Source organism: Dasypus novemcinctus, chromosome 8, assembly GCF_030445035.2.
Source record: "Dasypus novemcinctus isolate mDasNov1 chromosome 8, mDasNov1.1.hap2, whole genome shotgun sequence".
NCBI classification, from domain to species: Eukaryota; Metazoa; Chordata; class Mammalia; order Cingulata; family Dasypodidae; genus Dasypus; species Dasypus novemcinctus.
Window position 1 is genome coordinate 12,689,258 of NC_080680.1, and position 72,089 is coordinate 12,761,346.

General features: G+C 43.2%; 1 protein-coding gene and 2 pseudogenes across 1 annotated transcript; 2 read left to right on the plus strand and 1 right to left on the minus strand.

Moving 5' to 3' along the window:
* Nucleotides 1–9,829: 9,829 nt before the first annotated feature.
* LOC131279567 (gamma-adducin pseudogene) lies at nt 9,830–14,406 on the plus strand (annotated as a pseudogene).
* Nucleotides 14,407–32,763: 18,357 nt separating this feature from the next.
* On the minus strand, nt 32,764–38,772 carry LOC101440221 (NUT family member 2G-like). The gene is made up of 4 exons (XM_058302846.1): nt 38,651–38,772; nt 37,871–38,163; nt 37,415–37,531; nt 32,764–32,886 (listed from the first exon to the last, which is right to left on the minus strand). Exons 1-4 carry the CDS (start codon nt 38,748–38,750, stop codon nt 32,764–32,766), a joined length of 633 nt encoding a protein of 210 aa, XP_058158829.1. The 5' UTR covers nt 38,751–38,772.
* A 30,674-nt stretch (nt 38,773–69,446) lies between these two features.
* Nucleotides 69,447–72,036, plus strand: LOC131279568 (gamma-adducin pseudogene; annotated as a pseudogene).
* Nucleotides 72,037–72,089: the final 53 nt, after the last annotated feature.

The following is a 72,089-nucleotide window of genomic DNA, read 5'->3' on the forward strand; positions in this document are numbered from 1 at the left end:
GCACACACGTGTGTATGTGTGAGCTTTCAGAGTCTGATGGTGTCACTTACAGGTGTGGCTCCAAGGAGTGCATATTTGGGGAGGTCCAGCTTGTAGCTGCGTGGATTTCAGCCCATGGCAGTCACAGTTGCGTATCTGGGGTGTGGTGATTACATATTCGTGGAAGGTTAGAAGTTATATGTGCATTCGGGAAGCAAGGAGATCAGAGGTGGTCTGAGTGTCCGCGTTTTAGGGAGTTGTGGGTCCCGTGTCCATGTTCACATGGCTTCGTGGGCAGCTGTGCAGGGTGTGTGTGTGCCCAGGACAGGGAGCAAGTAGGTCAACAAGGCAGGTGGATGTGTGTGGGGTCCAGAAGGGGGACAGGGACCTGAAGGGGATTGTGCAGCTGTCGTATGTGACCCGAGCCTTGTGGCTCTCATCATATATGTTGCACCTCCAGTGTAAGGATGGCACTGGCTAGTACCCCTTCCTCATCAGCAGTCACTGTGCTGAAGCATGCTGGGGACTCCTAATTCCCCATCTGACACTGGAGATGGAGATCTCCCGGCCAGCTGGCTGAATCACCCCTAGAACTCTGCTTCCTAGGGCTACCTCCAGTACCAACTGCCGTAGGTGAGGTTCATCAGAAGCAAAGCTTAGATGGGGATACCTGTAGATGTGATTTATTGAGAGAATGGTCTGGAAGGTGGGAAGCAGGAGAGGTCAGGGGAAGAGACAAAGCAAGGGTGGGTTTCAACAGACAGCAGCTTCAGCCAGGTTCTGGCATGACCTCTAGAACATGAATCTTAGAGAGACACCTAGAAGCAAGAGAGGGGCCTTTGGCACTTCCCATTGGTCACTGACTGCCAGCTGCTCCCAGGACCATGTGACTTCCAGGAAGGGGTCACCTGTGAGGACCAGCCGTGCTGACGATCACAAAGGTACACAGGGGAAGGCATCCAGGTGGATCCCTAAGGGCCTCCACTACAGAGGTTTACAGGGAAGGACAAAGAACTTTAGGGGCAGACAAAGGGCAGAACTAGAAGGGGCAAGCACTGTCTTGACTTTGGCTGGAGCTCCCTCCCCAGTTCTCAGTGCCCCAGGGTGGGTCCAGGTCTCTGAAGAGGATCATCTGGACTCTGCAGGAGGTTGAGATCATGACCTAACATCATGAGTAGCCAGTTCTTTCCCCCAAAGACTCACATTCCTCACTGTGGGGAGAAACCAATGGTCCTCCGAAATCCTGGAGACACTTGTCCCCAGGTCCCACCCTTTCCTTCCTGGACAGATTGTTCTGAAAGTCTTTGGGACACTTGGGTCTTACTTCTTCTGGGATGGAGCTGGGGGTGGGAGTGTCAGGGGCCTCCAACCCCCTCCTTCCCAGGACACACAAGAGGGAGTCAACAAGAGGTTTGGTGAGGAAACCCAGAATCTTCCTCTACCGGCCTGAACACTGTCTGCCCTTCATCCTGTGCTTGGCCGGGCCCAAACCATAGGTCAGGCCTGGGTAAGGCCTCTAGGAGACTGTGTGCATTTTCATAGAACACAATTGCTTTCCTTTCTTTCCATAATTTTTATGAAGAAGTTGCTTTTTAAAATTTTGTTTCCATATGGGAGGAAGGGAAGTGGCATCACCTTTCTTGAAATGAGACCCCATTTTCTCTGTCCCTAAGAACATGCATAGCCAGTGACTCCCTTCTGTTCCCTCTTCTTTCATCCATTGCCCGAGATTTTCTGATTCCCCAAAACAAAATCTCTTTTTCATGGAAAATCTCCCATGTACCAGTAAAACCCCTGGGGCCAGGGGCAACTGACCACCAGTACAGACTCGGTGGCCAAGGGCCAGGGGCCAGTCCTGGGCTGAGGAGGGGCAGGGGCATTTAGTTAGCAGTCAGAGGCACATGGGTCCTGGGGGTTAGACATGTCGTGAGGGGACATGGGCTGACGGGGCAAGTCCCTGGACGGGATCTAAAGGTGGAGGAGCTCCAGAGCCTGTGGTGGAGGATGACTAGGGAGGCTGTGTCTCAAGAGCCGTAGCCCTGGTACCTTCACTGACATGTGGACATAGCTAATGAGCCTGGGCCTTAGGACAGAGAGCTGAAGGTGTGGTCACATGCACTTAAATCTGGTGCTGGAGGACCCTGTGAGAGCGTGGTGGCGGGGCCTCATCACTGCTACCGGGAACTTAGGAAGGGACAAGGTCAAAGGCCATGATATGACCACTGGAGAGCTGATGTTCAGGCTGAGCTGCTGGGACGTAGCCCTTTTGGTGGCACTCTGGTTGCAGGTGTGCCTAAGAGGCTGAGGCTCGAGAGAGCGGAGGGCGCCTGCTGAAGGGCCCAGGCAAGGGAGGGAGAGCTGGGGAGAGGCAACGGAAACAAGATCCCCCAGACCAAGAGCTGAGAAACAGCAAGACTTGGAGGTGGGGCGAGAACAGGAGGATTCAGCAAAGGGGACTAAGGAGCTGAGAGAGAGAGGAAGAAAAGACCAAAGCTCTCAGGGCAAGGCTATCGTGGAAGGAAGCTGTCATTTAGTAGAAGAGGTTACATTTCCTCAGAAAATCCAGGGATTTGGCCTCCTCTTGGATCTTCTGTTCCCAGATCTCAGACCAATTGCGTTCCCACACACAGATCCAGGGGTCAGGAAAAATACAGAGCGACTCCCTCACAGCTTTGGAGGTTGGCTGTCTTTGGGAAGTCTGGCCGAGAGCTTGCGTTCTCTTGAACCCTCTTGTGCTTGTTTCCACTGACAGATGAGCAACTGAGGTGCAGAGCCTGCTTTGTAAAGAAGCAGCTTATTAAACAAGAGTTCATAAAATATCAGGAGACAAGGTATATATTAAGTATCCTTGGTCACTAAAGACAGCAAGATTCCCTCCCCCCCACCCCCATTCTAGAGCTGGAAGGTAAACAACACTTCAGCAGGGATGTGTGCCATCTTTTCCCTCAGGAGAAAACCCCTGGTGGCAGTGGCTCCCAACAGTGGACTCTGTCCTCCAGTGCCTGTTGAGGTGTGGAATATACAAATTGTCCTAACAAGGTATATTCAAATTCTATTGCCAAAGTATAATTTGAAGAAAATTTCTGGTTCTAACCTACCTGGCAGAGTCCTACAATGATTCCCATATGCATCCCGGCTCCCATTCCTTTCTATTAGTTTCCCCACATTAGACGATCTTGAATCCTACATTCTACTTCTGTTACTATTCAAGGTTTTCCCTCTTTTACTTGGATTCCTGAATATTTCCTGGAAACAGGTCTCTTTCTGGTTCCTGAACTTGACTTCTCATCCTGGAAACTGCAGAGAGCTGTAGTCAGTGCCAAGCTGTGGGATGAATTCAGTAGACAGTAAATCTGTAGGGTAGGGAGTGTTATCAGAGTCCCTGGAAACCCTCAAAACCTTGGCAATTCAATTTTGGCTTTTCCCCATGGGACAGGGTTTGGGCTGAACTAGAGGAAAGACTGTGCACTGCACTTCACCAAGGATATCACACCTGTGGGGGTGGACAGGTACCCAGTGCTAGGCTGACCTGTGGGATGAGAGGAAGTGACACAGGTCCTAGGGCTGAGGATGCACCTCTGAAGTCAATGCCTCCTGTATGGAGTAGGATGACCTCAGGCCTCATTTCCCTGCTCAGAGCCTGGCACAGTGCCCTTGCTTCACTCCCCACCTGATAGGAGAAGCAGCCCTGTGATCAAGGGCAGCAGCTCAGGATGAGTTGCTTGTGCCCATGGCTACTCCTGCCCAAGGCCACAGACCAGCCCACCCTTTCTGAGATTCAGGTTCATCTTCTCTCCAGTTGGAGCACACACACCATGGGGGTGAAGAGGGAGGGCTAAGTAGACATCTCTGAGCATGAGCTCCATTTTGACGTTTCTAAGCCAGTCCCTTAGCATGGGACCCTCAGCCCTGAGCCTCAGGTTATAGCTCTGTACATGAGTACAATACCTTACCAGATCCCAGGAAAGTCATGTCAGGTATAGAATGGGCCTCGTGCAGTTCCTAGCACAGAGTGGGAACTTAGTGGAGGCTGACAGTGGTGTCATCATCGTCACTGTAATGCCCTGAGGTGGTCCTAACCTCTCCTCCTCCACGAGGCATAACTGCCTCTGCTCCTCATGCTGGAACCTGGGAGCCTAAGGTCCAGTCCCCTGGCCCCACAAATTGACATTAGCTTCATTGGGGACCCTGCATCCGAGGAGACTTCACACCACCCAAGGACCTCCAGGACCCAGGCCTGGGAGGTGCTTGTATGCTGTGACCCTGCCCCCACCTCCTTGACTGGGATGCCACCATGACAAGAGCCTGCAGGTGAAACTAGTCCAAAAGTTGTATGCTGAAAACCACAGTACAGTTTTGAAAGACATCAAGGAACATGTGAACAAATATTTTGGACTAGTTTCATCACAGACTTACATCTAAAAATTATTTTCTTTTTCATGAGGGATTACAGGTGGCATTGCATTTTAATTTGTTTTCATGTGTTTGTTGCAATTGTAGAGAAAACTATTTTTCTCCTTTTTTTCTGATCTCTTGCAACCTGTTCAAATTACTTAACTACTTGAGGATGTTTTGTGTAGATTTCCTGGAATTTTCTACATAGACCATGTTATCTGCAAATACGGACTGTTGTATCTCTTACTTACTTTAGAGACATCTAGTGGTCATGGATTGGAAGAGTAACATAGAAAAGATGTGATATTCTTCCAAACTGATATATACGGGTTTCACACAATTTCTTTGAAATTCCCAGCATGAGCCTCTGTAAATACAGACTGTTTTCTAAAGCTCATATCAAAGTTAAAAGAACTGCAAGAATTAAAATAAATCTGAAAAAGAAGGAAAAACTGGGAGGAAGTACACTACCTCAAGGCATACTAAATAACTGCTTACACCAAGACTGTGTGTTTTTGCAAAAGAGACACATAAATCAAAGAAACAGAATAGAAAGAAGAGGAAACCCAGAAATAAACATGCATGAGTAGAGACAACTAGTTTTTGAGAAAGATATACACAATGGAAGAAAGATATTTTTTCAATAGAAGGTGCTACAGCAGTTTGATAACCAGAGCACAAAAGGGAAAGAACGAAGGACTAAGAACATCAACCTGAGAATCATCATAGTATAATAGGTAACCAGTACAGATCATAGCTTTTATTACAATATACAAAATATAAATAGTTCAGAAGATATTTTAGAAGAAAATTTTGGGACATAGGATCCAGTGAAATGTTCTTAGATATGACATTAACAGCACGATTCATTAATACAAATTACATAACTGGACTTCTCCAGAATCAAAAAGTGTTGCTTTGTGGAAGATCTTCTTAAGAAGATGAAATGACAAGGTCCAGACTGGCAGAAATGTTTGCCAAACACATATCTGCTGAATGAATGATAGACTGTATAAAGAACTCTCAAAGCTCAGCTGTAAATACTCAAACATTCCATTAACAACAAGGGCATAAGACATGAGGAGACATTACACTGAAGAGGAAGTAAAGATGCTCTATAAACATGAGAAAATATATCAACAATGCAAGTCACCACACCATAACAATACAGAGGTAAATACCTATTAGAAAGGCTACAATAAAATACAGCGATTATTCCCAATGTTGTCACGGATGGAAAACAACTGGATTTATCATGGATGGCAGTCAGGACTGTCAAATGGTATGGATGATCTGTAAAATAGTGTGACATTCCTTAAAACACTAAAAATGCACTAACCAAAAACCAAGCAATTGCAGTCCTGGGCTTTTTCCTCAGAGACAAGAATACTTCCTTGCATGCAAATATATGTGTTATATGATTACTTAGGAAAACTTAAGCTATAATAGCCCAGATTTAAAACTCCTAAAGTCCTTGATATTCTTCAACTGATAAATACTAAACAAACTATGGTACATCCATAGCATGGAATGATACTCAATATTCCATAAGAATATAAATGTAAAAATCCTAAGCAAAATACTAGTAAACCAAATCCAAAAGCACATTAAAAGATTATACACTACAACCAAGTGGGATTTATCCCAGTAATTCAAAGGCGTTTCTACATAGGAATATTAATTAATGTAACTACCACATGAATAGAATGGAAGATCACCTGAAATGACACAAAAAAGGCACTTGACAAACTCCAGCAACCGTTCTGGAATGAAACACACAGAAAACTAGAAATAGAAGGAAACATCCTCAGAATCATAAAGGGCAGATATGAAACCTCTGGAATAAGACATACTCAATAGTAAAGACTGAGCGCACATTGACAGGGAACATGGCGAATGGGATAGGCGATAAGGCTCAGCTCACTAAAACAGTGGAGAAAGAGCCAGGGCTGCCTTGAAGCCTGCTTTGGGGAACAGCAAAGCAGGACACTGCTTTAAACTCGCAGGAGAGTGAGGGCCAGAGAGATGGACAAGCCAAAACAAGTAATCGTGAGTTATTGGGCCTCCCGGCTGCCTGGATATTAAGCAAGAGCAAAACTCCTGGCGGATTATATCAACCTTAGGGCAGAGCAGTCCTCTTCCCCCTGCCAGCGCCTTTGGATATATACAGAAGGGGAAGGTGCTCTGAGCCCTCTGGAGGGCGCTGCACAGGTAAGGAAGGCAGGGGAAATCGGGGGTCGCTTGCCTCGGTGGCTGGGAGCGGCCCACGTACCCTGCCCTCAGGACCAAGTGCCTAGTGGAGCCGCGGGCTCCTAGCTCCAAAGAGGAGTGTGAGGGCAGCTCACCCATGAGGAAGAGGGTCTGGAAGCGAGGAGAGCGATTTCTTTCCCGAGAATTTAGTCAGCTGGGCCCCGCTTGAATCTTGGAAGGGACCCTGACTCAACTGGGAGAGGGGAGGGGGATCTCCTCAGAGAAGCTGCCACATCCTGTCAAATGTGTAGAGAGGAATTGCATCAGAGAAGAGGCAGAGACAGGCGGCTGATCAGAGGGCTCCAGCGACCTGCAGGGAATCTGCAGGGAATCTGCAGGGAATCTAACCTGCCTGAGGGAAAGGGGTGGATGCCTTCCCACAAGCTAATCAACCTAGGGAGGCAGAAGAGCTCAGTGCAAGAATTCTGCCTAGCGCGTGTGAGGTCCCTGGTGCAATTCCTGCCTCTTCTTTGAGAATTCAGGCATCTGGCTGAAACTTGATGACAGGAAAAAATACAGACATTCTCTTTGTATTAGCTTTTCTCGGATCTCTTACATATAAAAAAAAAAGTTCCTTTTTAAAAATTTCCCTAATTTTATTGACTAAAACTGGTTCAAAACTTGCCTAGGGCAGGCTACAGGGAAGTGATTGATGAACATCAGCAGCCTCAAAAGATACTTAAGGGTCTGAGAGAAAGATGTTTTTCCATGTTTATTTTTGTTTGTTCGTTTTTATTTGTTCCTTCTGTCTCCTTTTTAAAAATGATTCACTGCTGTCCTGTTTCTTGTTTGTTGTGTTTCCCCTTTCTTTTTTCCTCTGCTTGTTTTTCTTTTTTTTATTCTTTTTTAATTTTGTTTACTGATTTACTCTACCTGTACCATTTTTTCTCTCCTTCATCTTTATATTTTCTGTTTTCTATTGTTGTTCTTTCATTCCACCTTTTATTTGGTCTACAATTTTTGTTGTTTCTTTTTCTCTTTCATTTTTTCTCTATTTACTATCTTTTTTACTTTTTTCTTTCTCTATTTTCTCTTCCCTTGTCCTCTCTTCTCACCCTTCAGCCTTTTACTTCATTCTGTATATTTTACTCTATTTTGTTTCTTCTTTAATTGTTTCTAATCTTATTTGTCTGTGCTTCTTATTTGTGTTAATTTATCAATTTCCTACATCTTGTACTGTTCCTCTCCTGCCTTCTTCTATTATTATTGCAATTATTCTTTTTCATTCCCTTTCTCTGGTCCTAATTGCTTTTCTTGCAAGGAAACATAGACAACAACAAGAAAAGAGAATAAGAGCAATGAAGGGTCAAAGTGAAACCTTACCACACACACAAAAACAAAAGCAAAATAAAATCATAGAATAGAGAGAGATGCCAATCAAATGAATAAATCCATCAAGATAAACAGATGTGTAGATTCCAAAAAAAAATTTCCAACCCATACTAAAAAACAGGAAGACATGGCACAGTCCAACAAACAAACTAAAAACCAGGGAGATGCAGAACATGGAACAACTAATCAGAGATGTCCACAAAAATATCATGAATCAACTTAATGAAGTGAAGGAAGTGATTAAGAATATTGAAAAGATACTGGAAGAGCATACTGAAAAAAATTGTAAACATACATAAAAAGATAATGGATATGATGGCGATGAATGGCACAATCCAAGAAATAAAAAATATACTGGAAGCACATAATAAAAGATTTGAACGGGCAGAGGAAAGAATCAGTGATGTGGAAGACAGTACATCTGAAATCAAACAGATAATAGAACAGATAGATAAAAAGATAGAAAAAATTCAGCAGGGACTTAAGAATTTGAATGACAACATGATACACACAAATATACACATTATAGGCATCCCAGAGGGAGAAGACAAGGGAAATGGGAAAGAAGGAGTGTTGGAGGAAATAATGGCTGAAAACTTCCCAACCCTACTGGGGGAGATGGGCATGCATGTCCAAGAAGCACAGTGCACCTCAAACAGTATCAGTTCTAACAGGTCTACTCCAACACGTATACTTGTCAAATTGTCGAATGCTCAAGACAAAGAGAGAATACTCAAAGCAGCAAGAGAAAAGAGAACCATCATGAAAAAGAGAAGCTCAATAAGATTAAGTGCTGATTTTTCACCTGAAACCATGGAGGCAAGAAGGCAACAGTATGACATAGTCAAGGTGCTAAAAGAAAAACATTTCAGGCAAGAATTCCCTATCCAGCAAAGCTGGCATTCAGAAATGATGGAGAGTTCAAAATATTAGCAAAGACTGAATGCTTTCTCCCTAATTTAAAACCAAGTCAAAGATGCCCACTTTCACCAGTGCTATTCAATATTTTACTGGAAGTTTTAGCCAAAGCAATCTTGAAAAAAAAAAAAAAAGGAAATAAAAGATATGCTAATTAAAAAGGAAGAAATAAAGTTGACCCTATTCACAGGTGGCATAATTTTGTTTATAGAAAAATCCCAAAGAATCCACTAGAAAGTTCTGACAACTTGTAAACAAGTTCAGCAATAAAAGATAAGCATTTAGACATCATTGGGTTTCTATATACCAGCAATGAACAACATAAGTTGGAAATCAAGAAATCAGTTCATTTACAATAGCAAATAAAACCCTAAAATACATATGATAAATTTAACTGAATTGAATGACATGAACCCTGAAAACTATAAAACATTGCTGGAAGATATTAAAGAAGAACTACATAATTGGAAAAACTTCCCATGTTCATTGATTGGAAGACTTAATATTGTTAAGTTGTTGACACCACCTAAAACAACGTATGAATCCAGTGCAATCTCTATCAAAATTCTAGAAGCCTTTTTTGCACAAATGGAATAGGTGACCTGAAATGGATAATGAAGCAAATGGATTGTAGGCCAATCTCTCCCAAACACACTTAAGAAGAAATTCCAACTACAATTTTATTAGGAAATAGAATTCATTAATCTAAAAATATTACTATAGACCAAGACCAAGTTAGGTGTATGCCAGGAATCTAAGATTAAACTAACATTAGAAAATTTAGTTTCCGCCTCCTTCCAGCAGGAACAGGAAGCACCTTGGCTAGGGTTGGCTGTGGTACCTTAACAAGGGAATGTGCAGTAGTGGGGAGGACAGCAGCATGTGGGGATGAGGGGGCTTCCAATTGGCTGTTCCCATGGACTTAGATAACCAGGAGAAATGACAGGATTAAAGTATGAGTTCAGATGGCAGTCAAGGTGTGATCACTCCTCCTCCTCCTCCCAGGGTGACTCACAATGAGAAGTGTTGGACCACATTAATGAAAATGACTGAGAATATATCAGGGAGAGGAATATGTGTTCTGATCTACGATGGGATTTCAATATGATGGAGCAGAGGAAAGGAGTTACTCAGATACTGCAGAGTTCTACCTTTGGGGAAGACCTGAATTGTCATATTTTCTTAGTACTTACAGTTACAAATGACAACTGAAGGAGTGCTGAGTTCCTAGCCAGGGGAACCCTGTCACATTCCTAATGGAACAGCAACAATCTCCCAAATGCAACAACAAAGAATATGAAGAAGGGTGGTCCAATGAGGAGCACATGATACTGATGACTATGCTTATGAGCCTGTGTGCCTGAAATTTCAACTAGGCCTAGAGCTGCAGGGTACCTAAGAGTTACCTCCTGAGAGCCTCCGTTTACTCAAATGTGGCCACTATCTAAGCCAAACTCCGTATGTAAATGCATTACCTTCCCCTCAGCAAGGGACATGACTCCTGGGGATGAGCCTCCCTGGCACTGAGGGATTACTACCAATCACTAGTTGGTGATGCAACTAGAAAGGGACCTTGAATAAAAGGGGGAAATGGTAAAGATAAATGAGCTTATATGGTTAAGAGTCTTCAAAAAAGAGTCAGGAGGTCATCACAGGGGTTGTGCTTATGCATGCTCCAGCAGGATCGCAACACCCCAGCAGGATCCCAACTCCAGATACTGGTGCTCCTGAGGGCTATGGGGACACACAGGTTCTATGATCATGGTGGCTGGCTCTAAAGTTCATTGCCTTGTTAGTGGGCCCTACCTGGTAGTTTGTGTTCCTGAGTGTGATGGTGTTGGACTCAGATGTGAGCTTTCTACACATGCCTCTTCTATCACTTTTACTGAACCTGTGGTTGGTTCTGGGTTTGGTGTATACCCAAGAGAGTTCAATCTCTAAACTGGCCAAGTGCCAGTTGGGCCCTGAGCCTCAGCAGAGTTGCAGCACCTACTCTCCAGTTTGTTGGACATGCACAGGTCAGCTAACAGGAGGTGAAGATGGTCAACCACCACACGAGGGAACCGAGTGTGCCTACCACTCCAAGCAGGAGAATCACATCCAACAACCATGTGGGATCTAAGCCCCCTCTTGATATAGAGGTGGAGAGGACATCACCAACCAAGAGTCCACAGGATGGAGGAATAAAATATGGATTAGTGTGAACTTACTGGTATGCTACTACAGAACTATTGTGACTAGTAAGGGAAGAAACTGTAGCAATTATCTGGAGAAAGTGGCCAAGGTAGTTGCTGAGGGTATGGAGAGGGAAGTAGAGGTGATATATGGTGGCATTTTATTGCAGGGACAGATGCTTGATATTATATATCCTGCCATAACCCATTGAACGTACAGGGGGAGAATGTAACCTACAATGTAAACTATAATCCATGCAGTGCAGCAATGATCCAAAATGAATTCACCAAATGTAATGAATGGGCCACAGTGATGAAAGAGGTTTTTGATGTGGTAGGAGTGGGGTAGTGGGAAGTGGGGTATGTGGGAAACTCTTATATTTTTTAATGTAACTTTTTTTTGTGGTTTCTGTACCTCTTAAAAAAAACACAATTTATTATTCAAAAAATAAAATTAAAAATTAAATAAAAAATTAAAAAGAAACAGTCTCCCAGGTACAGTGGCGGGGACCGGGAGGGAGTGAGGGTTCAACAGTGAGCCCCTGATGCTAATGACTATGCTTGTGAGCTGATAAACCTAAAATAAGAACAAGGCCTAGAGCAACATTGTGCCTGGGAATTTCCTCCTGTCAGCCTTCATGTTACTCAAATGCGGCCACTCTCGAAGCCAAACTCAGCATGTAAATGCAATGCCTTCCCCCCAGCGTGGGACATGACACCCGGGGATGAGCCTCCCTGGCAACGAGGGACCACTATCAATTACCAGCTGATGATGCAACTGGAAAATGACCTTATACGGAAGGTTCAATGTGGATCAGCAGAATAGCCACGTCTACATAAAATACCATGACTTTAAAATGCTGTTTGACCTAAAGTAAGGGGGAAATGGAAAGGAGAAATGAGTTTATATGGCTACAAGTTTCTAAAAAAGAGTCTGGAGGCTGGCAGAAGGATTGCCCTCATGCACAACTGAGCAGAGTCAGAGAGACAGATAAAGCAGATACAACCCCCAGATATTGGTTCCTTTGAGGGCTAAAGAGACCCATGGGAGTTATGGTCATGGCCGTTGGGGTTAACTACGAGGGCAGATGGCCCCTCTTTGGAAATGGTGTTTATGTGTGATGAATCTGGACTCAGATGGGATCTCCCTTCATAAGACTTTCATGCTAATGTGCTGGAGGTGCAGTTAATGTTGGGGTTTAAGATATATTTAGGGGATTTGAATCTCTGGACTGACAATGTGATAGCCAGGTCCTGAGCCTCAACAGACTCCAGCACCTACAATCTGATCTATTGGACTTACCACACTCAGCTAAGATGGAGTTGAAGAAGGACAACCACCACACCATGGAGCCTAGAGTGATTACAACTGAAAATGGGAGGATTGCATCCAGCATCCATGTGGAATCTGAGCCTCCTCTTGACATAGAGGTGCAATGGACACAACCAATCCAATGTCCACATAGAAGAGGTGGCATTGGATTGGGAAAAGTGGACATGGTGGACGATGGGTATGGGGAAAGGCAGGAAGAGATGAGAGGTGGAGGCATCTTTGGGACATGGAGCTGCCCTGGATGGTGCTTCAGAGGTAATCACCGGACATTGTAAATCCTCACAGGGCCCACTGGATGGAATGGAGGAGAGTATGGGCCATGATGTGAACCATTGTCTATGAGGTGCAGAGGTGCCCAAAGATGTACTTACCAAATCCAATGGATGTGTCATGATGATGGGAACGAGTGTTGTTGGGGGGGGGGAGGGGGGGGGTGGGGGGGTGGGGTTGAATGGGACCTCACATATATATTTTTAATGTAATATTATTACAAAGTCAATAAAAAAATCTAAAAAAAAAAGAGAGAAGTGACATTTCATATTCTTAATTATTTTAACTTATTTGTTCTCTTATGAGGTTAAAATCATTATCTATGATTGTCTATTTCTCCCTTTACTTAAGTCAATTTTTGTATTTTTCAGAATGTTATTATATTTACATTAAGGATTTTTGTGTCTTTTATTGAATTGTGTCTTTTATCATATCTAAATGATACTTTTTTATCTCTGAAATACACTTTTTGTTTTAAAATCTACTTTTAAAAATATTATTAATATAGCCACAACTCCTTAATTATATATAGGGTTTATATGATGTGTATTTTTCCATTCTTTTGGCTTGATCCTGTCTGTGACCTTCTATTTAAAGTGATTGCCTTACAAAAAGCTTTATTCCAATCTGGCAATCTCTGTTTTTAATTATTTGAGAAAGAAACGCCTTTAATGACTGTTGTTTTTTTGTTTGTTTGTTTTAACACATCAGCACTTTAAAATTATCATTCCATTGTCTCCTTTTTTCCATTTTGTTTGATGAGAATTCAGCATCATTCATATTTATGTTTTACTCAATAAAGTATATCATTTTTGCTTCAAAAAAAAAAAATTAAACAGAAATAGAACAGATGGAGAAAGGCCACAGCCCAACTGGATTATGAGCATTACAACAGATTGCAGACGGCATCACAGCCAGCCCTTTCTAGGCTTTACTTCATCTCCCCTCTGTCCTGTCATGGCCAAACCTATTCACTACCTTCCTGGTGAAGACAAATCCTAATATGTGAAGGGAGAAAAACTTATGCATTGTAAACCTGCCTGCCTATAAGGATTTGTTCACCTTTTTGGATGGGCACACCTGGAAAAACATATCTCAGAAAGAATGAGGAGCAGGACTTCATTGTAATAATTCCTAAATGCTTATCTTTTTCTGAAGCCACAGCCTCTAACTTGGGAAAGTAATATAATAAGAGATATAGGTTGACCAGCAAAGTAGTCATTTGAAAGCTGACCATAAATACAGAATTGAGTCCGTGTGCTGCAAACTATTCAACTAGTCCTGATGTTAAATGTGTGACATACATCCATACCCCTGCAACAGGAGCTGTGTTCTCCATGACATGTGTCTTCAATCCATTTCTCAAAGTCCTTGATCCTGGAAGAAGTCACCTACTACAAATTTCAAGGGTTACTTGATGAACCAGAGGAGAGAACTCAACTGCAGGAAGTTCTGGAGCCAAGTTGCAAAGTGCTGGTTCTCAAGAATTATGGTGTGGTAGCTCTTAGAGAAACAGTTGAGGAGGTTTTTCACTATATACTTAATGCACAGATGCCTATGAAATGCAGGTGTGGGCATTAGCAGAGGAAGGTGGAGTAGACAATCTACTTTTACTGGATCTTCAGAAGCATAAAGCATTCAGTTACACAGTTACAGGTTTTAGAGGAGGAGGTGTAAATAAAAGTGTCCATAAAAAAATGGAATTTTGGCAAAATTAAGTTTGAAGATGGCCTCAGAGTAAGTCAGGCAGGGTGATGCTCTCTTACAAAACAGAGAGGGGTAATAATTGTCCAATGGAGCTGCTTTGGGGATCTGCACACCAGGAGAGTGACATATGTAACGTTTAGGAGAGAATCGAGACAGTGAGGTGAAGAGGCCAAATGAAAACTAAAAGTTACTGGCCCGACAACTGGGAATGCCACCGTGTACTTCATTCTCAAGGGAAAAGGCCTTGGCAAAACATGCGACTGAGAGCCACCAGAGGAGGGCAAAGTCATATTCATCCTTGAGAAGTGGGAGGGTGTGGTGGAGGGCTGAGGATATTTGTCTTCATGAGATTAAATAGAAGAGCCCAGTTTAGAATCACTGACTCAGAAAATCCAGTGTGGTGGAGACTGAAGGATTCTTCTCTGTGAAATGGTTTCCCAAATAGTGTCATCTGCTGGCAAAGGGGCGTGAAGTCAAGGGTTGTCTAGTTCCTTCCCAGACCCCATAGGTCTCATCAGTGCCCTATTGCTGGGTCCCTGGATCTCTTTTGATAACTTCAACAGGACAATCTTAAAGTTTGAGGAACAATTGAACCAAAAATCAAAGAGTGTAAAACAAAACCACCAAGCAACTGAGAGAACTATATTGTAAAATCACCAGCATAATGAGGTGCCTATATATGAGCAAAAATTTACAAGGCATACTAAGAAACAGGAAGATATGGCATAGCCAAAGGTACAATCCAAGAATCATGAGACACAGGATTTAAGACAATTAAGCGAGAAGCGGACTTGGTTCGATGGATAGGGCATCCATCCACATGGGAGGTCCACGGTTCAAGCCCCGTGCTTCCTTGCCCTGTGTGGAGTGGGCCCATGCACAATGCTGATGAGTGCAAGGAGTGCCCTGCCATGCAGGGGTATCCCCCGCGTAGGGGAGCCCCACGCGCAAGGAATGCGCCCCGTAAGGCAAGCTGCCCAATGTGAAAGAAAGCGCAGCCTGCCCAAGAATGGCACTGCACACACGGAGAGCTGACACAACAAGATGAAAGACCAAAAAGAAACACAGATTCCTGGTGCTGCTGATAAGGATAGAGTGGTCACAGAAGAACACGCACCGAATGGACACAGAGCGGACAACTGGGGGTGGGGGGAGAGGAAAGAGAAATAAATTTAAAAAATAAATCTTAAAAAAAAAAAGATAACTAAGCAATGATGTTCACACAAAGCTCCTAAATCAATTCCAAGAAGAAACATAATAGATAAAGAGATAATGGATATTGAGAAGACAGTGTTAGCCCTCAAAGCCAGGCCTTTGGAGATAACAAGAGATGTAGAGGAAATAAGAACTTTAACCCAAGAGTTGGGTAGAACTTATATTTATTATGTCTGCAGACAGGAGCCAAGGTCTAAAGCAACACAGACCTAACTCCCATGCTACAGGTTCATTCTTGCTTAAATACCTAAGTTCCTACTTAGCATTTGTTTCACTTATGCATATGGATGAACTTTTATGCATATGGATGAACATACACAGCTAGTTATATAGTTGTATGATTACTATGTTTAGGAAATCTCGTTTGCATATATATTTAATGTACAAAAAGGGGTGGATAACTCCACCCCTGAATGGAAATTTCACTATGTTAATCAGGCAAGTTGAAGTGAGGACAGAAAGGGGCTTCTTCTGCACCAGTTGAAGCTGATTTTCATACTTCATTGCTTCAATAGGATCTTCTTCACCTCAAGAGAAGATTTTGGCATCAAGAGCGGGTTGCCTCTCATTACCTTCCTTTTTTTTTAAAAGATTTATTTATTTATTTATTTCTCTCCCCTTCCCCCCCACCCCAGTTGTCTTCTCTGTGTCTATTTGCCACATCTTCTTCTTTGTCCGCTTCTGTTGTTGTCAGCAGCATGGGAATCTGTGTCTCTTTTGTTGCATCATCTCATTGTGTCAGTTCTGCATGTGTGCAGAACCATTCCTGGGCATGCTACATTTTCTTTTGCGCTGGGCAGCTCTCCTTATGGGGCGCACTCCTTGTGCATGGGGCTCCCCTATGTGGGGACTCTACTGCATGGCACCGCACTCCTTGCGTGCATCACCACTGTGCATGGGCCAGCTGCACACGGGTCAAGGAGGCCCTGGGTTTGAACCATGAACCTCCCATATGGTAGACGGATGCCCTAACCACTGGGCCAAGTCTGCTTCCCCCATGTTTTTTAATGTACTGTTTTTTGTGGTCTATTAGCTTTAATTTTAAAAAGTTTTTTTTTTAAATGAAGCCAAGGATATCATCAAGTACAATTAACAGGAAAATGAAATAATAATGATAGGTTTAAACATAAGAAATAAAATAAATAATAATTTAGAAAAACTGAAGTTAAAACTCAAAAATTCAGATATTAAAAAATACTGGAAAATGTTGTTGTTTTTTAAGTTTTGGACTTTTTGCCTTCTATCACTGTAATATCTATTGTCCTGTATGTACAGTGACATTATTTTATTCCATTTATTCCCCCAGTGTCTTACTTTTTTTTCATTTTGTCTTCAAAGAAGTTTTAGGTCACAGTAAAGTCACATACAGAATACAGGATATTCCCATATAACCAACAGCCTCCCCCTTTTCCCCTTCCCATATTAATAACCTTTCTATATGTGGATGATATGTTTTTTACTCTGATGTACAAATACTGAAATATAGCTACTAGAGTGGTCAATGGTTTACATTATGGCTTACATTTTGGACCATACATTTTATAAACTTTTGATGAAATTACGCATGGCCTGTATCCATCACTGCAAGATCATGTAGAACACTTCCGTTGCCCCCAAAATGCCCCTGTTCTATTCTAGTCCTCCCTGCCCCTCCCCTTCGTGTCCATGGTGACCACCAGGCTTCACTCCTTGAAGGACAAGATTCATAATTACTTGCAAAAACACTGGTCTGTCCTCCCCTGTAAGGCTCTGCCCGTGCTCTCAAGAGACTCCCACCCATCTGTTTGGGAACATAGCAGGCCTCGCCAGGATGGGAATCCAACACCATCTTGTTCATTATGAGGATCTTTACCCATTGATACAACACACTATGACAAAAAGATCTCTTGAGCACTCCCTGAAAGCCTGTCCCAATTATGCCTTTGCCCAAATGCCCCTCCATCCAACACACTAAATCAGTAAACCTTCCTTGTCATATTATAAAAGAGTATTCCCAACATTGTACTTTTTTTAAATTAAAATGTCTTTTTTTAAGGTACATAGATCACAGAAAATGTTACATTAAAAAATGTAAGAGGGAAGCGGACATGGCCCAATGGATAGGGCATCTGCCTACCACATGGGAGGATGGTGGTTCAAACCCCGGGCCTCCTTGACCCATGTGGAGCTGGCCCATGCACAGTGCTGCTGTGCACAAAGAGTGCCCTGCCACGCAGGGGTGACCCCGTGTAGGGGAGCCCCACACGCAGGTAGTAGGCTCCATAAGGAGAGCCGCCCAGTGCAAAAGAAAGTGCAGCCTGCCCAATAAAGGAGTCACACACATGGAGAGCTGTCACAACAAGATGACACAACAAAAAGAAACACAGATTCCCAGTGCCACTGATAAGGATAGAAGCAGTCACAGAAGAAGACACAGCAAATGGACACAGAGAGCAGACAACTGGGGTGGGGGAAGGGGAGAGAAAGAAATAAAAAATCTTAAAAATATATATATGTATATAAGAGGTTCCCACATACCCCACACCCCACACCCCGACACATCATTGTGGCACATTCATTGCACTTAGTGAATACATTTTGGAGCCTTGCTGCACCGCATGGATTATACTTTACATTATAGTTTACACTCTCCCCCAATACAGTAGGTATTGGGTTATGGCATGATAGATAATGTCCAGCATCTGTCCCTGCAATATCATTTTGGACAATTCCAGGTCCCAAAAATGCCCCTGTACCTCATCTCTTCTTCCCTCTCCCTGCCCTCAGCCACTACCATGGCCACTTTCTCCAACATTGTCTTTTAATCATGTACCCACCAGTCCCCAGTGTTCACCTGCTACCTTCCCCAACCATCCCCCCCCCCAGTTCCAAGGACCATCTAACCCTCCCTCCCCACCCTTCCCCATCAGGTCTACACCACCCTACCCATAGTATCACTACACCTCTGCCATTTCCCTTCACTGTACAACTACACATTTCCACCTTATCATAGATTTCACCCACATGGGCATTGGCTTACACCCTTCTTCTCCCTTTCTGTTTCCTGTAAACCTATCTTCCAGGCTCTTGCTCTTTGAGTCTGCTCAATTTGCTTAATTTATATCAGTGAGATCATGTAATATTTGTCCTTCAAAGCCTGACTTGCTTCACTCAACATAAGGTCCTCAGGATTTATCCATGTTATCCCATGTGTTTGTGCTGTATTCTTTCTTACAGGTGAGTAATAATCCAATCTATGTATGTGCCACATTGCTTTTATCCATTTATCTGTCGATGGGCATTTGGGTTGATTTCAACTTTTGGCAATAGTGAATAATGCCACTATGAACATCAGTGTGTACGTGTCTGATGTGTCCTTGCTTTCACTTCTTCTGGGTATATATCCAGCAGTGGAATTGCTGTGTCATACAGCAGATCGATAGTTAAGTTTTTTGAGGAACTGTCAAACTGTCCTCCAAATGGCTGCACCATTCTACATTCCCACCAGTAATGGATGAGGGTTCCTGTTCCTCCACATCCACTCCGAGGGTTCCTGTTCCTCCACATCCACTCCAATACTTGTAGTCTTCTGTTTTTCTGATGGTTCCTAGTCTAATGGGTGTAAGATGATATCTCATTGTAGTTTTGATATTCATTTCCCTAATAGCTAGTGATTCTGAGCATCTTTTCATGGGCTTTTTAGTCATTTGTATTTCTTCTTTGGAGAAGTATCTATTCAATCACTTGCCCATTTGTGAAATGTTTTTGTTTTATTTTGTTTTGTTTTTTTGTCTTTTCATTTCAAGGTGTAGGATTTCTTTATATATGCTGGATATTAGGCTCCTATCAGATATATGGTTACTGAATTTTTTCTCCCATTGGGTAGGTTGCCTTTTCACTTTCCTGACAAACTCCTTGGAGGTGCAAACATTTTTAATTTTTTTCTATTTTTTCTTTCCTTGCTTGTGCTTTGGGTGTGAAGTTGATAAAACCATTTCCTAATACGAGGTCCTTTAAATGCTTCCCTACATTATCTTCCAAGGTCTTTATGGTCATGGCTCTTATATTTAGAACTTTGATCGATCTAGACTTGATTTTTTTCTATAAGATGTGAGATGGTGTTCCACTCTCATTCTTTTGAATATGGAAACCCAGTTCTCCAAGTACCATTTGTAGAAGAGGCCATTCTCTCCCAGTTGAGTGGTCTTGGTGGCCTTGTTGAATATCAGATGACTGTATATGTGAGGATCTATATTAGAACTCTCAATTCAGCTACAGTGGTCAGTGTGTCTTTGTGCCAATACCATGCAGTTTTGACCATTGTAGCTTTGTAATATGTTTTAAAGCCAGGTAGTGTGATTCCTCAGATTTCATTTTTCTTCTTCAATATGCAATTGGTTATTCAGGGCCTCTTGCACTTCAAAATAAATTTTGTAGTTTTTCCAATTCAGCAAAAAATGCTGTGCTTATTTTTATTGGGATTGCTGTAAATCTGTAGATTGGTTTGGGTAGGATAGACATCTTAATGATGTTTAGTCTTCCTATGCATGAACAGGGAATATTTTTCCATTTATTTAATACTTCTTGATTTCCTTAACGGTGTTGTGTCATTTCCTGCATAAAAGTCATTTACATCTTTAGTTAAATTTATTCCTAGGTGTTTGATTCTTTTAGTTGCTATTGTAAATGGTATTTGTTTCTTGATTTCCTCCTCAGATTGCTCATTATTGGTGTACAGAAATGCTACTGATTTTTGCACATTGATCTTATAACCTGCAACTTTACTGAACTTAGTTATAAGCTCTAGAAGCTTCGTTGTAGATTTCTCAGGGTATTCTATGTTTAGGATCATGTCATCTGCAAATAGTGAAATTTTTACTTCTTTCTTTCCAATTTGTATGCCTTTTATAGCTTTTTCTTGCCTAAGTCCTTGAGCAAGTACTTCAAACACAATGTTAAATAGGAGCAGTGATAGTGGGCATCCTTGTCTTGTTCCTGATCTTAGAGGGAATGCTTTTAGAATTTCACCATTGTATATGATGTTAGTTAGTGGGTTTTTCATAGATACCCTTTATCATGTTGTGGTAGTTCCTTTCTATTTGTATCTATTGTAGTGTTTTTATCAGGAAAGAGTGTTGTATCTTGTTGAATGCTTTTTCTGCATCTATAGAGATGATCATGTGATTTTTTCCTTTCGATCTGTTTATAAGGTGTAAAACATAGATTGATTTCCTTATGTTGAACCATCCTTGCATACCAGGGATGGAGCTCACCTGGTCATGGTGTATGATTCATTTGATATGTTGTTGAATATGATAAGTGTGTATTTCACGAAGGATTTTGCCATCTAGTTTCATTAGAGAGATTGGTCTGTAGTTTTCCTTTCTTGTGACATCTTTGTTTGGCTTTGGTATTAGGGTGATCTTGGCATCACAGAATAAGTTAGGCAATGTTCCTTTCACTTCTATTTTTTTTTGGAAGTTTAAGCAGGATTGGTGTTAGTTCTTTCCAGAATGTTTGGTAGAATTCACCAATGCAGCCTTCTAGTCCTGGTCTCTTCTTAGTGGGAGGTTTTTGATAACTGATGCTATCTCATTGCTTGTGATTGGTCTACTGAGTTCATCGATTTTTTCTTTCATCAATGTAGGCTGCTTGTATGTTTCTAGGAAATTGTCCATTTCCTCTAAATTCTCCATATCATTGGCATATAATTTTTCAAAGTATCCTCTTATGATACTCTTTATTTCTGTGGGGCCAATAGTGATATCTCCTTCCTCATTTCCTAGTTTGTGTATTTGCATCTTCTCTTTTATTTCTGCTAGTCTATTTAAGGGCTTGAGCCTCTTGAAGAACCAGCTTTTGGTTGTTTTTTCAGTGTTTGTTTCTATTATTTTTAAAATTTTGATTTTATTTAAAGCTGTTCTAATCTTTGTTATTTCCTTCTTTATACTTCTTTTGGGATTAGTTTGTTGTTCTTTTCCTAATTCCTTCTGGTGTGCAGTTAGGTTTTTAATTTTCACTCTATCTTCTTTTTTGAAATATGCGTTTATAGCTATGAATTTCCCTCTCAGCACAGTTTTACTGCACCCCATAGGTTTTGATATGTCATGCCATTTTCATTCACTCCAAGGTAGTTACTGATTTCTTTTTATATTCACTCCTTGACCCACTGTTTGTCTAAGAGTGTATTGTTTAACTTCCCTATCTTTGTGCCTAATCTGGTTCTCTGGTCCTTACTGATTTCCAGCTTCATTTCATTGTGGTCAGAGAGATTACTTTGGGAAGCACTGTCCTGGTCTACTGTACCCCAAAGTAGGTCAGCAAGGCAGCTCTTGACTCCCTCTCAGTTGTTCTAGTAAGAGCTAAGTTTTATCTGCCTACCTCATCAGCCATGTTCACACAATCCTCTCATTCTTCTATTTAAATAATTTTTTGTCTATTCATGGCCACTTACCCTTCCAAATAAAATTGTTAATTGGCTTTTCCATTTATGCAAAAAAGGAAAAAAAAGACTGTTGGCATTTTTATTGGGATTGTCTTAAATCTATAAATCAGTTTGGGTAAAACTGGCATCTTAACAATATTTAGTCTTCCAGTCCATGAATACACAATGTCTTTCCATTTATTTAAGTCTTCTTCAGTTTCTTTTAGCAATGTTTTTTAGTTGTCTGAATTCAGGTTCTTTATGTCCTTGGTAAATTTATTCCTAAACATTAGATCCTTTTAGGCACGTTTGTACATGGAATTTTTTCTCATTTCCTCCTCAGATTGCTCATCAGTAGTGTATAGAAACGCTATGAATTTTTGCAAATTGATCTTGTATTCCACCACTTTGCTGACCTCTTATATAGTTTTAGGATATTTGTTGTGGATTTTTCTGAATTTTCTAGCTGTAGGATTACATAATCAGGGAAAGTTTTCCTTCTTTTGTTCCTATTTGGATGCCTTTTATTTATTTAACTAGCCTAATTAATTAGCTAGATCTTCTAGCAAAATATCAAATAACAGTGGTGACACAGGGGATGCTTGTTTTGCTCTTGATCTCAGCAGGAAAGATTTCCATTTTCCACTGTTCACTACAATGCTAGCTGTGAGTTTCTCATGTATGAACTTCACCATGTTGAGAACACTTCCTTCTATTCCTATTTTTGGAGATTTTTTTTTTAACCAAGAAAGGGTGCTATATTATGTCAAATGCTTTTTCTACATCAATCAAGAGGATCATGTGATTTTTCGTGGTAATACCATTAATTGATTTTCTTGTGTTGAAACACCCTTGTATACCTGGGATAAAACCCACTCAATTGTGGTGTATAAATTCTTTTTTTTTCCTTGTTGTATTGAAGTTCATCATTCGTACATGAACATCCATAAACAATACGTGTATAAGTTGTGAACTACAAAAAAACATGCATATCATCATACAGGGCTCCCATACATTACCAACAATCTGCATTGTAAAACAATTATTACAAACTATGAAAGAGCATCATCGAAACATTACTACAGCAAATATCTTATATTTGGTGTATTTTCCTCCAATGTATCTGGTAAATAACAGCCTGTATTAGTATTATATACTTGTCGTAGATCATGACAGAAGTTCTCATATGTGTTTTGTTAATCATGGTCCACCTTCTACCATAGGATTCATTGTGTTTTATAGTCTCATGCTTTGTACAATCTATTCAAAGTGCACACTTAGCAGCCCTCATTTTCATCACAGAGCTGTACTCTCAACACCTCAGTAAATTTTAGAACAATACTTGAAAATGAAATGAGAGTTACCCCTTAATGACATTTTTTTCATTCCTTTCTTTTTAGGAGGAACTGGGGATCAAGCCCAGGGCCTCATACATGGGAAGTAGGTGCTCAACCACCTGAGCTACATCCACTCCCTCAGTGTAGTTTTTTTGTTGCTGTTGTTTTATATTATCTCTTTTTTAAAGAAAAATAGATCACACAAAATGTTACATTACTAAATATAAGAAGTTCACATATACCCCCACTCCTCCCACATCAACAACCTCTTTCGTCAGTGTGATACATTCATTGCATTTGATGAATACATTTTGGAGCACTGTTACACAGCATGGATTATAGTTTACATTGTAGTTTACACACTCTCCCAGTCCATTCAGTGGGTTATGGCAGGATATAAAATTTCCTGCATCTGCCCTTGCAGTAGTATTCAGGACAACTTCCTGTTCCAAAAATGCCCCCATATCACACCTCTTCTTCCCTCTCGCTACCCTCAGCAACTCCCATAGCCACTGTCTCCAAATCAGTGATAGTTTGTTCCATTGCTACGGTTACAACAATTCTATAGTAATACCAGTAAGTCCTCTGTAATCCATAATTTATTCCTCCAACCTGAAGACCCTGGGATGGCAATGCACACTCCATCTCTAAATCAAGAAGGTTTAGATCCCATATGGCTGGTAGATGAGATTCTCCCGCTTGCAGTTGTAGACTCTCTCATTTCCATGGTGTGGTGGTTGACCATCCTCACCTCCCTGTCAGCTGACCTGGGTAAGTCCAATGAACCAGAGAGTAGTTGTTGAAACTCTTCTGAAGCTCAGGTCCCAGCTGGCACATGGACAGTCCAGAGATTCAAGTCTCCTGAGCACACACCAACCCCAGCGCCAACCACAGGTTCAGTAAAAGTGACATAAGAGGCATGTGTAGAGAAGTCACATTTAAGTCCAACTCCATCACACTCGGGAACACAAGTTCCAAAGTAGGGCCCACTGGCAAGGCCTGAACTCCAGAGCCATCTATCATGACCATAGGACCTGGGTGTCTTCATTGCTGGCCCATTTTTAAATTGGGTTGCTTGTCTTTACATCTTTGAGTTGTGTGATCTCTTTCTATGACATGGATAGCAAACCCTTGTTGGATATGGGATTGTCAATATTTTTCAAGAGTTTATCCCATTGAGTTACATATATATTCATTATAAGTATTGGTCTATAATTTTGTTTTTTGTAGTATCTTTATCTGGTTCTGGTATTAGGGTGATGTTGGCTTCATAGAATGTGTTTAGTAGCATTCTCTCCAGTTTGATTTTTTGGAAGAGCTTGAGGATGATTAGTATTGGATCATCTTTGAATGATTGGTTTTCTTTCACAATGGCTCTTTGAGTTTTGGTTCAACTCACTCTGTATCTTTCAAACTGCCCACATTATGTTACCAAAACCAGGCCAGGGATTCAATAATGGGGTACAGATATTTTTCCCCAGAGTTTGGGGAAAAAGTGACCTAAAAGCAGTTTTTCTCATTGCTGTTTCCCAACTGGCCAGCAGATGGCACTCGTTGGTGAGCGCTTCCAAGGAAGTGCCTCAATCCCCTGCTTACCCTTGTTTCTGGTCTGGTGAGAATGAGGTTCAGAGCTGGCTGTGTGGTCAAACTCACTAAAGTGAAACCACGCTGCCCTCTGCCACACCCTCCCTCTTCCCAGGGAGGAAGATGGTTGTTCCCTTCTCAGTCAGCTGCAGTTAGCCATGGGTTTTATTGTTGGGGTCCAGAAGTGGGAAGAGTCTTGGCCAGCAAGACTCAGATGCATGCAGAAAGCACATGCATACACACAGTTGTGTGCTTAAAGAAGAAGCTCCCTTTATTGGTTTTTACCCAGTATATATATATGTATATCTTAGTTTCAGCTATGATGTAGAATTAACAAGTGATCATGACTTAGGAATTTGTTTCCCTGGTTAATCATAAGCATTTCTAACTTAGTACAGCTTGTGAATAATGTCTCATTGTGTGTTTACAGCAGGCTGTGTTCTGAACATTACAGTTACTTTCATCCCCTTGTGTACTGAACAAATTTTCCTGGGTACTACATGACTTACAAGGCTCCTCAGACAGACATGATGGTGACTGCGACGGCTTGCTCGGTCGGTAGAGGTGGGGTCTGGCTGCGGATGAGGGGTCGGTCCCACTTGGGATGAGGGGTCGGTCCCGCTTGGGACGAGGGGTCGGTCCCACTTGGGACGAGGGGTCGGTCCAGCAGCAGACAAAGGATCGGTCTCACAGGGGTTGCGCGGTTCGGTTGACGGGGTCGCCCGGCGAAGCTGGCGACAAGGGGGTCACCCAGAGAAGCAGGCGACGAACTGGGGACAAGGGAGGCCAGGCCCTTGTCGGGGGCTCTCAGGACTGGAGGGCGCACGGCAGAAGAACTACCGCGGAGACAAGGTAAACACGCAAGTCCACTTTATTGAGGGAGAGGCAACAGTTTTATAGGGGCTGGGGAAGGCTGATTGGTCGAAGCCATGCCCTGTTCTGATTGGTTGCCGGAGAAAGGTCAGTGGGCGGTACTGGATGGGGGAGGGGTGGTGGTTAGGGATTGGCTGTCACTGTTGCTGGGGGAAGGGGCAGGGTTTAGGGATTGGTGGCTTCTGTTGCTGGGGTAGAGGGCAGACTGGAGTTTCCCGCCCACGCCTGGCTGTTGCTGCTGTCGGAGGGAGGGAAAAGGCAGACTGGAATTTTCCACCCTGCGCCTGCGCAGGGAGAAAGAAGAAGAAGGGTGTTGCCTCATAAGGCATCGTGTGGCGCTATCCGGGAGGAGGGGCGGCCGCGGAAGCATGGCTGCCGAGAAGGGGAGACCCGAGGGCACTCTGCGCCCATGCCGAGCTCCCTTCAGGGGTGGCGGTGAGTCCGACCAGCCACCCTATTATGGGGGCAGCGGCTTGGAATTAGGCCTATGGCGGCTGCTCCCCCGCCAGGCCAGCAAACCACACTTCAGCCCGAGGGGTGACCGCAGGTGACAGTCATTTTCAACCATCTCCGTTCAAAGTTTTCCTTGAACTTCCATCAGGGTCTCACAGAGGCAGCCTGGTTTGCCACATTTCCCCCTTTTTTGTTTGTTAGATCACTTAGAAACAAAGAATATATCATCTTTTGATCTTTTCTATACAAATTTGTAGCATAGATAAAGAATGGCTGCAATCACTAATATAATGAAAGCAAAATTTATCCAATTGTGTATATTAAGATGTGCAAGCCAGTTGGAAGGAGAGAGATGTTGTGACACAGATGAAATTACATTAATATATCTTTTATTATATTTATGGCAATTATGAAACAAATAGGTTTGTAATAAGGCAAGCTCTTGTGAAGTATTCTGAGGAAAAGCTGCGTTAAGATTATGCTGGACAGTGTGCCAGGTTTCACTCAATAAATCTTGTGAAAGGGGGGTTACACAAATATGAGAAAAGTTACAATCACATGACAACTTAGTTCGCACAAAGCTTCTTGTTGTCCTATCCACATAACAGAAGCTTCTGAAGCATCTAATCTAAACATAATTTCACTATCTATGTTCATTTGAATCAACAGTTCATTGGTTACATTGTCCATAAATGAATCTAATTCTTCAGCAGTTTGAAGTAGTAGCGCCTAATGTGGCAATAGTTACAGTGGAGATTATGGCTGCTATCAGTGTGCCAAGGAAGCACTTTACTTGCAACTTGTCAAAAGCTTCAACCAGTAGGAAAAGTCCTGTCAGAGGTTGCCATTCACATGTGAGGTTAAGGGGTACCCACTGTTGTGCCTGTCATTGAAAAATAAACAAAGAAGTAATATTTGAAGTAGTAACATTGTGATGAGTCAAGCAACTTAAATAGTATATAGGAGGTTTAAATGTAACATTATAAACAGCTCCTTTAAAGGTTAGGGAGTGATCAGTAGCTGCAAGGAGCACAAAAAGATGGGTTGTACAAACAGTAACAGAACCTATAGGACCTTTAGCCACAATAGTGGCATTGCACTGAGCATTGTCAGGACAGGCCACAGCATCCTTCGGATATTGTACAATCCAGTGTTCTCTAGGAAAAATGGCAATCCCAGTCTCCAAAGTTTCAGATGCCATGGAGACTTTAAAAGGTTAAGTAACTGAACTGACGGACTGCCACTACCAGTGCCACTCCATCCAGTTGTCTTATTGACAGGAAAATTACAGTTAGTAACATTTTTTACATAAACTTCCAGCCCAGGTCGTCCGGGGTTATAGTTATTTCCAGTTTGCAAGTGGGAGGTCGGAGACCCTTCTTGGAGAGGTCCATGATATGGCTTTATGTTCTGGGCTGGCAACCAGCAGATCCCTGTAGAAGTAGAAACACAAGCATACCCCATCCCCATGTAATGAGGGAGGCAGGTCCCTGCCCTTCAGGCCCAAGTTAGGATCCTTATACCAAACCAGAGGCTGTGAATGAGGATGTGAGGAGCTAGAAATGCCTTTCTACTGTAGAACAGGAATGAGCATCGTGATTTAGAAAACTTAATGTATATAAGACTTTTTGTAACTGGTTCCATGGTCGGGGGGGGAATCCATATTCTCCCTTTTATGTTTTTTAAGATAAGTTTTCAGGAGATGGTGGGAACACTCTACAATAGCTTGTCCTTTTGGATTATGAGGAATGCCAGTAATATGTTGAATATTCCAATATTGTAAGAAAACATTGAAGAGCCTATGAAGTATAAGCGGGACCATTATCAGTTTTTAAAAAGAGCAGGGATGACCTGTGATGGAGAAAGCTTGAAGATGTGAACACACATGAGAGGAGCGTTCTCCAGTGTGTAAAGAAGCAAATAAATAATGTGAGAATAGAATCGTAACATGAATATACTTCAATCACCAAATGAGGGTAGTGAGTCACATCCATCTGCCATAATTCATTCATTAGGTTGTAAGCCACGTGGGTTAACAGCCAGTGCAGGTTGCGGTGAAGTCACAGCTCGGCAATCAGTACAGCTGTGGACTGTTTGTTTAGCTCAAGCAAGGGACAACTTAAACTGTTTTATGAGAGCTCTGGCATTTTGGTGAAAGAAATCATGAGATACATGAGATTGTTGAAAAGCAAGTGTAGAAGTCATGACTAAGTGGTCAGCTTAGGCATTTCCCCCTGATAATGGTCCTGGTAAAGAAGTGTGGAAACAGAGGTGAGTAATATAAACAGGGTTAATTCGAGCATCTGAAAGAGATCGGAGGGTAAGAAAAAGTACGTGTAAAACTTTGTCATCCAAAGGCTTAATAAGTGCAGTTTGAAAAGTGTGAACCACATAGACAGTATAAGCAGAGTCGCTAACAATGTTAGAGGCTGCGAAGAAAGATACTGTAAGGATGCGATGACCGCAGCAAGTTCAGCCTTTTGTGTGGGTGAGTAGCCCTGCAAAGTAAATGATTGCCAGCCTTCTGGCATTTTCCAGGTAATAGCAGCTTTAGCGGTTTTTCCAGATCCGTGGACAAAAACAGTGAGAAATTAGATGAGAAATAACAATAGGGAGAGTAAAAGATAAGTATGCAAGTGTTGGAGGAATTTATCAGCAGGAAGGGAAAAGTTAACATTCCCCTAGCACTCTATTAAAGCAACTTGAAAGTCATGAGAATGCTGTAGCAAAGCGTCCAACTGTGAGGTGGTAAAGGGAATGAATACTGATGAAGGCTCCTTTCCACTTACCTGCAAGCAGTGATTCTGTCCCTTTATGATTTAAAAGGTAACAAGTTGGGAAGCGGACTTGGCCTAGTGGTTAGGGTGTCTGCCTGCCACACGGGAGGTCCAAGGTTCAAACCCCGGGCCTCCTTGTCCCATGTGCAGCTGGCCCATGAGCAGCGCTGATGCGTGCAAGGTGGAGCTGGCCCATGAGCAGCGCTGATGCGTGCAAGGAGTCCCCGCATAGGGGAGCCCCATGCACGAGGAATGCGCCCCGTGAGGAGAGCCGCCCAGCATGAAATAAGTGCAGCCTGCCCAAGAATGGCGCCGCACATATGGACAGCTGACACAGCAAGATCACACAATGAAAAGAAATGCAGTTTCCCGGTGCCACTGATAAGGATAGAAGCAGTCACAGAAGAACACACAGCGAATAGTCACAGAGAGCAGACAACTGGGGGGGCGGGGAAGGAGAGAGAAATAAAAATCTTTAAAAAGGCAACAAGTTGAACATATGGAGTAAGTGATTTCTTTGGGATATGGGATAAATAAACCCACTCGAGAATGTGAAGTGCTGGAGTCAATCGGTCTATCAATCCTGTTGGAGAATGTGGTGTAAAAAGACAGAAAAAATGTATTGGGAAGTGACCCTATTGGAGAATGTGGTCTAAAAAGACAGAAAAAAAGTATTGGGAAGTGAGGGTTAAGATGATGTAAATACCTTCCTGAGATGGCTTGTGACACCAAGTTGAGTTCAGCTTTGGCTTCATTCGTTAACACCCTTAAGGGCGTTAGACAGACGTAGCTGCTATGTAGGAATACCTAATGTGGGTCTTATCCAATTTATGACTCCCAAAATATGCTGCACATAATTTAAAGTAAGTTCAGAAGGAATGGTCAACTTAAAGGCTGACAGCTGCACATTTCTGTTGGCTAAAATATAACCTAAATACTGCGTACGCTCAACTCTCTAAATTTTTTCTTGAGCGACAAGTAACCCATTAATTTGGATGATGTGAAGGACTTCAAGTAAAAGAACCTGTAAGCTTTCTTCTGTAATGGCTGCAAGTAAAATAACATCCATATAATGATAGAGAATAACTCTTGGATATTTTTCACAAATAGGCTGTAAAATTTGATGAAGTAGATATTGACAAATGGTAGGTCTATTAACCATACCTTGAGGAAGCAGAGTCCATTGATATCTCTGCATGGGAGAAGCATTGTTAATAGCTGGCAAGGAAAAAGCAAACCCAGGGTGGTCTTGCACAGCTAAGGGAGTAGGAAAGAAACAATATTTCAAGTCAATAATAATTAGATGTCAATTTGGGGGGAGCAAAGCGGGGTTAGGGAGACCTGATTGTAGGCCTCCCATGGGTTGAGTCATTTTGTTAATTTGTCTAAGATCATGAGTAAGTCTCCATTTTCTGGATTTTTTTGGAATAATAAAGATAGTGTTCCAGGGACTGTGGGACACTTCTATATAAGCAAGGGCTAATTGTTCTTTCACCAGTTGATGAGCATGAAAAAGGTTCTCCTCTAATAAAGGCCACTGATCAACCCATACAGGCTTGTAGAGATCCTTGTAAGGGACAGAGGAGTTAATCAATCAGTGACCATCATCAAAAATGTGGAATGGTGATTTGGGCATTCCATTGGGATAGTCAGTCTCTTCCCCACAAATTAATAGGGATGGGGAAAACATAAGGTTGAAATGTCCTTGTGTCCCTCTGGCCCAGTTACTTGTAACAAAATGGAACTGCCCTGTGTAGTTGTTGAGCCTCCTATTCCTTGCAAAGGAAAGGAGCAAGATTCTTTAGGCCAGGCCGATGGCCAAAACGACTCTGAAATAAGCGGTACATCAGCTCCCATGTCATCTAGCTTAGGAAACTCTATTCCATTTATGGATGTTGTTAGCATAGGTTTATTCTGCTGTGGGGCTGGACTATAGAATTGTTGAACAGTGGTAACTGCCAAAGCCCCCAGCTCGAGCTTTAGATTCTGATTCGATAGGAGGCATAGGAAGCAGCAAAAGTTATGCGATACACTGCCCCATTGGAACAATTTGAAACACATTGGAACTAAGCATAATTTTTATTTCTCCTGTATAATCATTCTCAGTAGCACCAGGGTTAACACTGAGCCCATTAATACAAGTACTGGATCATCCTACAAGAAGACAAAGGTGTTTTTGGGTAGAGGGCCCCAAACATCAGTTGGAACCAATTCAATCTCATTCGGTTTTTTTTTTTCAATTATTTCTTGGGTGGAGCAAATGACAAGTCCAGCACTTCCTCGGGTGCTTGCTTTAAGGTCAGAGGTTGAGGACTGGGTGTTTTCCAAAACGCCTGAGGTTTTTGCTCTGGTATGTTTTGGGAGCACCGGGAGCCACGCTCCTCTGGGCATTTCATCATAGGGGTCGCCCTTGACTGTCACACCAGGATTTGCATTGATTAGCCCAATGTTTTCCTTTTTTACATTTAGGACAGACTTGAGTGGGCAAGCGTTCAGAAGGAGAAGAATTTTTAACAGTACAATTCCTCCAAACATGTCCTCTTTTCCCACATTTAAAACAAGTGACATTGATATTAATAAGAGCAGCAAGAACTTTTGCTTTATGGATCTCAGTACCTACATTTTGAAAAGCATTTAGATAATCGCCTATGGCAAGTGCGGTGGGTTTGATAGGTAACAGAACCTGCTGACAATCAGCGTTAGCATATTCATAAGCCAATTGCATAAGCAGTGTATCAGCAGCCTGAATATTGTCTATTTGCCTATCATTAGCCTCTTTATGCCAATCTATGAAATCCATATAAGGTTCATGGGCACCCTGTCTAATGGAGGCAAAAGATTTCTGAGGATATTTACCTTCTGGTAGAGCCTTCCATGCCTTTTGAGCAATTTCAAAACATTGAGTAAACAACCTCTGATCTGCTTGCGCCTGAGCCAGAGGATTGGCAAATTGGCCTTTACCAAGAAGAGTTTCAAGAGTAACAGGAATCTGGTGATTAAGATTTGGAATATGTTGCTGTTCGCTCCTTCATGATAATCAGTTAGCCAAATGCTGTTTTGAGCCAGCACAGAGTGCAGACTAACCTTTTCCAGTCTACTGGTATCATAGCATGAGCATTTGCCAAGGCTCTGAGGACTCCCTCCGTATCAGGGGAGTGTGTTCCATTGTCTTTTAGACTCCTTTTTAATTCTTTAAAAACATTACTATAAGGAAGGGGCTCATAAACAGGCTGTTGTGGAGGATTTACCACCACCGGATACAAACTGGCCTATCTATCCCCCTCCTTTAAGACTTCTTTTAAACATTTTTGCATTTGGGGAACAAAATTACGAACACCTTCAGAGATATCTCTCTCAAGTACAGAGGCTTTGGGAAGTACTTCTTTGGAAGCCTCAGGGACTGAAAGCTCCAGGAAAGGTTCACATGGTTCAGGATCTGAATCCAATTGTACTGGCTCAAGGGCAGATTTAATGAAACCACAGAGGGCTAAGTGCTCACCAGTAACCTGTCCTCCTGCTTCATGATGATAATTCAATTTCTCACCCACCTTATTCCAGTCTCACAATTCTAGGCTCTCCTCATTGGGAAACCAAGGACAGTAATCAAAAAGACATTGAAAAAAGATACAAGTTGCCCCTGTGCTACCTGAGTTCTGGCAGCTTTGAGCACCTACTGCAAAACCTTAAGAAATGTTGACTGTTCCTTAGGGAACTGTGCTCCCATAGTTATAACAAGTCATGGACATGAATTATCCTGCTTCCCTTACCAGGAATGTATGACTGCAGTCAGTATTCCTCCTTGTCCTCGACATTGTGTGGGGCCCATGTTCGGGCACCATTTGTTGGGGTTCAGAAGTGGAAGTCTTGTCCAGCAAGACTCAGATGCCTGAAGAAAGCGCATGCATACACTAAAGTTCTATGCTTAAAGAAGCTCCCTTTATTAGTTTTATCCAGTTTTATCCAGTATATATATATATATATATATATATCAGGCTCTTAGCTATGATGTAGAATTAACAATAGATTCCAGCTATGATGAGGAATTAAGTCATCATGACTTAGGAATTCATTTTCCTAGTTAATCATAAGCATTTCTAACTTAGTACAGCTCGCGATTAAATGTCTCATTGTGTGTTTACAGCAGGCTATGTTATGAACGTTACAGCTGCTTTCATCTCCGCCTGTACTCAACAAATTTTCCTAGGGACTGTATGACTTACAAGGCTCCTCAGCCATACATGATGGCAACGTCATTTTCAACCATCTGCATTCAAAGTTTTCCTTGAACTTCCATCAGGGTCTCCTAGAGGCAACCTGATTTGCCACAGGTTTTATAAGACTTCATGCCTTGAGAATGGGTGCTGGGAACCCTTTCCTCCTGCCAGGGGTGTTTAGTAACTCACAGTTGTCATTTCAGGTTCTTCGGCTCTCTGTCCCTTGCCCTCCTGGGGCTTGGGCAGCACTGTCCAGGTTTGTCAACCCCCAACACAGGTCCTTCCAACAGCTCTTTGCCCTTTCTCCATTGCTTTTGTGAGAGTTGAGCCCTGCCTGTATACTCTGATGCCATCTCCCCAAAAGTCTCTAAGCTTTACTTTTTGATGCATCCCATAGGATTTGATATGTTGTGTTTTTTTTAGATCAGGTAAAGATATTTAGCAATTTCCCTGTAATGTCTTCATTGACCCATGGATTATTCCAACGGTTATTATTTAACATTCAAATATCAGGAGGTTTTCCAGACTCCTTTCTGTTGTTGACTCTAATTTCATTCCATTGCAATTGGAGAACATACTTTGCATAATTTCAAATTTACAGAGACTTTAGGTTTTTGTTCTGTTGTTGTTGTTATTTTAATTTGAACAGCAGAAATTGTAACTGGAGAACATTTCTTGTGTACTCGAAAAGAATGTGTATACTGCAGCCAATGGATGGAATGTTTTCTTCATGTCAGTTAGGTAGAGTTGGTTGATAATGTTGTGCAAATCTTCTATACCTTGCTGGATTTATGTCTAGTAGTTCTATCAATTATTGGAAGTGGGTATGGAAACCATAGACTATGATTGTTCAATTATCTCTCTTTTCAACTCTCGGGTTATTTCTTCAGGCATTTGAAGTCTCAACTGTTAGGCATGAACATATTTTACAATTGTCATGTCTTTAAGATGTAATAACATTTTAATCATTATGAAATATTCCTTATTGTCTTTATAAAATTTATTGCCTTAGAGCATACTGTCTTAGTTTGCTAAATCTGCCAATGCAAAATTACCAGGAATGGATTAGTTTTTACAAAGTTTCTGGATGCTGCTCACTTTGGAAAAAGAAGGTAGAGGTGAAAGAGAAATGGTGGGCATAACTGTGGGTAATATGTGAAGATGATGAGAAGAGAGAGTCTTGATATGTGTCTGTTTCTATCTCAAGTTCTTCATTGGCAGCAGGCATGGGGGCCAGACAACCTTGGTAAAAGAACAGCTTTATCCCCATTTTTCCTCTTCTGTTGGGACACCACTCTGAGACCCCAGCTGTGCATGTGGGCTGTGCCAGGGGACACGCAATGGGAGCCATGACTTGCATGAAACCACACAGGCAGTGGGCAAGGCATCAGAACTTAGAACGTGGAGAAGGAACCAGTGGCCAGGAACAAGTGTGAGTGTCAGGGAATCTCAGTGTCTGTTAGGGCTGAAAGAATGAGTGGAGAGAATGGACCATGGACACTTCAATTTGAGAGGTTAATTAGCGATTGGAGGGTGACAAAAACGGTTTCAGTACAAAGAGTGGGTGCATCCTATCTCCTTGATCTCAGCTCTTTTTATTGATTATATTCTCATATGACACCTCTTAATTCAGGTTCAGAACATGTCCATCCAGTGCTCAGCTAAACTCCCCACATCCCTCAGAATCAAAACCTAGTCACTAAATGCCACATCCCCAGGCAGTCTAACTGCTCTAACCATGGGCCTGGACAAGAACCCAGGGAGGGGTTGACTAAGTACCTCAGCCCTTCTCCACCTTCCTCCTGGCTTAAATATACCCTGCACATGCAGGGCAGCCCACGGCTTGCTAAACAAATCAAACCATGTATTTTTCTGTTTGGTTTTTTAACAATCAAGTTGGTTTGACTTTCATTGGAAAGAAACAATTTTAGACCTGAATATAATTTTCTGCATGTATTCCGTATAAAATTTTAGTCATTATTTAGGGAGGAGAGAAAACAGTGGTTGTGGAATGATCCTTGGAAGAGGCCAAAGGCTCCTGAGCCTTTGTCCCCTTAGCCACAAATGCGAAACCCTCCCCATCTAGTTGGACAAGACTCATTCCTGCACAGAAATACACAAAGCAACTTCATATCCTCCCTGCCTATACCATATTGAATACAAATAAATTTTGATGCACTTGTGAATCTTCTTTTACCCCATACACTTTTTCTGTCCTTATTAGCATTAGGAAATAGGCCAACACTACTTACACATTTAGTAATCCTGAGTCTGAATGTGCTATGTCTATACAGAGGCTGGAACACACAGAGCCATGCCCCTGGGAAGGCAGCTTGGTGGTCTCTGCTCAAACCAACTGAACAGCAACTGGCCTGCATGTGCCGAGGACCATGGAAGGCACAATATCTACATCCTTTAGGTAAGGAAAACACACTTATGAAAGGTGTCGTCTCACATATCAATTATAGAAAATTAGCTGAAAGTCCAGAAGTTAGAAAGGTAGAAGAGGAACTCTCCATCAGGAAATTATTAGGAGATACAGATAATACTACGATTTCCATCCAGTGATGGCCACCCGCAATGGAGCCAGGGCTTGTGAGAAGGCATGATGAAAAAGATCACAGGGGACCTGTCACTTAACAGGAAAACCACAAAATTTCTCTTTACCCAGGAGCAGCCTGAAGGAAGACAGACTGAAGCAGGAGGGGAGCACTAGGTCAGTCACCCGTGGATGCATAGAGACTTCAGCCATCCGTATCCTTCCACCTTCACCATGCCACCATCCCTCAAGAGCAGTGTTGGATGTATACAATATTGCAGCCCTGAGAGCATTTTTAAGCAAAACTACCTTTATTTACATTTACTATACAACTCCTAAAACTACCACTCCTCATCCCCCACCATGGGGATCACGTTCACATTGGAAAGTCTTTGAAGAGCCCCACTGCACTCCCCACAATCTCTAGAACTGCCAAGGAACAGCTGGAGGGCCAGGAAGCAGCATGTAGAGTCACTTGGCTAAAGCAAGAGGAAAAGTAGTCTGGGGGTCCACAATGGAAGGTCTGATATGTGGAGAGTTTGGTCCCACTGCTCCCTACTCTCTACATCGGGGCTTCTTCCTTCTATGATCCAAAAGTTGGTCACATGTTCTTTTTTGAGGATGAGAAGATTGACTTGTACCCAGAGCCACTGTTTGCCTGCCAGAGGCCTCAAAGTCAGCTATGAGGTGGGATTTGCTTTCAGCAGAAGATGGACCTTCAACTAAAGCTGTGTTTGGAGTCTTGCCATCAGGTCGAGGAGTTTGATTGTGACCTCTTTTCACAGATGATACAGGCAGGGATGCTCCATGGGCTCCCTTTATTCCAGAGGTTTGACGGCCAGAGTGAGGGGGGGGACTCATGACAAATCTCCATGGCAGCAGGTGATGTTGTGGAGCCAAGAGCAATGCAAGGCTGGGGAGTTGCTCATCTTCCTCTTCATTGGACCCATCTGCAGGCTTGGATTTTGCACTTACAGAAGAGATTTCTTGCAGAGCCACATCATCTCTGTTTCCGGATCTAGGGGAAGAGTGTCTTTGGTGTTGGTGAGGATAGGACATTTGTTTCTTTATGATTTGAGGATCCTCTTGACTCCTTGAAAAGACAGCAATGTCTTCAGGGATAGCCAGGCTGTTGTCTGCTCTGCCATCCAAATGTACGGTAGCAGTACTGACTTTAACCCCTAGAAGTTGGCCGTGGTCAGCTTTACTCTCTGCATCATTTCTACACTTGCACATGGAAGGAAATGAGCCCAATCCAGGTGTTTCATAAGTTGGAGGTGCTTCCACACCCTCTTTCAAGGACAGCAGACGCTTCTCAACCAGCTGTGTCAAGGAAATAGACAATTAATGATTCTACAGATGTTGCTCATATGAGGTGGCTGAATGGGTAATGGAGATGACTGCACTTGGTCAGAAGGCAGGTCAATTTTGCATACATATATTGTAGTTCATTCTGCCCATCTTCCTATGCATTATTCCCAAACTTTCAATCCCAACCACTCCTACCCCACACCTCTACATAATTTCCTCCCTACTGGTTCCCCACTTGCTCCCACACCTTCAGTTGTTTTTCTCCAGAAGCCATGCCACCCAAGACAAAGTAAGTTAGACAAGGTCATGTGGATTCCATGTTGTGAGATTCCCTCCCAACATTGGTTTACCTGGTTGGGTGTGAGTCCTTGCTCTTGCTGCAGCTCCTCTGTTAGGGACAAGAAGTCTACATGTGCTCCTGGGGAAAGCAATTCTGCTAAGAATCGAGGGTGAATGACAGCCTCCACCTGGGAACAGTAATAAAAGGGGATTGAGCACCCTTGAGAAAGAGCCACCTGTCACTTTTGGAAGCAGGAGGGAATTCATTGTCACTGCACCTCAGTCTGCAATCGGTGGATGTTTTGGACCATGACCTCCACCAGCTACACACATACACACTCACACATGCACACACACATACACACACACAAAGAGTCAGAAACTCATACATGTGCACACTCCATGCTGCACACGAGAAAAGGAAAAGACCCAAGTTTCAAAAGACTGGGAAAGAAGCACAGACTTTAACATGCTGACAGAGCTAAAACTAGGGAGTCTGCTAGACACCACAGCTAAAATCCACCCACCTTGGTGATGAAGTCTTCCTCTGCACACAGCTGGTCGATGTAGCTGAGGAGATCCGGGTCTGCATACATTCCATCATCTTCCTGCTGCCCATGTTCTTCCTCTTCCCATTTTCCATCTTCCCCCTCAGAGGCTGGGTGCAGAGACCCCACCAGCCCTTCCATGAGGTCAATGTACTCCTTTACAGCTTCAGGTGGTATCTCCTTGGGGGCCTTTGTCTTCAGAGTCCGCCGGTGTCTGCGTTGTCTCTGGCTGGTAACCTTAGCCTTGGGGCCTGACCTTTTTGGAATGGGCACTAAAGGTAGGGACAGAGATCAAGAAGTGAAAGTGGCATGAATCTCCAACTTTTTATCTGCCAACCATGTATTGGTTAGAGCAATATTTTAGAGATAGGAAATGCTTCCACTTGGTTCAAGCTAATCTGAAACTAAATGAACATTTACAGGATAAAATTTAAGAGAATAATAATCTTAGAGACAGTTTCTATACAAGAAAAAGAGGAACTTCTGACATTCAAAGATATCCCTTCATCCATCCCCTAATCACCAGGAATATTATATAAATGTGTCTCTTTGACCGTCAAGATGATAGTGTAGTTATGACACCTGAGAAAATTGACCTAGCCCATGACAAAGGGTAACTGAGAACCTAGAGCCTTGATGGGTTTCTCTGTTAGAAATACAGGAGGCAAATGTTGAAGGGAATGTAGCACATGTCAGTCCTATTGCCCTCCCTCAGTCCCCTTTGGGCCTTGTCTTCTCTTGGAATGTGGTGAGCCATACCTGGCTTCTGGCCTTCCACAATGCCTGGGGGCACCTGTGGATGAAGATATGGAGGGGCTGGTGGTGGAGGGTGCTGGAAACCTTTCCTCTCCTCCAACATCTGAACCTGCCTCTCTTCTTCAATTTCAAATTCTTTGAACCTAGCATGGGAGGAAGGCACAAACAGTGTTGAAAAGATGGCCTGGCCCACTGTGATGCCTAGAAAGAGAGATCAGCACCAACAATATGGGAAACTTAAGTGTCTTGGGTGGGTTATCATGGTCTTGGATAACTGCTTTTCCAAGAGGGGTGTTACTTCCAGCAGTACAACCACAGTTCTGGGGTACTTCATGAGGTCACCACATCATCCCTTCACATACAACAAAACTCATCATCACTTAAGGGGAATGTTAAAGAAATGAATCAATCCAGGACTTGGCAGTTTTTCAAGGTCGAGTCTACAGGTTGTAATTGCTTCAATACCCTCCTTCACCTAGGATCCAGTGGACTTAAGCAATCTTGGTATAGGTTGTTTAATTAAATTAGCCAATGTGATCTATGGCAGGATCACAAAGGTGAGCCACCACCCCCAAAGCCAATGATGTCATAGCATAAACTATACAGATGAGCTGACAGTCCCAAGCTGGGAACTGGGATGTTGATACTGTAAATAAAGCAGGGATCAGTGCCCAGATCTACGAATCTGAGAGCCTTAGAACAGTAAACCTAATGAGCAATTGCAGTGAAGAAATGCTTGGGAAGAAAGTAGAAGGAAACATTATGGAAGAGATTCAATTTCCAACGCTGACCTTTTTATTTCTTTTTATTTTTTGTCATTGCTTCGTGTGTTAGTCAAGGGTTTAACATGCAGTAAAAGCTGAATGACTCATTCGCAGGATGTCTGATACCCTGGCATCCCCTAACTAACCTCATCCAACTCTATCTCATTCTGGGATGACAGGGAGCAATTTGGACATTATCTTATGAGAAGAGGTGGGCCCAAAGTTCTATACCAAGAGGCTCCAGGTGCCCAGACAGCTGGAACATGCCTTGTAGAGCATGTCACCACCACACAGTACCTACAACCTGGAGGCTTTATGCCATTGGGATCTGCAGGAATTACCCCCAACCCCATCCTAAGACCTTCAATTTCATGATACCTGCAGACCCAATATCAGAGACAGGTTGAGCATCTTATGAACAGAAGGTGTAAAAAAGTCCCAGTACTCAAGGTGAAAGTGACTGCATGGAGGACTTGATCCTTCAATATCCAGGGAATTCTGCCCTAGTTGACACCCCCTACTCTAAATATTCCTTCTATTGACAACCAACAATGCAAGACGCCTGTCTGACTTCATCCTCCTCCATTACACCTGGACACAACACCCCACAAATTAACAAGGATCCTGGAACTCACTTTGCTGCCATCTCATAGTAGATCATCCGGTCAAAGTTGCTTGTGTGCCGCCACTCCTGCACGGCCAGCTGCAGTCCTGCCTCCAGGGTCATGGTAGGCTTCCGACGGGCCAGCGATCGAAGCACTGGGCTAAAATTCCCCATGTCAGTAATATTCTACATGCATCTCCTCCTACCCCTTCTGGCACCACCCAACAAACATGACCTGAACCCCATCATATCTATCTACCATCTGTCCATTCATGTCCTCCTTGCAATGTGTACTCTGTAATTTTAAGTACATCTGCCTTAGACGATCCCTGGCTGAACATCAAATATCAATACTAGCATTCATTTCTGAAAGACCAGCTCAATGAAAGGATTATTTTGGAATCCCTGACTTCCCTTTGTATCTTCAGTGGCACTGTGTATTGAATGAACTGGGAGAAAACATTAAAAGCAATTTTTGCGCATATACCCAGGAGTCAAAAGTCTGAGCATCTAAGCTGTATCCCAGGTGATTATGAAGTTATCAGTCTTCGGGAAACAGAACATCAGAGTATGAAGAGGAGGATTTAACATCCAAAGCCAAAGGTCATTGAAGCCCATGCCCACAGAGAGCCCTGGGCTGGCTCAAGATACAGCGGATCAGGCTGCCGACTGCATTTGAGGGTTTGCTCCAAAAGGGAAGATAGAGTGTTCAAGAATGTGGGAGAATAATTAAGACTGTTAAACTGGAAATTTGGTGGACTTCCCTGAATTATTCACTGGGGCAGAGGATATTTTTAGGAGTTCCAAAATTGAAAAGAGGGAAGTGGATTTGGCCCAATGGAGAGGGCGTCCGTCTAACACATGGGAGGTCCAAGGTTCAAACCCAAGGCCTCCTGACTCATGTGATGAGCCGGCCCATGAGCAGTGCTGATGCGCGCAAGGAATGCCCTGCCACACAGGAGTGTCCCCCACATAGGGGAGTCCCACACACAAGGAGTACACCCATAAGGAGAGCCACCCAGCACGAAAAAACTGCAGCCTGCCCAGGAATGGCACCGCATACACAGAGGGCTGGCGCAGCAAGATGACTCAACAAAACAAAGCACAGATTCCAGGTACCGCTGACAAGAATACAAGTGAACACAGAAGAACACACAGCAAATGGACACAGACAGGAGACAAGCCGGGGGGGGGGGGGGGGGGGGGAGGGAGAGAAATAAATAAAAAATAAATCTTTTTTAAAAAATTTGAAAAGATGTTTTAATAAAAAATAAGTGTGCTGTTATTTGATATAGGCTCTATTGCAGTTGACCTATAATCTTACTGGGGCAGTGCAGAGTAGAGACATGGCAGTTCTGGGTGGAAAGAGAACACTATCATCATCACTAATGTTTCTATCTCACAGTCAGAATAGCCCATGGTCTTGGACCACATTGCTAACCATCTATTCACACTCTTTAGCTAGGATATTTTGCCTTTTGTGAGGTATTTTTCTCTTCTCCACTGTCTTTTCAAAACCTTAAAATGATAATAATAATATAACAATAACAAAAACTAAGAATTATAATAATAAGAAAAAAGACTAGTTATCATGTAATGAAGCAAAGCATGAGCTGTTTAGTCGATGAAGCACTTAGTGTTTTAGCTCATGTAACCATCTCAGCAATAATCTGAAATAAATGGAAGAAATCCTTAGAGGTGAAGTTACCAAGTGAGGTCACCTCTCCAGGATTACAAATTGAGTGAGGGGGAGCCCAAGCACTTCATGACTATACAGTTTTTACCACCTCCCAGTTCTGGTTGGAATTCTCCAGAACAATGTGGATGGGGGCAAACTAGAGTGATTTGCCTGATCCCTGCACCCACCACCATCATCTGTGGGTTTGGCTTTGTCTGGACAACACATGCTCAAGTCTTGTGCTGGAAGGTAGTGTGCAAGGGGAGGTCTGTGATGTTCGTAGTCACACCTCCATTCAAATCAAGTCTCCTCACTTTATCACAGGACACCTCTCTGATTGTTACTTTTTATGTAAATGGTTACTAGGATGATAGAAAAGTAGAAAATGTCTGGGCACCCAATATAGGGAGGTTAGTATCAATAGCGATAGACACCTGAAAATAAGTCATAAGCTAGAAATACATCTTCTCTCATCATGACCTACTGTCAAGTATTTCTAGAGACCTTAACCTGGGGAATCCACCCCCTAGTCCTCTGTATCTGAATGTTTCAAAACAGTCAAATGTGTCTCCAAGAGGAAGCCACTCACATGAGAAAGCAGGAAAGAGCTTCAGCATCAGGACTTGGGGGAATGTAACTCCCGGCCAGGGACTTGAAGCGCTGCCAACGTCGGAAGTTCTGGTAAACACTCTTGGGATTACAGGAGTCATCCGTTGACTGGGTGGATGGAGGACCACCCTTCCTGGAGGGCCCCTGTGGCCTGGAGAAAGCATTCCCTGGAGGAATACTGGGGGCCAGCTGGGCAGCTGGTGGTGGAGCTTGAGGAGGAAGGCCTGGGGTCCAGCCTCCCTCAGCAGCCTGGGTGCACCCCACAGCCAAGCCTGGGATAAAGGGCTCCCCAGCAGAGGCTCTCAAGATCCCAGGAGGGGCCTGCTGAGCACCCCCACAGATGATCCTTGGGACAGTCAAAATGTGGGGCATCTGAGGAAGGACAAAGGGCTGAGTAGGAGGGGGCTCTGCTGGTCCCCCTTGTTTTCTGATTTGGATAATGGCTTTGTCACCTCCAGTCCCACTGGTGACAAGGCCCCCATTTCCTGTCACCAACTGTGGTCTGGGGAAAGCAGGCAGCATTGAACTGCCAGGAAGGAAAGATGGATTCAAGACTGGGGGTGGGTGCTGCCCCCAGGGAGGTGGGAGTGGTGGGCCAGGAATGGGTGGGGGGATTGGCAGGGCAGTGATGGGATACAGGGAGGCTCCAGAGTTCATGGTCATGTCTGGTCCCAGCACTGGAGATGCTGTAGAGACAAGGAAATGCATGTATTTAAAGGCCACAAAGGCTACACTCTTGAGGCTATCAGGGACTGTCCTTTACTCATTAGGAAATTGAGAGCTGGAAAATGTGCTTATTAAACATTTCTTCCCCTAAGCGGCTCTAGATCTATCCAGACATAACTAAGATAATTTTCTATTAATCTAATCATAATAATTACCCTTCATTCTTAGTTCCCAAAAGGACATTTACCAGAACATCCCAGTTCTGCTTACAGGAATAACAAGAATAAAATGTCAGCTCAAAGCGAAACCACAGAAAAGCATCAGAAACACCAATCTCTAAATCTACACTGTCACTGATAAATCACTGAAACTGGGAAAAAGTTAGGAGTTTAACATGCTTGAGATAACAGAGGACTGAGAAATTGCATGTACCCTCCTTACAACACCCTGGAAGATCCAAAGTCATCACTTGATTTTTGTTTCTTGTTTTTTTGTTTTTGACTTGCTTTTCTTCTCAGCTCTCCCATTTTTTTCCCTATAAAAATTCGAGTTCCAATCCTCACTTTGAACTGGTTTTGGGAAGATTGTCCCAGTTCCTTGCTTGTGCACTTACAATAAATCACCTTCTCACTGAGAGACGTTTCTCCTTTGTGGTGCTGGATCACGCATGTCATTCTATTGGAAGAGCCATGCATATGGTAAGAGAATCAGAATGATGAATTTCAATAAGTGAGCAGGCACATAGTGGAGAAACTTCAGAATAGCAAGTGTCCCTCTAGTGATTTTAGGTTCCAGAACTCCAGATGAGAGTCTTCCCATAAGAGAACTTGCTCCCAGTTCAGTGAGGCTCCCAGACCTCTCAGTGCCAAGGAGAAAGGAGTCCTTGCTATCAACAGATGAAAGCCCCTCTCTGAGGAAATCGCTGCCAGAAATTTAGCCTGACTCAATATCTCTAGTGAAGACATTCAGTCAGCCTCTTGACCAAAGACCTGGTATCTTTGGAAAAAAAAACCCTTAGCATGCTCACAAGCAGATGAGGGTTGGTCTCTTGGGTACGTTCTAGGCTGCACAGGGATGTTATGAAGACAGTAAATTCTTAAGAGTATTGTCCCCATCATCTCTTCAGACTGTTAAAAACACTACAACTACTACTACTACTATTAGTGATAGAGGAAAGTATACCTAATTGTATCTCTTCTCCTTCCCCTCTTTGAAAAAGAAATCACACATCATTGAGCTTTTTACTGAAAACAATTAGCACCCACTGTCTATCCCAGACCATGAAGTATTCGTGGAATATGAGCAACATCTTCATCTCAACTTTAAAATGAAGGGCAGGGGGCTCGCCAAGAGGAATAAGAGAAGATGAAGTGGTCTGAACATCTGAGTTTATACAATTTAAGAAAAAGTCATAAAATTCAGGTGAATCCAATCTCTAAAACTTGCTGAAGTTACCAAAACTGCCCTGGCACATCGAATCAAAGAAAATATTTGCCAGGAGTGAAAGCAAAGATGTCTCTGGGCTGGTAGGAGCTTAGAGGCGCTGGCCTGGGGCAGTTAGAGTAACTTCCAGGCTAGCTCACAGACAGGATATTTCACTGCTGCCTTGGCCAAGATAACTCCACTGAAAAGTTTTTTACATTAGACCATTGATTCTAACTGTCCCCGTATGATCTCATTTATTCATTTACTCCAGGTCATATTCCAGTAAAATCATAAATTCCTAGGTGCCTGAGGACATGACAAAGTATGGAGGCAAGCCTCTCTATGCCACCACACAACATAATCCCATGAAAATTTACTATGCTTGTGATGTGATTTTATTCTAGAGAGAATCTATTCCTGTTCCCATCCTTTGTCTTACCCATTGTAATTACTCTGACATATCTAGATCTACCTTTTAAGGAGACCCCTTCCTCAACTGTAAGTCTCAGGTTTCCAACCTACCCCCCAAATTCCAGGTGAGAGTTTCTTGGTGGAGTCCAGTGATTTCTCCTTCCTCTAGTACATCTCAAATCTTGTCCAAAGAAGACGGGTGAAATTTGAATTTCTATGGATTTGAAGGTTATCAGGGCCAGTGAAAACACATTGCCTTATCATAAACGCTTACCTTCTTTTGAAGTCACCTCTGTACACTTGGACACTGACCACTGCTATCTGGCAACCTCTAGGGAAGATTCAATTCCACGACTCAGAGAGTGACCTGCTGCCAACAGATTCTCAGGAGCCCAAGGAAAGGATGGAGAAGTTTGAATCTAAACAGGACTAGAATGTAGCACGGAGACATTCTACAGTGGGGGAGGGGCAGAGGGCAGGTGGGCCTGAGGTGGGGGAGGGGAGAATTTCATCCAGGACTCTGACAGGGGAAAATGCAGGTGGTCCCTTCAAAGTATAAATGGACAGCACAATTATTATGTACTTTATTAGAGCAGTTTATTGATTCTTCCTAATTTAGAGCACGAAGGCTTATTCCTAGGTTCTATGCTTGAATTTTTTATAAATACACATAGATTTGTGCTGCAAAGTCCCTCTACATCAAAGAGCTCCATGCTTGTAGGCTTACAGGAAAAATCTTTGCTTTTTTTCTCTTTTAATGGTTTTGATTGCTTTTAACAGGTAAACTTTACATTGTCTGAAAGTCCAATTTTGCAAATGGAAAAGGCAGTGACAAGTCTTGCACCCACCCCTTTCCACTGGCAACCCAGTCCACGTCATCAGAGGAAATTAATATTAATTGCTTGTTTTTCATTTTTCCGGAAAAATATCATGCAACTAAAAACAAACACAGTGTAAATTCATTGTGAACATTTTCAGTTTTATTTCTGATTATAAATAGTATATACAATAGCATATATATTATCTAGTGTCAATTTTACTGCAATTACTGTCTTTCGACTGGTACCTTGTTTTCAACTTTGATTTCCTTAGGGTAGACTACAAGGAAAAGTTCTTCAATTACTAAAACATTCAAAATATCCCTAAGTATAATGTTGCCAGATTTAGAAAATAAAGATGTATAAACCCCAGTAAAATTTGAAACAACAAATTATATTTTATCATGTCTCAAAATGTATATGACAAATATATGCCAATATGCATTGCTTTTCTGAGATTCAAATTTAATTAAATGTCCTCTATTTTAGCAGGCAACACAACATAAGAGGTGTAACCCATTAAGTTCTTAATAGTTACTCACCCCATGCAGAAAAAGAAAGCACTGAACCTACAGTAAAGACACCTGAATTAATATCTATGCTCCACCCAAATACACCATTTTTACATTTCTAGTGAAACAGAAAACAGTCACAGGAAGTATAACTAAGTCTGCATTTTTAGTCTACTTCATCGCTAAGAAACCACCTAATAATTTTGCCTCAAGATTTAAGGACCCAAAAAAGCGAGGAACTAGTTTCTGGGCTCAGATGATCAAATGTCCTGATGAAAGCTACAAAAAATATAGCCTTCAAAGAAAATCTTGCTGAGTCCGCACTTACATTGCATATTAAATAAACTCACTAAAAAAATATTCTAATATGGAAAAAGTCCCAGGATACACACTAGCAATGGAGTTCAGAGAAAGCACAGCTTTGTAGGGTTTTCCAGGTCTAAACTTCAATGCCAGGATTGTTCTATAAGGCACCCTGCCTCTGATTATGAAAAGGAGCATATTTTATGAAAGGCCATGAAAAAGAAGAAAATAAGTGAAGCCAAGGCGTGCACAAGCAATTCTTCCAATCTGACGACACTGCCCTAGGCTAGACCTCTTCTAAAAATACTTCATAGAGGACCCTATCTCAGTGCACGGAACTATCTTGCAGATCTGTAAGTATGAAAGTTGTGAGTGGTCCTTTCCCACGTGCTCTTTCCCAGCGCCATGAATGGCTGCTCAGGTTCCTGGAGAAGAGGCGTGGCCTGGACACGCCCCACAGCGCCTTCTGAGGCTCCACCTCCCGCCTCTCCTCCAGGCCCCTCCCAGGACCCGTCCCTGCAGGGCTGGCAGCCTGGCGCGTGCGCACGTGGCTCTGGGGGCGGGGCTCTGGGGCACAAGCTCTCTGGTCCTCCAACCGCCCCAGGCGTCGGTTGGGTACCGTTTCCTGAAAGGAGACGCACGTGCACAGGGGGGAGGGCGCGCCCCTAGCGGTGACGCCGGGGTGGGGGGAGCGGGGGAGAGCAGGGGTTGTGCCATGACCCTGACCCCGCCGCTTCCATCCCCCCTGCTTTTATATATCAGTTGCATAAAAAATAAAAGTGATGCTATGCAATCTCATGGCTTTGTAAGGGTGTCTCTGAGCTCACGACTGTGTGTGCTCCTGTGCATCAGGAGCTGCTCCCTAAGGCAGTGGCCCTGCCCTCACCTGCCCCGTCCACTGGGGGGAGCATCTGTACCGCGGGAGGAAGGAGCGCTGCAGACCAGCCCCGCTGCATTTTTGACAACTGGATGGTCTAGAGTTATATTAATTTTTAAATTTGAAAAATGTGGCCTAAATGTGCTATCTGTTACATTCTGATGATACAAAAAATGAAAATATCTTCAGTATTTAAAAAAATATTTTTCTATTGAGGAAAGAGTGAACACTAAAAAGTAAGTGAAATTCCGCCATCTCTTCACTATATATTTTTAAGATAGGAATATTAACCAGTGTTCGTGGTGAAACCACTACTTTATCAAGAATATGAGAGTCTTTGTTTGATGGAATACTAAGCAGTTTTTCAAGGTCTGGTGTCAATTGTGATGGAATTTCAGGCACAGGTTTTATATAATAGATACAAGATTTGGGCAAAAATGAACAAAGGTATGTGAGAATTGGCTAAACGGAATTTACAATAGATAATGTATATTTTGTAATTATTTTTAAAATTTGTGCTGCACATGCATTCTGTTATTAAATTTTTAAAATATATTCTATATCTGTGTTTATACACACAGAGAATTATTTTAGCGAGAGTTGGATCAGGTGGTTAAACCTAGCTACATACAGCTATATTCATATCTGGGACTCTTAAGTACTTTTATGCTTGTATCCAGGAGCTGAGGCTCTGCAGGTAGAAGTGTGTTTCCTGGGGTTGTTACAGGTCAGTTAGTGTATCTGAGGCTAGAAGGACGTTTTGCACCTGATTGTGGGTATGCAGAGAGGAGGTTGGTTGTGTATCTGGAAATGTGATATTCTATATGTGCATGTGTGGGCCTCTTGGGGATTGTAAAAATTCAGGGAGTGTGAGCTCTATTGTGCATGTCTTTTGGAATTATGTTCATATGAATTCAGAGTTTGGCATTTGTGTTTGCATTTCATAGGTTGGTTGGAATGTGATAGACGCATTGAAATCAGTCAATTAGTGGTGTCTGTGCGGATATTTGAGATTAAGTGGAGGACATGACTGCTTTTTCAGTGAGCCTCAGGCATTGTGTTCTTAGATCTTGTGAGATGCAATGTATGTATATCAACAAGTTGGTATTATGTATTTGTAATTTGAGGCTTTGGAAAGATTATATATACATAGAGTGTGTGTTTTCCCCTGACTCTGGGGTTTTTGTGTGTTTAAGTGTGGATTTGCCTCTGCATGTGCATATGGGCAATGTTAGGGAATGTGTCAGTGTATTAGCTGGTAGGGACGATGCCTTCTGTATATTGGGGGGATGTGTGGGATCATTTGAATGTACTCAGGGCATGCTGAAGGGTGATGTATATTTGGTGACTTTCAGGAGCTGTGTATAGATACCTTGGTGTTTAGGGGAAACTGTATAATAGTTTATGAAGCTGGCAGTTCTTGCATATGTTCAGATTAAAGATTGTTGTGTTTCATGTGCCTATTCTGGAAAATGCTGGAGGTATTTTGATCATCAGCAAGTGCAGGGGCTATGTATATGCAGATAGTGTGGAGCTATATTTGTATATGGTGATATATGGTGGTATTTTTTCAATTTGTGTTGTGCAGGGGAATTGTGAGTAAACTTGAGGCATGTGGTACATTCTGCATGTAATAAGTGTGTATTCTGGGTCACGGTGGTTTGGATGTATATTTCCTAGTGCTGTGTTATTAGAACTTTCAGTAAATAGTTATTAGTATGTATTGTGGGCAGTTAATATGTATGTATCTCTCAGTGAGTGCTGGAGTTGTGTGTTTATACATGGAAGTGAATATCTTAGTTTGCTTGAGCTGCTCTCACAGATCCCACACCATGGTTTCCCTTAAACAGCATATATTGGTCTCATTTGAGATTAGAGGAAGTCCAGATCAAAGTATGGGGGAAGCTTGCTTTCTCCCAAAAACCCGTAGCATTCTGATACTGTGTTCTGGGAAAACTTCGAGCTCCTTGGATTATATCTCAGCTTGTGGTCACTGGGTGATGTCCTTTCCGTCTTAGCTTCTGTGACTTCTTGCTCCTCTTCATAAGGCCTACTGCCATTTGGATTAGGACCCTCCCTTGGAAGTGGACACAACCATCCTGGGGTCCACAGAATGGAGGATTAGAGTATGGATTAGAGTGGACTTACTGATATTCTATTCATGAACTATTGTGATTAGTAATCGAAGAGGATGTGGCATTGGTGTGGAGAGGGTGGTCATGGTGGCTGCTCGGGGTGGGGAGTGGGAGGAAGAGGTGGGATGTGGGGGCATTTTTGGGCCTTGGACTTGTCCTGGGTGGTGCTGCAGGGATGGTTGGCGGACATTGTGTGTCCTCCCATGGCCCACTGGGTGGACTGTGGGAGAGAGTGGGCTATGGTGTGGACCATTGACCATGGGGTGCAGCGGTGCTCGGGGATGTATTCACCGGGTGCAGTGGATGTCTTGTGATGATTGGGGAGGTTGTTGTGGGGTGAGGAGTGGGATGAGGGGGTGGGGGTGTATGGGAACTCATTTTTTTAATGTAACATTAAAAAAATAAATAAAGACAAAAAGAAGAAAAGACCCACCCTCAGGTTTAGTTGGGTCACACATGAACTGAAAATGGAAACCAGAGGAGATCCTGTTTACACTGGGCTCACAGCCGCAGGAAAATGGATTAAGATTTAAAAAGATCTAAACTGCAGTGCGTAATTCAATCTACCACAGTGGGATGATTTTATGTATTGGAAGTATGTCTAAGAATTCGAGCTGTGGGAGTGGGGGTACATAATTGAGGACGTGGAAGGGGTTTTATGGTACTCATATTTGGTGGATTGGAGATATTTCTTTGTGCATTTGGAATGTCCACTGCTTTGTGTGTGTATCCAAGACTGGGTAGAGGAATTATGTAAGATTTTTCTTAGGATCCAGGGTGTAAAGAGGAGTCACAGTGTTCTTTGGGGAATGCTAGTGTTTTCACATGTGGGGTTGGGAATGTTTGTGGGTTGGACAGGTGGAGCTATAAAGGATATGGGTTATGGGGTATAATGTTTGAGGAATGTACATGTTGAAGGATTGGGACTATTTGAATGCTTGTGTGTGGGTTTCCATGTGTGAGGCAGCCGTGTCTGTACATTGGCAATAGTGCAGGAGTGCTGGTGTTTGTGTGTTTTGTGTGACTCTTTCTGAGTTTTGTACTGTATATACCTGGGTCATGAAGAGACAACTCTATTTGGAGTTTCTGTGTGAAATTAAGGGTTCATTGAATCAGTGGGTTTATTCTGGGATGTAATGCTTGAGGAATTTGGTGTATTTGCTTGTATATGTGTTTTCAGTGTTTCTGGGGTGGTCTTGAATCTCATTGGTGTCTATGTTTGTAGCTATGGTCCAGTATGTGTGTTTGAAGCTAAGAGCCTGCGTAGGTTGTACGTGTATTTAGAAATGGTAAAGTATGTGTATTTGATAGTTGTGTAGTTGTTTGTGGATGTATTAAATGCAGTGCATGATATAAGACTTCATGTACTTGGTCATTTGAGAGCCTGTGTGTATATTCAGGCAGTATATTCCTGTAGTGTGTTGGTTATTCATGTTTGTATCCAGACTGATGTTGGGTGTGTGTATAGTTTTAGGAGTGGCATAAGAGTATCCAGTGTGGGTAGGGTTTTTACTATAAAAAATTAAATATAATTAGTGAGGTGTATGTGTAATTAGGATATGGATAAGACTGTGCATGTGTGTTCAGGATATATGAGGGGCCGTGTGTTCCGGAGATGCATAGCCTGGCTTTGCTTCTACATCTAGGATGGGAATGATGTATCCCACTCTTGTGCAATTACATCCTGCACACACAGTCACGTAAAAGGGGATCAGGCTAACTGTGGCTGGCTCATACTAACTTGGGATAGTTTATGGTACATATCTCTTCCCAGCTCTGGATTCAGCAATGTCAGGTTGGTAACTTGAAATTGGCCATAGGGGGAATATTTGCACTACAAATCAGGGATTCTCCTTCTCTTCCTGTAGATACAAATCAGGGATTTTCGGTCTTTTCTCTCAGAGCACCTTTCACGTGTGTGTGTGTTCCTCAGAATGTACATTTAGAGCAAAAACACTTGGGCAACATTGTAGGAGTTGCACTGGCAAATCTAAGGGAATTGTGAAGGGGCCATTTGTAGGTTTGGGTTCCTTGTTTGTGTGCATCCACCCTGGGTCATTCTGAATTATTTGGTTACCCCTGATCAGGTTGGTCCATATTTTAGGGCCAAAGAATTCCATTCAAGTTTGATTTCCTGCCTGTCCTCATTCAAATGGGTACAGTGTGTCTGTACCTTAGCTGGGTGGAAGGTCCTGATGCATTCCTGTGGTCCTCGCACCAACGGCCCCTGGATGTATGGAGCAGCTAGAAGATGGCTGTGGATTGCAGAACCTCATGGGTCACTTTTCCACTAGTGCTCAGCAATCTTGAGGTTTCAGGATTCCTGGATAGGAGGTCAAATGGGGCAAGTCCTGTCCCAGAAAAATATTTTTCAGCATCATCTGGACAGCGACAGGTGCTACTGGCTTCTCTTGAGCATGACTGTTGGACAAGGATGCTGTCTTCTAAGTGTCCTGCTTTGGAAAGCCTGCAGAACCATGTGCCCCCACTCCACACCCACCCACCATCATCTTCCCTGGTAGGTAATATTGGGTACCAAAAAAGTCAGCTGTATCACTAGTTCTCAGCCAACCCATCTCCGTGGAAACCTGAGTCTTCAGGGATAGCGGGGCCTCTAGGTGTCAGTGAGGGGACACTGGAGGAATTGGGAAGGCTCTGTCCTTGAGCTAGGGGTGGAGAACAATGGGGATTATGATGAAGTGGCACCAGTTGGTCCAGCTAGGGGGAGATGTGGCTCTGACTCAGAACCCTTTGGACATGGACTTTTTCTCTATCTGGAAAGGAAGGCTCCCCTTGCACCGGGAATGTCACCTCACCTTCATGTTTTTCTTATAGGTTTACTGTACCTTATTTAGTTTCTCTAATTTAAATGGATCTGAATTCTACTGGGGGTGACTAGGAATGGTGGCCACCCCATGACATCACACTTGCCTCCTGCCTCCCTCAGTCCCACCCAAGGATTTCTGGGCTTCACTCCTAATGGTGAGTCTCCTTAGGGCCTTTTCTCCTCTGTGATGAATTCTCCTGACCACAAAAGAAGCAGACGCCCCATTTATAAATGCTCCAATAAATGTTTCCCTGTGGTACAGAAGGATTCTTGTGGCCTCCATGTCCCCTTTTGTATCCTAACTTCAACTCAGTGGCAATTTGCTGTACTAATTATACTGCACTTAACTGGAGAATGGTACTGTGCTTGCTTTTATGATTTAAAGTATGATAGCACAACACTGTGAATATAATTAACAGCACTGTATTATGTATTTGATTGTGGTCAAAGGGGAAATTTAAGGATGTAAATATGGTACAAGAAGAAAATTTGAAAAACAAAACAAACCTAGGATTGTACAAAAGTGAACCCTAATGTAAACCATGAAATATAGTTGGTAGTACAATTATTAAAATGTCATTTAATGAATTGTAACAATGAGCTACCTTAATGCAAGGTGTTAATCATCCTAATATATTGGACTCTGTATTTTATGCATGATTTTTCTGTAAACCTACAATTTCTCTAATTTAAAAAAAATGTTCTTAAATCCCCCTCCAAAACCGGTATAGGTTATAGCAGTTTCATTCAGAATTGAAAGGAATTAAGATGGCCGTGTAACAAACCACCATGTGGGGAGACAGAGGGTGTTCCTTGACCTGGGAGGATGGAGCGTGGACTTAGGGCTGCAGACCCCAGCCTGGCATTGCTGCCCCAATGTTGGATGCCAAGATTGAGGCCTGGAGGGGAGCGCCCTCACCCTGGGGGCAGGACCACCAGTGTTACCCTCCACCCACATGTCGGCTTCTCGCTGAGTGGTCCTTATGGCCAGGCCTCCTGGAGCCCCAGACTGTTCTGCTCTCCAAAGGCTGATGGTGACAGGCCCTTTGCCCTTCAAATTCCACACCAGGACATGGGGTCCCACAGGCCCTACAGTAATGCACTGGTGAGGGCTGAGGAGACTCAGAAGGTTGTTGTGCCGCCACTGGGCAGCTGCTCCTAAAAGGAAGTCTTTCTGATGTCTGCTGCAGAAGTGCAGGATTGAAGGTGGAGGTTGTGTTCTAGGGGCCAAAGAAAGGAGCCCAGGACCTGCAGATGTGGAAAGCAGAGCAGGCTCAAGGGAGCCCAGACAAGGGCTGACAGAGGACAGGAATTGGGGATGGGGCCTGAGCCAGGTTTAGTTCTGCAGTAGGAGGTGGAGAGAGCAAGTCAAGGAGAGAAGGCCCCACCCCAGCCCTAGAGACACCCACACCTCCCCTTTTCCCAGACTCACCTCCTGGCTGCTGCTGCCTGGAGCAGGAAGCCCTGCGGGATTGTCAGCCTGGAGCTGACTAGTCTAGGTTCCACCTGCAGGCCAAGTTCGCTGCTTACCCACCCTTCCATCAGCAAATATGTCTGTGATGGACTCAGATGAGAACAAAATTAGTTATAAACCTCGATGTGATTTAGAATCCTCAAGCACTGGGACCTGACCTATTCACCTCTGAATTCTCCACAGTAGCCTTTCCAGTGTCTGCACAAAGGACTCCACAATGAATTGTTTGCTGAATAAAGATTAGATGACCAGAGAATGTGTTTTTAGCTTTCCCCCAGGGTAGGAGTGCAGTAACCTGCCATAACATTCTCCTCTCCAAGTGTACAACCTGGTGAGGTAGAAGCGACAGCTACCTGTTGCAGAAGACAAAATGACAGAGCTCGTCCCTCCAGGCCTCCCTGCCCTTCCCTTCTCACATCGCAGTGCCTTCCCCCTCTGCCTCTGGGACCTGGTTCTGGGACTTCCTTTTGAATGTTGGCCATTGACAGGTGCATGTTCTCAGACTTTCCTGCTGAGGGGGAGATGTGGAACAGACTGTGTCTCTCTACTAAACCCTGACATGTGAGGGAGCCTAGAGCAGAGGAGAACTTTCCAAGAGGGCCAAGCTGCAAACCCTAACCCTCAGATGCCTGAGGGAAATCTACACCTATGGCTGTAATCCATTGAGCTTAGATGTAGTTTGTTTATCTGCACTATTGTGGCAATGGATAACTGGTAAACCTGGAAAATAACTTGAACATCAGTGCCCAGATTGCAGATATCACAAAAAGAGGAATCCACTATAGAAGTGATTTTATATGAGGAAACTGACTCCCCTTGGTGATTTAATTTTCTCTTACATTTTCAATCAACAAGTGTTTTTTGATAACTCTCATCTTTATTTTCATCCCCTGTATTAGTCAGCCAAAAGTGTGCTGATGCAAAATACCAGAAGTCTGTTGGCTTTTATAAAAGGTATTTATTTGGGGTAGGAGCTTACAGATACCAGGCCATAAAGCATAAGTTACTTCCCTTACCAAAGTGTATTTCCATGTGTTGGAGCAAGATGACTGCCAACATCTGCCAGGGTTCAGGCTTCCTGGGTTCCTCCCACCCAAGTCTTGCTTCTCTCCAGGCTCAGGGTTCCTCTCTTCCTAGGGCTTGCTTCTTTCCAGGCTTAGGGTTCCTCTCTTCCTGGGGCTTGCTTCTCTTTCTTCTATGTGCTTACTTCTTGGGGCTCCAGCTTAAGACTTCAGCATCAAACTCCAACATCAAAACGGCAAAATTAAAAACCCCAACTCTGTCCTTTGCCATGCCTTTTATCTGGGAGTCCCCACCCACCAAGGGTGGGGACTCAATGCCCTAGTGGCACAAGAGATTTACTTGATTATTTAATCAAGTAAACCTCTGAATCCAATATATTTTAATATGCCCAGAGGAACAGACCAGTTTACAAACATAATCCAATATTTCTTTTGTGAATTCATCAATAATATCAAACTGCTACATCCCCCCATTTCTATCTGCAGAGTTCATTACATTAGCAGCACTAAATCTCATTGCTGACTGGACACCTGAGAAATTCATTGTGTGCATGAATCCAGCCTAGTGCTATTTATTTATAGCCTGCTCGATGCTCTACAGTGTAAGACCCACATGAGGCATCTTTCCCATGTCGTTGATGCTCCATGAATAATTGTTGAATGAAGGAATGGGTGATTGTTGTCTGTTTGGCTTGTCTGAAATGCAGACTGAGATACAGAAGTTAGTGAACAAGCTGGTTAGTAAAGAATCTATGTGAAAGGTAGAAAAGTAAAAATAAATCAGGATTGGACAGAGAGAAAGAAGTCAATTCTGCCATAGACCCCAAAATTGTCTCAGCTGGCCCAGATGGACTGTGGCTCTACAGAGTCTACTCTTTCCTCAGTTGAATTAAGTAGTCCAGGTCTTTCTCACCTGCCTCCATCAACCATTGGATTATGAGCCTTCCTGGGAAAGGGCGAGACCTGGAGAAAGTAACTCCCTCTCCTGATGCAATCCTAGCAGGGGCTGACAGCCGGGCTGTCTGCCACCTACATTCCCATCACCTAGGGAAGCAAGGTGTTCAGGGCAGAGAGATCTGTGGCCCCTCCCACTGTCCACCAGACTCATCTCTTTCTCAGTTCAGAGCCATTTATATATATTCTGGGTGTGTGCGTTTGTTTTCAGGGTTGTGGGAGATGTGTTTAGGGGAAGTGGGTGTTTCTGTGTATGTAAGTTGAGTTTGTACATGTAAATTCAAGGGTTGGGGATGGCTGTGTGTATAGGATGAAAATTTCGATGGTATATGTATCTTTGAGGTAGGGTTGGAGGCTTGTATATATATATTTTTACATATATACATATATATACACACACACACACCTGCAGGTTGTGGGCAGTGTGTGCTAGGGTTGTGAGCAGTTCATGTGACTATCAGGGAGTTTGTAGGAAGTTTCTTCAGGTTTGGAGAATGTAGGGAGCTCAGGTTGAACTCTGGGCTGTGTGTTATTTCACAGAGTTATGTTTACCTTTCTAATGCATGAATTTAAGGATTGGACAAGAGTAATTTGTGGGTGTTCAGGCACCAAAGCAAGTCAAATGGCCATAGCAGGGTTTAATGGGGAGTGGCTAATAGTATTTTCTCTTCAGAGACACTGCAGAAAGGAACAACAATTATTCTGCTTAGCAACAGTCAACCACTTTGGGAAAGTGTGTGTGTTTCTATGCATATTGAGTGTATTGTGAGATACTGTAAATATGTCTGTCTACACAGACATGTATGTGAGACAAGGTAGGGTGATGGGTTTACTGAACTGTGAGCTGGATCTATGTATATTGAGAACACACATGTTATCTGTTCATAGCACCTAGCCTATATTTTTTTCTTTTGCTATATTTTTTAATCTTTTTAATTTTTGTAGTACCTTTTTTTTTCAATGATACATAACTCACACAAAATGTTACAAAAAAATATAGGGGAAGCAGCTGTGTGGCTCAATCATTTGGGCTCCCATCTTCCATATGGGAGGCCCTGGGTTTGCGTCCTGGGGCCTCCTTGTGAAGGCAGGCTCGCCCACACACTGAGCACTGCCTGGCCCACAAGCATCATGGAGTGCTGACGCAGCCGGGTGACACAACAAAAAAGAGAGACAAGCAAAAATTACAGAAGAGTGCACAGTGACTGGACACAGCAGAAAACAAGCAAGCTGCAAGGGGGAAGGGAAATAAAAAATAAATACAGACACAGAAGAACACACAGCAAATGGACACTGAGAGCAGACAGCACACAAAAAGACACAAGGGGGATAAAATATAAATATATATATATAGGTGGTTCCCATATACACCATTCCCCAATCCCCCCACTCCTCCCACATGAATGCGGTACATTCATTGTATTTGATGAGTACATTTTAGAGTCCATGGATTATAGTTTATGTGGTACATTACACTCTCTCCCAGTCCATTCAGTGGGTTATGGCAGGATATATAATGTCCTGCACCTGTCCCTGCAATATCATTTAGAATAACTCCAAGTCCCGAAAATGCCCCAATATCACAACTCTTTTTCCCTCTTCCTGCCTTCAGAAACTCCCGTGGCAACTGTCTCCTCATCAATGATGTAATTACTCCCATTGCTAGAGTCACAATAATTCTATACTAGGATATCAGTAAATCCACTCTAATCCATATTGTATTCCTCCATCCTGAGGACCCCAAAATGGTGATGTCCACTCCACCTCTAAATCGAGGGGACTTACATTCCACATGGCTGATGGATGGAATTCTCCTGCTTGCAGCTGTAGACTCTCTCAGTTCCCTGAGTGGTGGTGTGGTGGTTGACCGTCTTCACCTCCCTGTCAGCTGACCTGGGTAGTCCAATGAACCAGAGAGTAGAATTTGCAACTCTGTTGAGGCTCAGGGCCCAGCTGGCACATAGACAGTGCAGAGATTGAAGTCTCCTGAGTATACATCAACTATGGGTTATTTTTTTTGGTATGGAGGAATATGGAGAAAGCAGGGTGGCTGCGGGTTATTTGGTGGTCCTGTTCTCTAGACAGAAGGATGGACTCTGTTCATAGCTTCTCAAGTTGGAGTTTTGTGCAAGTCTGTATTTCCGGGTATAAGATTATCATGTGCATTTTGGGGTACAGAGGGGCATCATGTGTGAGTATTTAGGAGAATGTTGATGTGTCTGTGTCTTTTTAGGCATGTTACTGTTTATCTTCACCTCCTGGGGCATCATATGTATGTGTGTGTTCGCAGGATACAGGGGACTGGATGTGTAACATTTGGAATTAGGCAACTGTGTTGAGTATTAATAGGTGGGTTTGCCTGGAATGTATTTGGGTGTTGTCAGAGGGTCTGTGCAATTGATTTGGGGGGTTATATGAGATTTCAAGTTTTTTTGTGGGATATGAGGATATTTGTAACACATAAATGTTTGTTTACTCAGGGCTTTGGAGGACCTTATGTTTTTGTATTAAAGACTATAGATTGTGATTTTTTGTTACTTGTGTGGTTTACATCTTTTTGGACAAGGGATTCTGAGTGTATATTCAGGGATCTGGTAGGTAGGTAGCTCGCCTCTGAGACTCTTCAGGGTTCTGTGGTTTTGACTATTACCATGTATATCCAGCAGGCACAGGGAGTCCCATATGTACGTGGTAACAATGGGGCTGTGGGGCTGTATGGGGATTTGTGGGTGGAAGATGCTGGCACTGGGTGCTTGAGCTGGGGGACCCTGAGGGATGTGAATGTAATCAGGAAATGTGGTGAGTTGGGTGTCATCCTAGTGCTGCGAGTCAGGGGTACGTGCTGCTGCTGGGGGAGTGGGGACAGTTCTATGCATATGTGGGACTGGGGCATTTGTGGGGTGCTTGCAAATATACCTGGGGTGTATGTGTATGAGCAGAGGGGGTGCGAGTATATTTCTCAGGATTGAATTTGGATCCTTGGGTGTAAGCCTATATATGCACTTTTTTTGTTTGTTTGTTATTTATTTCTCTCCCCTTCCCCCTCCACCCCCCAGTTGTCTGCTCTCTGTGTCCATTAGCTACATGTTCTTCTGTGACTGCTTCTATCCTTATCAGTGGCACCAGGAGTCTGTGTTTGTTTTTCTTGTATCATCTTGCTGTGTCAGCTCTCCATGTGTGCGGCACCACTCCTGGGCAGGCTGCACTTTCTTTCGCCCTGGGCAGCTCTCCTTATGGGACGCACTCCCCAACATGGGGGACACCCCTGCGTGGCACGGCACTCCTTGCGTGCATCAGCACTGCACATGGGCCAGCTCCACACGGGTCAAGGAGGCCCAGGGTTTGAACCACGTACCTCCCATTTGGTAGGCAGACGCCCTATATCCATTGGGCCTAGTCCGCTTCCCTATATGGATGTTTTAAAGGTGATGGGATTTTTGTTTATAAAGGGAAGTGTCTGAGGGGTTTGAAACCTAGAAGAGGATTTGTGTTTATATCAGGTGTGTGGAAGAATTTAATTGTGCATGGGGGCTCTAATTGGGTTTTGTATTTGGAAAATGAAGGGTGTTTATGTGTGTTTATTCTTAAGGTGTGAGGTTTTTTTGGGTCTTCTGGATGTTTTTGGATAGATTTGGTGGGTTTTACATATATTTTGAGTATGGGGGAACATCAGGGCTTTCTGGCTTTCAGCCATTGACTATGAGAGTTTCTGGTGTGGTGTCTTCAATCAACTTGTGTGTGTATAGGAATTGTAGGAGTTGTGTATATCTGGGGGTGTGGCATATTTACAGTTTACTGTATATGAATATTTTAAGTTTGAGTGAGTTTTTTGGGAGTTAGGATCCTGTTTATTTGGATTCTGGCAGGTAGTAGCATGCACACACATGTGTATGTGTGCACTTTCAGTGTCTGATGGTGTCACTTACAGGTGTGGATCCAAGGAGTGTGGAGTATATGAGAAAGCACACGTGCATATTTGGGGAGGTCCAGCTTGTAGCTGCGAGGATTTCAGCCCATGGCAGTCACAGTTGCGTATCTGGGGTGTGGTGACTACATGTTCGTAGAAGGTTAGAAGTTATATGTGCATTCGGGAAGCAAGGAGATCAGAGGTGGTCTGAGTGTCCGCGTTTTAGGGAGTTGTGGGTCCCGTGTCCATGTTCACATGGCTTCGTGGGCAGCTGTGCAGCGTGTGTGTGTGCCCAGGACAGGGAGCAAGTAGGTCAACAAGGCAGGTGGATGTGTGTGGGGTCCAGAAGGGGGACAGGGACCTGAGGGGGATTGTGCAGCTGTCGTATGTGACCTGAGCCTTGTGGCTCTCATCATATATGTTGCACCTCCAGTGTAAGGATGGCACTGGCTAGTACCCCTTCCTCATTAGCATTCACTGTGCTGAAGCATGCTGGGGACTCCCAATTCCCCATCTGACACTGGAGATGGAGACCTCCCGGCCAGCTGGCTGAGTCACCCCTAGAACTCTGCTTCCTAGGGCTACCTCCAGTACCAACTGCCATAGGTGAGGTTCATCAGAAGCAAAGCTTAGATGGGGATACCTGTAGATGTGACTTATTGAGGGAATGGTCTGGAAGGTGGGAAGCAGGAGAGGTCAGGGGAAGAGACAAAGCAAGGGTGGGTTTCAACAGACAGCAGCTTCAGACAGTTTCTGGCATGACCTCTAGACCATGAATCTTACAGAGACACCTGGAAGCAAGAGAGGGGCCTTTGGCACTTCCCATTGGTAACTGGCTGCCAGCTGCTCCCAGGACCATGTGACTTCCAGGAAGGGGTCAGCCGTGAGGACCAGCAGTGCTGGTGATCACAGAGGAGCACAGGGGAAGGCATCGAGGTGGATCTCTAAGGGCCTCCACTACAGAGGTTTACAGGGAAGGACAAAGAACTTTAGGGGCAGACAAAGGGCAGAACTAGAAGGGGCAAGCACTGTCTTGACTTTGGCTGGAGCTCCCTCCCCAGTTCTCAGTGCCCCAGGGGGGGGTCCAGGTCTCTGAAGAGGATGCTTCTGGCCTCTGCAGCCATTGGAGGTTGAGATCATGACCTAACATCATGAGTAGCCAGTTCTTTCCCCCAAAGACTCACATTCCTCACTGTGGGGAGAAACCAGTGGTCCTCAGAAATCCTGGAGACACTTGTCCCCAGGCCCCAGTCTTTCATTCCTGGACAGATTCTTCTGAAAGTCTTTGGTACACTTGGGTCTTATTCCTTCTGGGATGGAGCTGGGGGTGGGGGTGTCACGGGCCTCCAACCCCCTCCTTCCCAGGACACACAAGAGGGAGTAAACAAAAGGTTTGGTGAGGAAACCCAGAATCTTCCTCTACCGGCCTGAACACTGTCTGCCCTTCATCCTGTGCTTGGCCGGGCCCAAACCAAAGCTCAGGCCTGGGTAAGGCCTCTAGGAGACTGTGTGCATTGTCACAGAACACAATTGCTTTCCTTTCTTTCCATAATTTTTATGAAGAAGTTGCTTTTTAAATTTTTGTTTCCATATGGGAGGAAGGGAAGTGGCATCACCTTTCTTGAAATGAGACCCCATTTTCTCTGTCCCTAAGTACATGCATGACCAGTGATTCCCTTTTGTTCCCTCTTCTTTCATCCATTGCCTGAGATTTTCTGATTCCCCAAAACAAAATCCCTTTTTCATGGAAAATGTCCTCTGTATCAGTAAAACCCCTGGGGCCAGGGGCGACTGACCACCAGTACAGACTCGGTGGCCAAAGGCCAGGGGCCAGTACTGGGCTGAGGAGGGGCTGGGGCATTTACTTAGCAGTCAGAGGCACATGGGTCCTGGGGGTTAGACATGCCGTGAGGGGACATGGGCTGACGGGGCAGGTCCCTGGATGGGATCTAAAGGTGGAGGAGCTCAGAGCCTGTGGTGGAGGACTAGGGAGGCTGTGGCTCAAGAGCCTTAGCCCTGGTTCTGCCACTGGCATGTGGATATAGTTGATGGCCTGGGACTTAGGACAGAGAGCTGAAGGTGTGGTCACATGCACTTAAATCTGGTGCTGGAGGACCACTGTGAGAGCATGGCGGGGGGGCCTTATCACTGCTACTGGGGGACTTAGGAAGGGGCGAGGTCAAAGGCCATGATACTACCACTGAAGCGCTGAAATTCAGGCCAAGCTGCTGGGACTTAGCCCTTTTGGTGGCACTCTAGTTGCAGGTGTGCCTAAGAGACTGAGGCTCGAGAGAGCGGAGGGCGCCTGCTGAAGGGCCCAGGCAAGGGAGGGAGAGCTGTGGAGAGGCAACGGGAACAAGTTCCACCAGACAAAGGGCTGAGAAACAGCAAGACTTGGAGGTGGGGCGAGAATAGGAGGATTCAGCAAAGGGGACTAAGGAGCTGAGAGAGAGAGGAAGAAAAGACCAGAGCTCTCATGGCAAGGCTATCGTGGAAGGAAGCTGTCATTTAGTAGAAGAGGTTACATTTCCTCAGAAAATCCAGGGATTTCGGCTCCTCTTGGATCTTCTGTTCCCAGATCTCAGACCAATTGCCTTCCCACACACAGATCCAGGGGTCAGGAAAAATACAGAGCGACTCCCTCACAGCTCCAGAGGTTGGCTGCCTTTGGGAAGTCTGGCCGAGAGCTTGTGTTCTCTTGAACCCTCTCGTGCTTGTTTCCACTGACAGATGAGCAACTGAGGTGCAGAGCCTGCTTTGTAAAGAAGCAGTTTATTAAACAAGAGGTCATAAAATATCAGGAGACAAGCCATAAATTAGCTATCCTTGGTCATTAAAGACAGCAAGATTTTCCCCCTCCATTCTAGATCTGGAAGTTAAACAACACTTCAGCAGGGATGTGTGCCAGCTTTTCCCTCAGGAGAAAACCCCTGGTGGCAGTGGCTTCCAACAGTGGACTCTGTCCTCCAGTGCCTGTTGAGGTGTGGAATATACAAATTGTCCTAACAAGGTATATTCAAATTCTATTGCCAAAGTATAATTTGAAGAAAATTTCTGGTTCTAACCTACCTGGCAGAGTCCTACAATGAGTCCCATAGGCATCCCGGCTCCCATTCCCTTCTATTAGTTTCCCCACAGTAGATGATCTTGAATCCTACATTCTACTTCTGTTACTATTCAAGGCTTTCCCTCTTTTACTTGGATTCCTGAATATTTCCTGGAAACAGGGCTCTTTCTGGTTCCTGAACTTGACTTCTCATCCTGGAAACTGCAGAGAGGTGTAGTCAGTGCCAAGCTGTGGGATGAATTCAGAAGACAGTAAATCTGTAGGGTAGGGAGTGTTGTCAGAGTCCCTGGAAACCCTCAAAACCTTGGGAATTCAATTTTGGCTTTTCCCCATGGGACAGGCTTTGGGCTGAACTAGAGGAAAGATTGTGCACTGCACTTCACCAAGGATATCACACCTGTGGAGGTTGGACAGGTAGCCAGTGCTAGGCTGACCTGGGAAATGAGAGGAAGTGACACAGGTCCTAGGGCTGAGGATGCAGCTCTGAAGTCAATGCCTCCTGTATGGAGTAGGATGACCTCAGGCCTCATTTCCCTGCTCAGAGCCTGGCACAGTGCCCATGCTTCACTCCCCAGCTGATAGGAGAAGCAGCCCTGTGATCAAGGGCAGCAGCTCAGGATGAGTTGCTTGTGCCCATGGCTACTCCTGCCCATGGGCCACAGACCAGCCCACCCTTTCTGAGACTCAGGTTCATCTTCTCTCCAGTTGGAGCACACACACCATGGCGATGAAGAGGGAGGGCTAAGTAGACAGATCTGAGCATGAGCTCCATTTTGACGATTCTAAGCCAGTCCCTCGGCATGGGACCCTCAGCCCTGAGCCTCAGTTTACAGCTCTGTACATGACTACAATACCTTACCAGATCCCACGAAAGTCATGTCAGATATAGAAAGGGCCTCGTACAGTTCCTAGCACAGAGTGGGAACTTAGTGGAGGCTGACAGTGGTGTCATCATTGTCACTGTAATGCCCTGAGGTGGTCCTAACCTCTCCTCCTCCACGAGGCATAACTGCCTCTGCTCCTCATGCTGGAACCTGGGACCCTAAGGTCCAGTCCCCTGGCCCCACAAATTGACATTAGCTTCATTGGAGACCCTGCGTCCAAGAAGACTTCACACCACCCAAGGACCTCCAGGACCCAGGCCTGGGAGGTGCTTGTATGCTGTGACCCTGCCCCCACCTCCTTGACTGGGATCCCACCATTACAAGAGCCTGCAGGTGAAACTAGTCCAAAAGTTGTATGCTGAAAACCACAATACAGTTTTGAAAGAAATCAAGGAACATGTAAACAAATATTTTGGACTAGTTTCATCAGACTTACATCTAAAAATTATTTTCTTTTTCATGAGGGATTACAGACGGCATTGCATTTTAATTTGTTTTCATGTGTTTGTTGCAATTGTAGAGAAAACTATTTTTCTCCTTCTTTCTGCTCTCTTGCAACCTGTTCAAATTACTTAACTACTTGAGGATGTTTTGTGTAGATTCCCTGGAATTTTCTACATAGACCATGTTATCTGCAAATACGGACAGTTGTATCTCTTACTTACTTTAGAGACATCTAGTGGTCATGGATTGGAAGAGTAACATAGAAAAGATGTGATATTCTTCCAAAGTGATATATACGGGTTACACACAATTCCTTTGAAATTCCCAGCATGAGCCTCTGTAAATACAGACTGTTTTCTAAAGCTCATATCAAAGTTAAAAGAACTGCAAGAATTAAAATAAATTTGTAAAAGAAGGAAAAACTGGGAGGAAGTACACTACCTCAAGGCATACTAAATAACTGCTTACACCAAGATTGTGTGTTTTTGGAAAAGAGACACATAAATCAAAGGAACAGAATAGAACGAAGAGGAAACCCAGAAATAAACATGCATGAGTACAGACAACTAGTTTTTGAGAAAGATATACACAATGGAAGAAAGATATTTTTTCAACAGAAGGTGCTACAGCAATTTGATAGCCAGAGCACAAAAGGGAAAGAAAGAAGGATTAAGAACATCAACCTGAGAATCATCATAGTATAATAGGTAACCAGTACAGATCATAGCGTTTATTACAATATACAAAATATAAATAGTTCAGAAGATATTTTAGAAGAAAATTTTGGGACATAGGATCCAGTGAAATGTTCTTAGATATGACATTAACAGCACGATTCATAAATACAAATTACATAACTGGACTTCTCCAGAATCAAAACGTGTTGCTTTGTGGAAGATCTTGTTAAGAAGATGAAATGACAAGGTCCAGACTGGGAGAAATGTTTGCCAAACACATATCTGCTGAATGAATGATAGAGTGTATAAAGAACTCTCAAAGCTCAAGTGTAAATAATCAAGCATTCCATTAACAACAAGGGCATAAGACATGAGGAGACATTACACCAAAGAGGAAGTAAAGATGCTCTATAAACACGAGAAAATATGTCAACAATGCTAGTCATCACACCATAACAAGATAGAGGTAAATACCTATTAGAAAGGCTACAATAAAATACAACGATTATTTCCAATGTTGTCACAGGTGGAAAAAACTGGATTTATCATGGATGGCAGTCAGGACTGTGAAATGGTATGGATGATCTGTAAAACAGTGTGACATTCCTGAAAACACTAAAAATGCACTAACCAAAAACCAAGCAATTGCAGTCCTGGGCTTTTTCCTCAGAGACAAGAATACTTCCTTGCATGCAAATATATGTATGATATGATTACTTAGGAAAGCTTAAATTATAATAGCCCAGATTTAAAACTCCTAAAGTCCTTGATATTCTTCAACTGATAAATGACTAAACAAACTATGGTACATCCATAGCATGGAATGATACTCAATATTCCATAAGAATATAAGTGCAAAAGTCCTAAGCAAAATACTAGCAAGCCAAATCCAAAAGCACATTAAAAGATTATACACTACAACCAAGTGGGATTTATCCCAGTAATTCAAAGGTGTTTCTACATAAGAAAATTAATTAATGTAACTACCACATGAATAGAATGGAAGATCACCTGAAATGACACAAAAAAGGCACTTGACAAACTCCAGCAACCGTTCTGGAATGAAACACACAGAAAACTAGAAATAGAAGGAAACATCCTCAAAATCATAAAGGGCAGATATGAAACTTCTGGGATAAGACATACTCCATAGTAAAGACTGAATGCACATTTACAGGGAACATGGCGGATGGGATAGGCGATAAGGCTCAGCTCACTAAAACAATGGAGAAAGAGCCAGAAGCTGCCTTGAAGCCTGCTTTGGGAAACAGCAAAGCAGGACACTGCTTTACAACTCCCAGGAGAGCGAGGGCCAGAGAGATGAAGAAGCCAAAACAAGTAATCGTGAGTTATTAGGCCTCCCGGCTGCCTGGATATTAAGCAAGAGTAAAACTCCTGGCGGATTATATCAACCTTAGGGCAGAGCAGACCTCTTCCTCCCTGCCAGCGCCTTTGGATATATACAGAAGGGGAGGGTGCTCTGAGCCCTCTGGAGGGCCCTGCACAGGTAAGGAAGGCAGGGGAAATCGGGGGTCGCTTGCCTCGGTGGCTGGGAGCGGCCCACGTACCCTGCCCTCAGGACCAAGTGCCTAGTGGAGCCGCGGGCTCCCAGCTCCAAAGAGGAGTGTGAGGGCAGCTTACCCGTGAGGAAGAGGGTCTGGGAGCGAGGAGAGCGATTTCTTTCCCATGAATTTTGTCAGCTGGGCCCCGCTTGAATCTTGGAAGGGACCCTGACTCAACTGAGAGAGGGGAGGGGGATCTCCTCAGGGAGGCTGCCACATCCAGCCAAATGTGTTGTAAAGAGAGGAATTGCATCAGAGAAGAGGCAGAGACTGGCGGCTGATCAGCTGGACTCCAGCGAACTGCAGGGAATCTGCAGGGAATCTAACCTGCCTGAGGGAAAGGGGTGGATGCCTTCCCACAGGCTAATCAACCTAGGGAGGCGGAAGAGCTCACTGCAAGAATTCCTGCCTAGCGCGTGTGAGGTCCCTGGTGCAATTCCTGCCTCTTCTTTGAGAATTCAGGCATCTGGCTGAAACTTGATGACAGGAAAAAATACAGACATTCTCTTTGTATTAGCTTTTCTCGGACCTAAAAAAAAGTTCCTTTTTAAAAATTTTCCTAATTTTACTGACTAAAACTGGTTCAAATCTTGCCGAGGGCAGGCTACAGGGAAGTGATTGATGAACATCAGCAGCCTGAAAAGATACTTAGGAGTCTGAGAAAAAGATGTTTTTCCATGTTTATTTTTGTTTGTTCGTTTTTAAATTTATTCCTTCTGTCTCCTTTTTAAAAATGATTCACTGCTGTCCTGTTTCTTGTTTGTTGTGTTTCCCCTTTCTTTTTTCCTCTGCTTGTTTTTCTTTTCTTTAATTCTTTTTAAATTTTGTTTACTGATTTACTCTACCTGTACTATTTTTTTCTCTCCTTCATCTTTATATTTTCTGTTTTCTATTGTTGTTCTTTCATTGCACCTTTTATTTGGTCTACAATTTTTGTTGTTTCTTTCTCTCTTTCATTTTTTCTCTATTTACTTTCTTTTTTACTTTTTTCTTTCTCTTTTTCTCTTTTCTTGTCCTCTCTTCTCACCCTTCAGCCTTTTACTTCATTCTGTATATTTTTCTCTATTTTGTTTCTTCTTTCATTGTTTCTAATCTTATTTGTCTGTGCTTCTTATTTGTGTTAATTTATCAATTTCCTACATCTTGTACTGTTCCTATCCTGCCTTCTTCTATTATTATTACTATTGTTCTTTTCTTTCCCTATCTCTTTCCCTTTCTCTGGTCCTAATTTATTTTCTTTCAAGGAAACATAGACAACAACAAGAAAAGAGAATAAGAGCAATGAAGGGTCAAAGTGAAATCTTACCACACGCACAAAAACAAAAGCAAAATAAAATCATAGAATAGAGAGAGATGCCAATCAAATGAATAAATCCATCAAGATAAACAGATGCATAGATTCCAAAAAAAAATTTCCAACCCATACTAAGAAACAGGAAGACATGGCACAGTCCAACAAACAAACTAAAACCAGGGAGATGCAGAACATGGAACAACTAATCAGAGATGTCCACAAAAATATCATGAATCAACTTAATGAAGTGAAGGAAGTGATTAAGAATATTGGAAAGATACTGGAAGAGCATACTGAAAAAAATTGTAAACATACATAAAAAGATAATGGATATGATGGTGATGAATGGCACAATCCAAGAAATAAAAAATATACTGGAAGCACATAATAAAAGATTTGAACAGGCAGAGGAAAGGATCAGGGATGTGGAAGACAGTACATCTGAACTCAAACAGATAGTAGAACAGAAAGATAAAAAGATAGAAAATATTCAGCAGAGACTTAAGAATTTCAATGACAACATGATACACACAAACATACACATTATAGGCATCCCAGAGGGAGAAGACAAGGGAAATGGGACATAAGGAGTTTGGAGGAAATAATGGCTGAAAACTTCCCAACCCTACTGGGGGAGATGGGCATGCACGTCCAAGAAGTACAGTGCACCTCAAACAGTATCAGTTTTAACAGTTCTACTCCCACACACATACTTGTTAAATTGTCGAATGCTCAAGACAAAGAGAGAATACTGAAAGCAGCAAGAGAAAAGAGAACCATCATGTAAAAGAGAAGCTCAATAAGATTAAGTGCTGATTTTTCACCTGAAACCATGGAGACAAGAAGGCAATGGTATGACATAGTCAAGGTGCTAAAAGAAAAACATTCCAGGCAAGAATTCCCTATCCAACAAAACTGGTATTCTGAAGTGATGGAGAGTTCAAAATATTCACAAAGACGGAATGCTTTCTCCCTAATTTAAAAACAATTCAAAGATGCCCACTTTCACCAGTCCTACTCAATATTTTACTGGAAGTTTTAGCCAAAGGAATCATGCAAAAATAAGGAAGTAAAAGATACGCTAATTAAAAAGGAAGAAATAAAGTTGACCCTATTCACAGGTGGCATAATTTTGTTTATAGAAAAATCCCAAAGAATCCACTACAAAGTTATGACAGCTTGTAAACAAATTCAACAATAAAAGATAAGCATTTAGACACCATTGGGTTTCTATATACCAGCAATGAACAACATAAGTTGGAAATCAAGAAATCGGTTCATTTACAATAGCAAATAAAACCATAAAATACATATGATAAATTTAGCTGAATTGAATGACATGAACCCTGAAAACTATAAAACATTGCTGGAAGATATTAAAGAAGAACTGCATAAGTAGAAAAACTTCCCATGTTCATTGATTGGAAGACTTAATATTGTTAAGTTGTTGACACCACCTAAAATGATGTATGTATCCAGTGCAATCTCTATCAAAATTCGAGAAGCCTTTTTTGCACAAATGGAATAGGTGACCTGAAATGGATAATGAAGCAAATGGATTGTAGTCCAATCTCTCCCAAACACACTTAAGAAGAAATTCCAACTACAATTTTATTAGGAAATAAAATTCTTTAATCTAAAAATATTACTATAGACCAAGACCAAGTTAGGTGTATGCCAGGAATCTAAGATTAAACTAACATTAGCAAATTTAGTTTCCGCCTCCTTCCAGCAGGAACAGGAGGTACCTTGGCTAGGGTTGGCTGTGGTACCTTAACGAGGGAATGTGCAGTAGTGGGGAGGACAGCAGCATGTGGGCTGAGGGGGCTTCCTATTGGCTGTTCCCATGGACTTAGATAACCAGGGTAAATGACAGAACTAAAGCATGGGTTCAGATGGCAGTCAAGGTGTGATCACTCCTCCTCCTCCTCCCAAGGTGACTCACAATGAGAACTGTTTGACCACATTAATGAAAATGACTGAGAATATAGCAGGGAGAGGAATATGTGCCCTGATCTACAATGGGATTTCAATATGATGGAGCAGAGGAAAGGAGTTACTCAGATACTGCAGAGTTCTACCTTTAGGGAAGACCTGAATTGTCATATTTTCTTAGTACTTACAGTTACAAATGACAACTGAAGGCGTGCTGAGTTCCTAGCCAGGGGAACCCTGTCACATTTCCCAGTGGAACAGCAAAAATCTCCCAAGTGCAACAACAAAGAATATGAAGAAGGATGGTCCAGTGAGGAGCCTGTGATACTGATGACTATGCTTATGAGCCTGTGTGCCTCAAATTTCAGCTAGGCCTAGAGCTGCAGGGTAACTAAGAGTTACCTCCTGAGAGCCTCCGTTTACTCAAATGTGGCCGCTCTCTAAGCCAAACTCCGTATGTAAATGCATTACCTTCCCCTCAGCAAGGGACATGACTCCTGGGGATGAGCCTCCCTGGCACTGAGGGATTACTACCAATCACTAGTTGGTGATGCAACTAGAAAGGGACCTTGAATAAAAGAGGGAAATGGTAAAGAGCTTATAGGATTAAGAATCTTCAAAAAAGAGTCAGGAGGTCATCACAGGGGTTGTGCTTATGCACGCCCCAGCACGATCCCAACGACCCAGCAGGATCCCAACTCCAGGTACTGGTGCTCCTGAGGGCTATGGGGACACACAGGTTCTATGATCATGGTGGCTGGCTCTAAAGTTCATTGCCTTGTTAGTGGGCCCTACCTGGTAGTTTGTGTTCCTGAGTGTGATGGTGTTGGACTCAAATGAGAGCTTTCCACAGATGCCTCTTCTATCACTTTTACTAAACCTGTGGTTGGTTCTAGGTTTGGTGTATACCCAAGAGAGTTCAATCTCTGAACTGGCCATGTGCCAGCTGGGACCTGAGCCTCAGCAGAGTTGCAGCACCTACTCTCCAGTTTGTTGGACATGCACAGGTCAGCTAACAGGAAGGTGAAGTTGGTCAACCACCACACGAGGGAACGAGTGTGCCTACAACTCCAAGCAGGAGAATTACATCCAACAACCATGTGGGATCTAATCCCCCTCTTGATATAGAGGTGGAGAGGACATCAACAACCAAGAGTCCACAGGATGGAAAAATAAGATATGGATTAGAGTGAACTTCTTGGTATGCTACTATAGAACTATTGTGACTAGTAAGGGAAGAAACTGTAGCAATTATCTGGAGAAAGTGGCCAAGGTAGTTGCTGATGGTATGGAGAGGGAAGTAGAGGTGATATATGGTGGCATTTTATTGCAGGGACAGATGCTTGATATTATATATCCTGCCATAACCCACTGAATGTACAGGGGGAGAATGTAAACTACAATGTAAACTATAATCCATGTGGTGCAGCAATGCTCCAAAATGTATTCACGAAATGTAATGAATGGGCCACAATGATAAAAGAGGTTTTTTATGTGGTAGGAGTGGGGAGGTGGGAAGCAGGGTATGGGGGAACCTCTTATATTATTTAATGTAACATTTTTTTTGTGGTTTATGTACCTCTTAAAAAAACACAATTTATTATTCAAAAAATAAAGTAAAAATTAAAGTAAAAATTAAAAAGATATAGAACAGATGGAGAAAGGCCACAGCCCAACTGGATTTTGAGCATCACAACAGATTGCAGATTGCATCATGGCCAGCCCTTTCTAAGCTTTACCTCATTTCTCCTCTGTCCTGTCATGGCCAAACCTATTCACTACCTTCCTGGTGAAGACAAATCCTACTATGTGGAGGGAGAAAAACTTATGCATTGTAAACCTGCCTGCCTATAAGGATTTGTTTACCTTTTTGGATGGGCACACCTGGAAAAACATATCTCAGAAAGAATGAGGAGCAGCACTTCATTGTAATAATTCCTAAATGCTTATCTTTTTCTGAAGCCACAGCCTCTAACTTGGTGAAACTAATATAATAAGATAATAGGTTGACCGGCAAAGTAGTCATTTGAAAGCTGGCCATAAATACAGAATTGAGTCCCTGTGCTGCAAACTATTCAACTAGTCCTGATGTTAAATGTGTGACATACATCCATACCCCTGCAACAGGAGCTGTGTTCTCCATGACAAGTGTCTTCAATCCATTTCTCAAAGTCCTTGATCCTGCAAGAAGTCACCTATTACAAATTTCAAGGGTTACTTGATGAACCAGAGGAGAGAACTCAACTGCAGAAAGTTCTGGAGCCAAGTTGCAAAGTGCTGGTTCTCAAGAATTATGGTGTGGTAGCTCTTAGAGAAACAGTTGAGGAGGTTTTTCACTATATATTTAATGCACAGATGCCTATGAAATGCAGGTGTGGGCATTATCAGGGGAAGGTGGAGTGGACAATCTACTTTTACTGGATTTTCAGAAGCATAAAGCATTCAGTTACACAGTTACAGGTTTTAGAGGAGGAGGTGTAAATAAAAGTGTCCATAAAAAATGGAATTTTGGCAAAATTAAGTTTGAAGATGGCCTCTGAGTAAGTCAGGCAGGGTGATGCTCTCTTATGAAACAGGGAGGAAAGGGTAATAA

Coding starts and splice junctions, on each gene's coding strand:
- LOC101440221 (XM_058302846.1), bottom strand. CDS start 38,750: ATGTTGGAGGAGAGGAAAGGTTTCCAGCACCCTCCACCACCAGCCCCT. Junction 38,164..38,650: donor TGTGGAAGGCCAGAAGCCAG/GTATGGCTCACC, acceptor CCCTACCTTTAG/TGCCCATTCCAAAAAGGTCA. Junction 32,887..37,414: donor AAGGACTCACACCCAACCAG/GTAAACCAATGT, acceptor CGCTTTCTTCAG/GCATCTGAGTCTTGCTGGAC.